This window comes from Oryx dammah, unplaced genomic scaffold, assembly GCF_014754425.2.
Source record: "Oryx dammah isolate SB20612 unplaced genomic scaffold, SCBI_Odam_1.1 HiC_scaffold_22, whole genome shotgun sequence".
Lineage (NCBI taxonomy): Eukaryota > Metazoa > Chordata > Mammalia > Artiodactyla > Bovidae > Oryx > Oryx dammah.
The window spans coordinates 2,939,236-3,011,324 of record NW_024070206.1 but is presented as its reverse complement, the minus strand read 5'-3'; positions in this window follow the sequence as shown (position 1 = coordinate 3,011,324).

Below are 72,089 nucleotides of genomic sequence, written 5' to 3'. Positions count from 1 at the left end.
TTCTTGAAGAGATCTCTAGTCTTTCCCATTCTATTCTTTTCCTTTATTTCTTTGCACTGATCACTGAGGAAGGCTTTCTTATCTCTCCTTGCTATTCTTTGGAACTCTGCATTCAGATGCTTATATCTTTCCTTTTCTCCTTTGCTTTTTGCTTCTCTTCTTTTCACAGCTATTCGTAAGGTGTCCTCAGCCAGCCATTTTGCTTTATTTGCATTTCTTTTTCTTGGGAATGGTCTTGATCCCTGTCTCCTGTACAATGTCATGCACCTCATTCCATAGTTCATCAGGCACTCTATCTATCAGATCTAGTCCCTTAAATCTATTTCTCACTTCCACTGTATAATCATAAGGGATTTGATTTAGGTCATACCTGAATGGTCTAGTGGTTTCCCCTACTTTCTTCAATTTATGTCTGAATTTGGCAATAAGGAGTTCATGATCTGAGCCACGGTCAGCTTCCGGTTTTGTTTTTGCTGACTGTATAGAGCTTCTCCATCTTTGGCTGCAAAGGATATAATCAATCTGATTTCAGTGTCGACCATTTGGTGATGTCCATGTGTAGACCCTTATAGCAGAAAGTGAAGAACTAAAGAGCCTCTTGATGAAAGTGAAAGAGGAGAGTGAAAAAGTTGGCTTAAAGCTCAACATTCAGAAAACTAAGATCATGGCATCTGGTCCCATCACTTCATGGCAAATAGATGGAGAAACGGTGGAAGCAGTGGCTGACTATTTTTCTCGGCTCCAAAATCACTGCAGATGGTGATTGCAGCCATGAAATTAAAAGACCCTTACTCCTTGGAAGGAAGGTTATGACCAATCTAGACAGCATACTAAAAAGCAGAGACATTACTTTGCCAACAAAGGTCCATCTAGTCAAGGCTATGGTTTTTCCAGTAGTCATGTATGGATGTGAAAGTTGAACTATAAAGAAAGCTAAGCACTGAAGAATTGATGCTTTTGAACTGTGGTGTTGGAGAAGACTCTTGAGAGTTACTTGGACTGCAAGGAGATCCAACCAGTCTATCCTAAAGGAGATCAGTCCTAGGTGTTCATTGGAAGGACTGATGTTGAAGCTGAAACTCCTATACTTTGGCCACCTGATGCGGAGAGCTGACTCATTTGAAAATTCCCTGATGTTGGGAAAGATTGAGCGCAGGAGGAGAAGAGGATGAGATGGTTGGATAACATCACCGACACAATGGACATGGGTTGGGTGCACTTTGGGAGTTGGTGATGGATAGGGAGGCCTGGCGTGCTATGGTTCATGGGGTTGCAAAGAGTCAGACACGACTGAGTGACTGACCTGAACTGATTACTTTAATAGGACTCAGTCTAAGTGATTTACATATATTGGCTCATTTAGTCCTTGTAACAATTAGGAATGAATTCTAGAAGATGAAATAACTGTATATAAAGCTGGAAATTAGATTTTTGACTTGGAAGATAAATTTGAGGTGAGCAAGACCAACCTCTCAAGTAATATTTTATAATCTTTTTTTTTTTTCAGGAAGGCAGGAAATTCAATTCTTGACTTGATTCACACACAACTGTAGCATTTTAGCTCTTGAATTAGGCTAAGAATCCAAGGAAAAACTTGAGAGAGGATTAGAAGAAGAGACTCCATTATGGCATTATTTTATGCTTTTATGTTGTATCTTAAAAACCCTACTTAGGAATCATCAGCTTCAGCTTCAGCTAATGTCTTGCCTTGCAAAGTATAATTTTGAACTCAAGAGGAGTAAATGGAATAATCTCACCTTTAGTAAGTGAGAAGTACAAATTTTATACTAGTTTAGCTGGTGAGCAGTAGCCTGGCTTTATCCATACACTGCGTTTTATGTATGCATACCTGATTAGCAGAGTGCAGAAAGATCCAGGGATCAAGCCTGACGGACAGCATTCTTCCCCAGCCTTGGAGAGAGGACCGCAGCTTGCTCAGGGCTTGACTTCTCTGGGACACTGTGTCGCGCTATCACTTCAGAGGTTGGTCTTGCTCACCTCAAATTCATCTTCAATTTAAAAATCCAATTGCTAGCCTGATACCCAGGTATTTCGTTTTCTAGATTTGCACTTGATTATTACAAGGACTAAAGTGAGTTAATGTATGTAAATCACTTAGAATGAATATTGATGCGTATTGAGTCCTATGAGAGCATCAGCTGCTGTTCCTCCTTCCTGGGGAAACGCGTGTGATGGACGCTGACAGCTCGGCCAGAGGACGTGCCCTCGGCGTGTGGATAAGCACAGGTTTCCCCTGGGACGAGCCTGCCCTGGTTCGGCCTGGATGGTGGAATGTCCTCGGCACTGAGTCATGCTTCTCCCTCCCCTCTGTGTGCCACCCAGGAAGCAGCAAGAAGGATCTGGTGCTCGGGTGGGGATTCCTTTCCTTAAGGAAAGGGACCTACAAGCAGAGGCCTGTGCGTGGCCTCACCCTGTCCTCAGAGAGCTTGTGCGCAGAGCCAGGGGTTTCTTTTCTGAGACACTAGAAAGAAAATTTACAGGCCCATTACCCTTATAACTACTGATGCAAAATATTTACAAACCAAATTTAACAATATACAGAAAACACAGAGGGTAGGATTTATCTTAAAAATAAGATTTTAATGACTGTTAGTTTAATTTACCACATTAACAGAATAAAGTTGCAAAACCCAGATGATTTTTCAATAGATGAAGAAAAATCTGATAAAATTAAATAATCATTTATGACTCAGTATCCTAGAAAACTGGGAATTGAAATAAACTTCTAAAGCCAAACTGTTAAAGCATTAGAAACAATTGCCTTAAAAGAAGAAAAAAAAAAACAAAAACAGAAAAAAATGCCTACTTCTACCCTATCTATTCGACATTATATCTGCAGTTTTAGCCAATACATATGATTCAAGAAACAGCAGGAAGAAATATTAAGTATTGTTTAAATAGTGGTAAAATAATTTGTTATTTACAGATGATATAGTTGCCTATAACTTTTCATGTTTTAGCATTTTATAACTTAAAGATCAAAACATTCACTGAGAACAATATATTGATCATAACTAAACTAAGATTCAGGAAAAGGCTATATTAGACTGCAAAATAAAAAACTAAAGTCCATTGTAGCAATTATGCAATTTAAGCTTTTCAATGTTTCTTCATTTTTCTTTAAGGAAGCCTTGTGAGTTACCTTAGATGCCCATGAATTAGGCTCTTAATTAAATTTTGATTTTTTATATTTTCCTTTCTGAAGTTTTATCAGATCTACTATTAATAATAATCATATATCTGAGAATAATGACCTAGGAATGCAGGTAAACGTGGCCACTCTTATTTTATGCTTCTTTGATATGACCATGCCTATTAAATTAGAGAACCCTACACAACAAGCTTTTGACCTTAAATAGTTCTATAAGTTCCTACTTGCTGAGCTTAGGAAACCTATATTATAGGTATGACAAAGTCTTTCCATTTAAGTATTCAGATACATTTCTCAAAATAAAAAATCTTTCAAAAAAAATCTATATACTCATTACCTATGTCCCAATTTTTCACTGACCTGAAAATCCTCAGTGATGGAGAATTCTATGGTCATTGGTCTAAGAATTAGAAAAATCAAGGATTTAAAAGGAATTGAGGTGGTTTTTTTGTCAAGAAGAAAAACTGGAAAATGTTTGGAATATACTGTTTTTATTAAAATTGACTGTAAAATGAAAAATATGGGTTCACTTTTCTGTAAAGCAGAAATGAACACAATGCTGTGAATTAACTCTACATTCCAATAAAAGTTAATAAAAAATACAGGTCTTGAAAAATACTTCTTTGTGACAAGGCATTTGTATTACTAATACACGCTCATCATTTTATCATGCACAGTCAGTGACATTTGGTTCAAATCTGCATACCTGATGAAAAGTTCACTTAGGTAATGAATATTCATGTGATGTCTATCGTAGGGCAAGCATTGCACTGGTGTGGTGGGGTCTGCAAAAGTGTGTCACACAAACAGCCCTCAAAGAAACTCGTCAGGAGAAACCATAGGAACAAGAGGTGTCACTAGAGTGAGGCAGACACAGGAAGAGGAAGGGGGCAGGAGCCACGTCTGGGATGAAAGAACAAAGGCCCAAAGACAGACCTGATCCAAAGGCCCTGAGTACCTGCTGAGCATTGTACAGCCCCTGAGTGTCCTGCAGGACAGCAGCCAAGGTCACAGTCAAATGCTCTTTCAGACGTTTCTCAGCCTCACTCTTCTGACTTTTGGAAATGCACGCTCCATTATCCCCTGTAAACTACTCTCCCTAATTAAACAGCAGGACAAATACAAGTTTTCTTTTTTGCTATCGGTGTTCTAGACTACTTATTAGCCAGACAGTTTTCTGGCTCCATATGCAAGGTGCTGTTCTTTAGTTCTCTCCACTTAATCAAATCACAAAGAAAAACTTATTCTCTCTCAGACTCTGAATCACAATCAAAGAGCAGTTTACTAACCATTCCTACTTCAGCTGGACAGGTGTTTGTACAATTTCTACCCAGGACTCTTTAGAACATCTATATTCTCTTTAATTTTCATTTTACCATATAATTAATGCTTGTTATATAGCTGGCTAATTATTATTGATCCTATAAATATATAGACTATAATAAAATTTCCATCCTGTAAGAAAAAAACCTGTAAATATTTTGGCATGCTTATTTTACTCCCGACTTTTTCCTATGCAAACATTAATAGAGACATCTCTGAAAGTTATGTAGGCTGTTTGTTAAATGATGGAAATATAAAACACATCCTTTTGCTAATATTTTTATCACTAGTATTTTTCATGTTAGAACATTTATTTATTTAACAGGTATTTATTAGGTACCTTCACTGTCTAGACAGGGAGGCTACCGTGTACACAAGACAAATCTCTGCCTTCATGGAGATTACGTTTTGATCAACCCAGACTTGATTAAAAGAAAAACCAGTAAACTAATGAGCGAGCATGATTAGGAAACCAGTACGTGCCATAAGGTAATTAAACAGGTACAGCCCAGAAAATGACTCAACAGATGGGAGTGTGACCGCTTTACACAGGGGATCAAGGCAGGCGGCCCTGAGCAAGGGATGCTGGAACCGAAATACGGACACGGCAGCCCACTCTAGTGCTCTTGCCTGCCAGATCTCACGGACAGCGGAGCCTGGCGGGCTACAGTCCACGGGGTCACAGAAGGGTCAGACAGGACTTAGCGACCAGTGATGGCAGTGAACTGCGAGGAGGAGCCGGCCAGCGGAGATCTGAGGGCGAGCACTCCCGGAACTGAGGACTGCAAGGACGACAGGCCGAGGGCCTCCGAGCCGAGGAGGAAACCCGCTCCTGCCGCCAAGCATGGCGCGCGAGGCAGTGGAGGGGAGCCAGCAGCCCGCTGCGGCAGGACAGACATGGGCCCCCACCCGGCTGCGCCGAGAACCGCGTCTCCTCGGGACTCTGGTACCTTGGTCTTCCAGGTACCACTTTCCTTTTTTTTTTTTTTTTTTTACCTGGATGCTTGGTTCTGTGATCATATCCTAATTTGTCACATTATATCCTAGGCTCTACTTTGCAAGACAATCCCCAGTCAGAGCATTTTAATTTGCAACATGGATATACATCATCAAGTCATTTCTTTTCAACTATGAATTCAGATACAGAGCATGCAATGAAATTTACAGTTTTGAATTCTGAATTTTTAGAGTAGAAATTCACTGGTAGAGACTACTCTGGACAGAATACTTTAAGTATCTCTGAATTTGCACAGTTCATGTAATCTTGCTTCTGTTTTTTCAGATTCCTGAGCCCTGAAGAACTCGGGAGAACATTAGAAATGACACACAACTTTCACAGCACAACAGGCTGAAATTCCAGTCTACATCGTGGTGTCTGAGGATTATGTTATTACTGAATCTTAGACTTGTAATCAGGATTTAAACACACTGTTTCAATGCAAAGCAAGCTGGCAGTTAATAAGTATTGTTTAGTCTACTATCTCAGTTCTTATGTCAATAACTTTGGTTGAGACATAAGAGAATAAAAATTAAGTTAAACTTTTATGCGTTAATTTAAGACCCTGTACGTCTGCCCATCAGTTCAGTCGCTCAGCTGTGTCCGACTCTTTGCGACTCCATGGACTGCAGCATGCCAGGCCTCCCTGTCCATCACCAACTCTCAGAGCTTGCTCAAACTCATGTCCATTGAGTCCAGTGATGCCATCCAACCATCTCATCCTCTGTCATCCCCTTCTCCACCCGCCTTCAATCTTTCCCAGCATGAGGGTCTTTTCCAGTGAGTCAGTTCTTCGCATCAGATGGTCAAAGTATTGGAGTTTCAGCTTCAACATCAGTCCTTCCAATGAATATTCAGGACTGATTTCCTTTAGGATGGACTGGTTGGATCTCCTTGCAGTCCAAGCCACACCTCTTACCAAGAAGGTAGAGAATGAAGTGTCTACTGCAAACACAACCAGAGGGAAGGCAAGCAGGAAAACAAAACAAAAACAAACCCAAAACTTGTGCTGTACCACCACCTACTGGAAAACGAAAGAAAGGCCTCTGATGTCCAGCCTATCGAGGCTTCTGCACCCACCGATGGGACATGCCAGCCAGAACCCTGAAGAACCACAGTAACACTCCCGCAAAAGACAACGACAGGTCTCCAGAAACCAAACCTGAAGTCATGGAATATGGTGACCTAATTGACAGAGAATGCAAAAATAGCCATCATGAAGAAATTCAGTGAGCTACAAGAAAACTTAGTAGGGCAGCTTAATGAGCTCAGGAGTAAAACTGATAAATAAAAGGAATACCTCACCAAAGAGAAAGAAATTCTAAAAAAGCAGCAAACAAATTCCAGAGCTGAAGAACTCAATAAATGAGATGAGAAATGCATTAGGAAGCACTGGAAATGGAGTGGTCCATAAGGGTAATGGGTATGCCAAAAGAAGAAGAGTGAGAGAAGGAAGCAGAGAATTTAAAGAAATCATAGCTGAGAATTACCCGAACCTGGGGAAGAAATTGAACATGTAAGTCCCTGGAGCTAAAAGAACAGCTAATTACCTCAATTCAAGAAGACCTTCTCCAACACACATATTAAAATGCTCAAAAGTCAATGACAAAGAAATCTGAAAGGCATCCTGGGAAAAGGTCAGTCATCTACAAAGGAAGCCCATTAGGCTATCAGCAGATTTCTCACCTGAAACTCTACAGGCCAGGAGGATGTGCAATGACATTCTGAAAATCCTGAAAGATAAGCACTGTCACCCAGGAATACCCTATCCAGCAAAGTTGTCACTCAGATACAAAGGAGAATCAGACTTTCCCAGATGAGCAAAAGCTGAGCCATCACATGAACACCAGGCCTGCCTCACAAGGGAGGCAAAGGAGCTCTTCTACCGTAAACAGAAGGGCACAAGCAGGCAAAACTTTGAGATAAAGAAGATACACACCACACACACACACAGGAATACGACTTAGTCATAAAAATGATTAAATCTCGCCATTTGCAACAACATGGGTAGAACTTGGTGTTATGCTGTAAGTCAGAGACAGACAAACACCGTATGATTTTACTCATATGTAGAATATAGGAAAAAAACAATAAACCAAAATAAGTGGACAAACCAAAGCAGACAAATACCCAGAGAACAGAGTAGGGGTTACCAGAGGAGAAAGGGCAAAGGGGTCAACTGCATGGTGACGGAGACCAAGGTTGGGGAGTGAGCAGCCTTCTCCACCACAGAAGCAGAAATAAACCACTGTGCACAGGGAACTTACACAATGTTACAAATCAATATTACCTCGATAAAAAACGGAAAAACAAGATGCACTGTAAACTCAGTGTTCTCTAAAGGCTGCTGAATCAACACTGTTCAAATCCATGACTGAGATGAATGTCAAAAAGAACCATTTCACGAGGAGCTAGAATTTAAAATATAACTTGAATAGTAAGATGAGACATCATTTTATACCTGACAAGTCTGTATTAGAGTAACTGTCCTGAAAATAAAACGCCAACATTAAGATGCTCCGTACAGACGTGCCCCTAGCTGTTTTCCTCCAGCTCTGTCTACGAGCTTTCCTCCATAAAATTTCTTTCCCTGTTGGCAGGTTGGTTTTTTTTTTTGGTATGTGAAATCTGCTGCTATGCCATGATATCATGTATCCATTTGCTCCTAGTTTGCAAATGATCTGTATTCTTGGCCAGGAGAGCTGTCTTAAATAGCTACACATACCAAAGATATGCAGGACAGCCGATGTCTCTGGATGGGAAGGACGACGGAGGGCCGGCAGTGCCGTTCACAGTGCATACAGAGCTTTATGCGTTGCTACTGAAGGAGAGAAGACAGTGTGCTCTAATTTCACATAAGTTCAAACGGTACGGTTTTGATTTTTCAACAACTCATAGAAATGAAACGACTAGAAAATGGAAGATTTTAAAATGATGCTCATGACTGATTCTAAATCTTTAATGAGACTCAGGATAATTTTTCAGAATCTTTAATAGTTCTCAACTACATTTCACTCTCCTTAATGCATTTTCATGCAAGAACTAGTACACAGAAAATATAGGACAGATGTTATTTGGAGAGAGAGAGAGAGAGAGAAAGGAGAAAACAGATCTGATTTCTATACTTTCCCATCTATTCATACAAAAGTATTGTCATACCGAGTAAAGTCAGACAGAGGAGGAGAAATATCTTAGGGTAATCCCTTATAAGAATCTAAAAAGACATGACGCAGATGAATTTATTTACAAAACACAAACAGATTCACAGACTTAGAGAAAAACGCATGGTTCCCAGGAGGGAAGAATAGGGGAAGGGATAGTTAGGGAGTTTGGGAGGAACATGTACACACTGCTATATTTAAAATGGATAAGCAATAAGATCTCACTGTATGGCACAGGGAACTCAGTGTTATGTGGCAGCCACCTGAAGTGATCACAGCATTGTTAGTCAGCTATACTCCAATAGAAAATAAAGAAGTTTAAAAGAGTAAGACATTAATATTAAATGAGTGGATTCTGTAGTTTTTAATTCAAATTACAGTCTCTGCAATAGATAAGATTTTTAAAAGGATATCCTGAATCCCAAATCAACTTTAAGTAACATTTATAAAAGGAATTTTAACTAATACTCTACCTTTCAATTTTGTTAATTTAAATTGGGACCTGGCCTCTGTGGCTGCTTATTTATGCTTATTCAACCACCCATTCATTTGTTCATTCAACAGTAAGCTTCAGGCAGTCCAGCTCCAGCTGTTATCTTTAGGAGACTGTCTGGTAGGAAGAAGCACATTACCATGCTTGTAGAAAAGCAATGGGCTATGTAGTCAGAACACAGACTGGAATTCCAGCTCAGTCACATACTATCTGCAGATCCTGGACTCTCACCTGGGGCCTATATTCACCCCTCTAGGGAGCATTTGAGAAAAAAAAAAAAAAACTTAATAAAAGTGGTTTTGATTAAACTTGGACATTTACTTCCCAGGGACCAGAGCTTCTAACCAGCTGCAATATCCTCAAAATGAAGACTTGTTCTGTCTAAAATGTCAATCGTTTCCCTCAAGAGAATAAGAAACATACTATCTTCATCAGTAACAGGATAATAAAAACAATACCTACTTTATGGTAGGGACTGTTGGGAGAAATAAAAGATAATGTTACTGGATACACGAATGAATTTGAAAATAGTACCAAATTAGAACATTTAGATAATAAATTTATTTAAGTGATATAATTTATTATTATTCAGTACTAAGCACACTGGATTCCGAGGAAACGATTCCCACTTGGCTAGCCCTGATCACAGTAGGGTAGAGCAAGACAGGCTTCCCTGGTGGCTCAGTGGTAAAGAATTAGCCTGTTAATGCAGGAGAGACAGAAGTTTGATCCCTGGGTCGGGAAGATCCCCTGGAGAAGGAAACAGCACCCAGCTCCAGGATTCTGGCCTGGAGACTCCTACGCACGAAGGACCCTGGCAGGCTGTAGTCCGTGGGGTCGCAAAAGACTAGGACGTGACTTAGCAACCGAACAACAAGAGCAAGGCATGTGTATAGGTGGCTGGGAAGGGGAGTGAGACAAGGGGAATTATATTTAATTACGTATAATAGATGATTATATAGTACATGTACACTATGACAGTAACGAGCCCGGGCCCTACAGGATCGAGTGATGGGGCTCGTTTCACAGGCAGTGGGACTGGATGGCTGTGTGGTCCCGGCCCCCTAGACCATCCTTCGGGCTCCACCGTCAGCAGGACTCTGCTCCTCTCCCTGCCCATCCCCCCTCTCCCTCTCCAGTGACTCCATCATCTTTTTCACGTTTGCTTTGGCGTGTGCTACAGAATCCTGGTCCAGAGAGATATACCGACACACACACACGATGGGACTATCTTAACACACACAAAGGCGCCTCACAGGAAAACCACACATCGGTTTATCTCAGCATCGTTCAAGCGTACATAGCCAGCAAGTACCATTCATGACCAAGATTTACTAATGCCTGGCAAAATGAACGTAAGAAATGAACTCTGGGAAATGTTCTCTTATCTCATGGCTTTTCCTTACTAGGGCTTTATCTCACTTATCATTTGAAAGTAAGAACTCAATAAATGCTTGGTAAATATTGCACTAAGTGCTACGGACATGCAGTTACTCCAAAGTTCACCTTCATTTGGCTATTTTATTTGTAATCACTTTTTAATAACACATTGTACAAATTAAATATATGTCCCACTATCCATTTTCTATATGTTTCAAGCAATCAGATCAGCTCTATTCAAGTTCAAAAGAATTTTTCAGGATCATTCAAAATAAGCCAGATATTAAGCATACTTGAAAAAAATGACTCTAAACTATAGGTGATCATGAATAAATTAATCCCAGGTATTAGGATTAATGGGAATAATTACTTTAAATTATTACTATTATTATTACTACTAATAATTACTTAATAATATTAAAAGTAGATGTGAGATAAACAGTTTCAGAGAAATTATTTTGAAAGTCAAATACTTATTTTATTTGTAAGTAAGTACTTTGGTCATCTTACTTGACCAAAAGTTCCTTGCCTATCTCTTTAATATAACCAATCTAATTACAAAACCAAATTCTAACCATTGAGCAGGGAGGGAAAAGGCAAGGATTGGGTTTCTGCATCCCTACGAGTCCAAAGTCAGGCGCAGACATAAGGAAGCAGCAAGTGTTGGTTATTAAACATTTGAACAGAAAAGTATCGGAGAAGCCAGTAACCAGGAAACACTCCAAGTTCGGGCCGAAACCTCAGTCTGGCTCTGACTCCCCACAGCTCATGCCGGCCTGTGAAGTTCTGCTCCCCACCTCCCGAGAGTGCAGTTCTGATAAAGCGGTGTTAAACCTCCTCCAAGTGAAGTCCGACGACTGTGAATCTGAGTGGTCCCGAGTGTTTCCACTGGTACCAGGGTCAGGTCTGGTTCCACCCACGCGTGATGGGTGACAACATGCTAGGTTGCTTTAATCTGATGGTGAACATCTCCAGACCTGGACGAACTCAGCTTGCTCTCACTTTAAGTTTTATTCTGCAAATCACTCCTAAATCATTTTAAAAAGTTCAAAGAGCTTTCCCATTTGTCAAATACCCCAGATCAAGTAGAGTGCTCAGTGGGTACTGAGTAAACATTTGGTGAATGGACCATTCTACTCCAAATCTAACAAATGAGAGAAATCTATAATTTAGACAGTATGCACAATATCTTCTGTAGTTGGAAGGACTTGATTAGAAAAGAAGAAACTAATCCTAATTGCCAGTCCATGAAGTGATGATTTAGCTGAAAAACTCAATTCAAATGAAAATGCTTTGTGGGAGAGGGAAAAAAAATCTAATTGATTGGGTACACACTTGAAATCAATCACTTGCATAACACTCTATTCTCCTGCTTTACACTTTAACACCCTCTAAAATTAAAAAGAAAAAAAGCTGTTTTCAAAATTCTATACTCTCCAATTGCAGGGCCTTTGGAGAACAATGTTTTAAGGCCTTAGGAATCAGAACTTGCCTTCCCTGTAGGATAAAAGGAAAGTGGAAAACTAGTACTTTATGCCAAAGGTAAGAGGATCCTCAAGAAGCTCCAAGACTGAAAACTTCGGGATTGAGAGTCTCATGAGAACTGGGAGAATTGCTGTTGTTCAGTCGCTAAGTCATGTCTGACTCTCCGCTACCCCATGGACTGTAGCATGCCAGGCTTCCCTGTCCATCACCAACTCCCAGAGTTTGCTCAAGCTCACATCCACTGAGTCGGTGATGCTATCTAACCTCCTCTTCCTCTGCTGCCTCCTCCTCCTTTTGCCTTCAGTCTTTCCCAGCATCAGGGCCATCTCCAATGGGCCTGCTCTAGGAGAACGCATACTTCAAAAGCAGAGACAATGTCCTTCTGCAAACATACATGCTTAAGAGCTTAACTTTGATTAAAATGGAGCAGAAGGTACTGTTTTCCACAAGACTGGGTACAAAGTTAAGGGTTTCAGCCTAAGCTCCTGTGACTTTTAGAGGAAGAACAGCCCCTGCAAACCAAGTCACAGGGGACAGAACTGATTACGCCCTGGACGCATCCCAAACACGGGCAGCGCCATGGTGGGAGCTGTAAGCGGATGCTGTGGGGTCAGAAGCAGGTTCCTAGGGAGGAAGTCCTTCTGCCCATGGTTTAAGCCAACACAGAGAAAGAGACCTGGAGAAGTCCAAAGGCTGAGCCTAGTCTCAGTGTCTGCAAAGGGCAGAAATTTGACATTCCAGACACACACTTCACCAAGTTGTTAGAGGGGGATGAGATGGAGTTCTTGGAGGTCACTTGAGCAGTGGGCAATCAGAAAAAGAAAGTATGGTACAAAGAACCACAAGGAGGACTGTTCACCCCCTGAAAAGCAGGGAAAGAAGAAAACGAAAGAAGAGGCAATATCCACTAGAAACAATGTCCTGAAATAAAGATGTGAGAACAATTTTTTCCCTACCATTCTGGCCAGCATGACTTAGCTTTTGTTGGCTCAGGCTGGTGAGGATTGAAGAATACTTACTAAAATCAAAGCCTTGCCAGTGGCAGGGAGGAAATTAAAGAAAACACCCCGTGATTGGACTCGGCATCCCGTCTGCACAAACGCTGAGAAGTTACCTCCTTCCGGGCCATCCTGCTCACCTGACTCCAACATTTTGCAAATTCTACTCTATTTCGTATAGGAGTTTTATCTTCCACCTAGAGGTTTTGCTTAAAGTCCAGAGTTTTCTTTAAGATACAGAAGCATACACAAAAGGCAGTGTTCCCCCGCCCTTTCAAGATGAGGAAATAAAATAGCACCAACAAAAAGAACCCAAAGGAACCCACAAGTATTAAAAAGAAAATCACAAACATTTTTATTCACCTATCCCCTGCTCTGGAGTTTAATTTCTGTGCTCCAGTCTTGGCACTGAGAGTATGAACTCTCCAAGCTTCCATGTCTTCACCTATAAATAAAATGATATGAATATTTATAGAAAAATATTTTCTAAAAGTTTTAAAACTGCATAACTGCTGTTAAGACAACTAAGTGAGATAAATAAAAGCAACTAGTTGAGCTGCTGTTAAACATTAGGAATTTTTTCTTTATTTCCAGATAGGGCTGTCAGATAAAAACACAAGATGTCCAGTTAAATTTGAATTTCAGTTAAACAAGTTATTTCCCAGTATAAGTAAATCTCAAATGTTGCATATATTTTTATTTGCTAAATCTGGCAAACTTACCCTTATGATAGAAATAAAACCAGCCCAATATTTGAGAAACTCTAACCCAAGAAGAGATAAGAAAGCCCTCTTCAGTGATCAGTGCAAAGAAATAGAGGAAAACAACAGAATGGGAAAGACTAGAGCTCTCTTCAAGAAAATTAGAGATACCAAGGGAACATTTCATGCAAAGATGGGCTCGATAAAGGACAGAAATGGTATGGACCTAACAGAAGCAGAAGATATTAAGAAGAGATGGCAAGAATACACAGAAGAACTGTACAAAAAAGATCTTCACAACCCAGACAACCACGATGTTGTGATCACTCATCTAGAGCCAGACATCCTGGAATGTGAAGTCAAGTGGGCCTTAGAAAAAGCATCACTACGAACAAAGCTAGTGGAGGTGATGGAATTCCAGTGGAGCTGTTTCAAATCCTGGAAGATGATGGCGTGAAAGTGCATGGACAGGGAAGGCTGGTGCGCTGTGATTCATGGGGTCACAAAGAGTTGGACACGACTGAGAGACTGAACTGAACTGAACCCAAGCTGCTCCACGCACTGTGGACAGCTTGCAAAAAGTTTTTAGCTTCAGTGCATCTTTGAAACCTGTGTGCTGAAATGATGATTATTAAAAATCTCCTTCAAGACCAAAATAACATATACCTATGACAACCACTGAATATTAAGAAGCCCCTTCATTTCCTAGAATCATGAAAATAAATATTTGGATGCGTGTATGCATGCTAAGTTGCTTCAGTCATGTCTGACTCTTGCAACCCCATGGACTATTGCCCTCCAGGCTCCTCTGTCCATGGGGTTCTCTAGACAGGAATCCTGGAGTGGGTTGACGTGCCCTCCTCCAGAGGAGCTTCCCGACCCTGGGGTTGAACCCGTGTCCCGTGCATTTCCTGCAATGACATGCAGCTTCTTTAGCACTAGTGCAACCTGGGAACGCCAAGTCTTTGGATATGCAACGTGAAAGCATATCTCACGAACTCCTTTGCTGCAGTAGGGTACCAGAACAAAAGACCACCACACAGGGAGACCAAAACGTGAGTAAGGACACAGCAAAACAAAGGCTGGAAGAAAAGTAAGTAGTGAAAGTGAAAGTGTTAGTTGCTCAGTTGTGTTCGACTCTTCGCAATCCCATGGACCGTAGCCCACAAGGCTCCTCTGTCCATGGGATTCGTCAGGCAAGAACACTGGAGTGGGTTGCCATTCCTTTCTCCAGGGGATCTTCTTGATCCAGAGATCAAACCTGGGTCTCTTGAGGAATTTAGAATGAGAAAATTCTGGAGAAGTATATTTAATTGTGGCATATACACAAGTTTGTGTTCCACCATGTGGTAACTTTGGAATTAACATAATGATACAGGTGCCACCATCTTTTCAGATTGTGAAGATTTTAATGCAGTCCTGAATACCATTGGGCTGGTTGAGGGCTGGAACTTTGTCAAGGACCTGCCTGGGGGAGGAACAAATGGAAATAAACCATCTGCGAGAGCATAAAAGAAGAGATGGTCAGAGACTGGCCGGAAAATGTCCTCATGGAACAGAGCTAGAACAGGATTCGCTACATGTCTTGAAATCACTGGGTGAGGAAAGCATGAGCTTCAGAGAAAAGTGCAGGGCACATAGCTAAATACAAAGAATCAGTCTTGTAAGGAAAGGGGAGAAAGGAGCCTTTGCCTGGTACCACGTGGTCAGAGTCACGGCAGAGCAAAAACGTCCTTTAATAAGACCGTAACCCATGATCATCAGTTTCTAGTAATTTTGAAGTGAAATGTAATTTCCACTAATGCCATGTTTCCATCCATAAAACTCAAGCGAACATCTACAAAGATGTTTAGATCTGTCCCCAGTGGGCATACTTCAGGTAAGGAAGACACGCCTAACATGTGATGGCCTTAGGGTGAGATGAAGGGACAGAGTGCCATGAATGAAGGATTTCCTAAGACTTGATTATCACAGAACAGAACATGTGAGCAGAGACTTCACGGAAGGGAAGTAGAAGGCTCCCACACGGACAGTGGCATTCTAAAAGAAGGGAGTGGAGAGCCAAGATAAGAAAACCCGACACAGAAGGCGAGTTTCAGGAGTAGAGAAGCTCGCAAGAAGGGCTGGGGGCAGAGAGGGAAGGTTAACTGGGAGACGACCACGAGGGTCTTTGTACAGATCTTATCCCGTTGGAAATAAGGAGCCATTAACAACTTCCAAGATTCAGAGCAACTGTCGCAAAACATATAAACAGATAACAGTACTTAGGAAAACGTGTCAAACCAGATTCTGAGATTATTCTTGCCCTCTCTGTCAAAACAGAATGAGGAGGTAAAACAGGAAGCACAGCACCCCTGCTCAGGTATAACCCTTTCCAACGAAAAACAGGAGTTCTTTGAGGAAAATACATGTTCACTGTTAAAAAAAAAAAGGAAAAGAAATTGCACAAAATACACATAGGAAGTTCAAGTCCTATTCATGCATCCTAATGAGCCTTGGTTCCTTGAGTCTGGTTTGTTGGTTAGTTGGGCTTCATTATTTACAAACACTATAGGAAGAAACAGTCTCATGTGCATGCATGTTCTGATAACCATTACACTCTTACACATAACAAGCTAAGATTCTGGATCAAAGTGCTAAAAACTTTGATGACTAATGCAAAAATCACTTTTCAGAAAGGAAGCAGTAGGTTATCACCAACATCCTAGGAGTGTGCATGGTCCTCCATATCTTTTCCAACACTGAGTAATATCAACTTATATTTTAATTCGCAAAGACAAGTTCTTATTCTCTTATAAATGAGGCAAACCACTCAGGCCAGAACCTTATTCAATAAACATCTATTGAGTAACTGATACTTTTAAGTACCAAGAATGTTTAGTGTATATAGAGATGAATACATTATGTTCTCACCCTGGAAAACTCCCAAACTAGAAAGAGCAAATGTGGACCAGAAAACATCTCTAATAGCTGGAGAAATAAAGGAGCCTGATAATGTATATGCAATTCTTCTGGCCAAGGTACTGAGTTCAGTTCAGTCACTCAGTCATGTCCGACTCTTTGTGACCCCATGGACTGTAGCACACCAGGCTTCCCTGTCCATTCACCAACTCCTGGAGCTTATTCAAACTCATGTCCATTGAGTCGGTGATGCCATCCAACCATCTCATCCTCTGCCATCCCCTCTCCTCCTGCCTTCAATCTTTCCCAGCATCAGGGTCTTTTGAAATGAGTCAGCTCTTCGCATCAGGTGGCCAAAGTATCGGAGTTTCAGCTTCAACATCAGTCCTTCCAATGAATATTCAGGACTGATCTCCTTTAGGATGGACTGGTTGGATCTCCTTGCAGTACAAGGGACTCTCAAGAGTCTTCTCCAACACCACAGTTCAAAAGCATCAATTCTTCGCTGCTCAGCTTTCTTTACAGTCCAACTCTCACATCCATACATGACTACTGGAAAAACCATAGCCTTGACTAGATGGACCTTTGTTGACAAAGTAATGTCTCTGCTTTTTAATATGCTGTCTAAGTTGGTCATAACTTTCCTTCCAAGGAGCAAGCATCTTTTAATTTCATGGCTACAGTCGCCATCTGCATTGATTTTGGAACCCCAAAAATAAAGTCTGACACTGTTTCCACTGTTTCCCCATCTATTTGCCATAAAGTGATGGGACCAGATGCCATGATCTTAGTTTTCTGAATGTTGAGTTTTAAGCCAGCTTTTTCGCTCTCCTCTTTCACTATCCTTAAGAGGCTCTTTAGTTCCTCTTCACTTTCTGCCATAAGGGTGGTGTCATCTGCATATCTGAGGTGATTGATATTTCTCCCGGCAATCTTGATTCCAGCTTGTGCTTCTTCCAGCCCAGCATTTCTCATGATGTACTCTGCATAGAAGTTAAATAAACAGGGTGACAATATACAGCCTTAATGTACTCCTTTCCCAATTTGGAACCAGTCAGTTTTTCCATGTCCAGTTCTAACTGTTGCTTCCTGACCTGCACACAGATTTCTCAGGAGTCAGGTCAGGTGGTCTGGTATTCCCATCTCTTTCAGAATTTTCCACAGTTTGTTGTGATTCACACAGTCAAAGGCTTTGGCATAGTCGATAAAGCAGAAGTAGATGTTTTTCTGGAACTCTCTTGCTTTTTTGATGATCCAACGAATGCTGGCAATTTGATCTCTGGTTCCTCCGCCTTCTCTAAATCCAGCTTGAATATCTGGAAGTTCACAGTTCACGTACTGTTGAAACCTAGTTTTGAGAATTCTTTTTTTTTTTTTTTTTTCGCCACGCCGCGCGCCACCCCGGCCCCTCGGGGGACGGTAGTTTTGAGAATTCTGAGCATTATTTTGCTCGAGTACTTCCATGGTACTCAAGGAAGACTTTGTGAAAAAAGCAGCCTTTAATCCCTTTTGTAAGAGCGGGCCTGGATTTTTAACCAACTGAGTGATCAGAATCTCCCAGGCATAGTTAAGATCATAAACTGAAAGTGTGGGAAAGGCAAGCACAACGTGTGTGTGCAACGGCAAGCCTGGAATTGGGATGTGTTAAAGATTGATCTGAGGCTTCCCGGATCCAAGAAAGTGCTGAAGATCAACCTGAGAGTCTGACTCCCTTTTGTGTGGCCCTTTCCCACTCATACTACATCACTCATTTCTTCTGCTTCACTAAAATGCATACATACTTTAAAATTAGATTGACATCCATACAGTACCATGTGTAAACTAGATAGCCAGTGGGAACCTGCCGTATAGCACAGGGGGCTCAGCTCAGGGCTCTGTGATGACCTAGGTGACAGGGGGTGGAGGGAGGGAGGTCCGAGGAGGAGGAAATATATGTTTACAAAAGGTGGAAGCAGTGACAGATTTCCTCTTCTTGGGTTCTAAAATCACTATGGAGGGTGACTGCAGCCATGAAATCAGAAGACGATTGCTTCTTGGCAGGAAAGCAATGACAAACCTAGACAGTGAGCTGAGAAGCAGAGATATTACTCTGCCAACAAAGGTCCTTATGGTTAAGGCTATGGTCTTCCCTGTGGTCCCGTACATAGTGAGAGCTGGACCGTCAAGAAGGCAGAACACCAAAGAATTGATACCTTTGAACTGTGGTGCTGGAAAAGACTCTCAAAAGTCCCTTAGACAGCAAGGAGATCAAACCAGTCAATCTTAAGAGAGATCAACCCTGAATATTTGCTGGAAGGACTGATGCTGAGGCTCCAGTACTTTGGTCATCTAATGCAAACAGACAGCTCATTGGCAAAGTCCCCAGTGCTGGGAAAGATTGTGGGCAGAAGGAGAAGAGGGCACCAGAAGATGAGATGGCTGAATGGCATCACTGATGCAATGAACACGAACTTGGGCAAACTCTGGGAGATGGTGAGGGACAGGGAGGCCTGGCGCGCTATAGTCCATGGGATCGCAAAGAGTCGGACACGACTCGGCAACTGAACAACAACAATAGTGGATACACTTCATTGCACAAAAGAAAGTAACACAACATTGTGAGCAATTATATTCCTTTTTTTTTTTTTTAAAGAATAGCCCAGTTTTCAAAGAGAAGAACAGAGCTGGAGGACTTAAACTACTTGACTTCAAGACTTATTATAAAGTTAGTGTAAACAAGATAGTGTACTATTTCTGTCAAGATGGATAAATAGACCAATGGAACGGAATGTAGTCTGGAGATACACCAAAGTAAGTAAATAAATTTCATACTGTTGTAAGGACCAATTTTCTCTTTGTGCAACCATGACATAATTTGTATCTACATAGAATTAGTGGAAAGAGTACCTGGTGCATTAGTTATGGGGACATAAAGCCATATTTATGACTTTAGTCTAAGCATATTCAACATATTATTCAATACACAGTCATGTTTTAAGTTCTTATTGACCCAACAGAAGAGCGCACTGATTGGCCGAGTCGCATGTCAATTTTGATACCAAGTCAACTGTTACCTGAGTCACTTAGGATCTTCTTTCTCCAGCCCTTGCCTACCGACCTACTCTAACCTGCATATTTGTTGGGTTACAAAAAGACACAGCCAGAAAAAGAACTTGTGGACCCAGCAGGGGAAGGAGAGTGTGGGACAAACAGAGAGGAGCCTTGACATCTATACGCCACCACAGTGAACCAGACAGCTAGTGGAAACCCGCTGCACAGCAGAGAGCTCAGCTCCGTGCTCTGTGATCACCGTGGGGTGGGATGGGGGTGGGGGGAGGCAGGCTGAAGAGGGAAGGGGTATATATTTACTTATAGCCGATTTATGGTGCCGTACAGCAGAAACCGACACAACATTGTAAAGCAATTATCCTCTAATTAAAAATAAATCTAAGAAAGGAGACTCCTTTCCAAAAAGAATGTTTGTTTTCTTCTTGAAGCGTAACCCAAGACAAAGAATTCTTTTTGGAGAAAGTTTGGTGAAACTACTAAGTATCATTGCACTGACCCACACTGTTATCATAATTGTATTGGTTTTATCTTTATTTTTATTGATTTTATTTATAAAATCCACTGTTTCTAGTGAATTGCTTCCTCTTCTGACGTTTCCCCTACTTAGTTTTGATAGTTGGGTTTGCCAAAGAAAACTTAATCCTGGACAAAGTATTAATTTTGGAAGAAATCACGTCTCTTCTAATGTACTTGGGCAATTATTTCCCATTAGCTTAACAAATGATTGTCTCAGCTAAGAAAATAGAATAGCTTGAGAAATCACAGCCTAGAGCTATGCTGGCTTTATTTAATTTGCCATGCAGAAGAATTAAACCTAGGGCTTTAAATCAAGCTTTTGAAAAAGAGTTAAGCTTCACACTCTAGTTAACAATAGCTTCATTATTAACTCAAGTAATTTCAAACAAAGCAAGGGAATTGCTCCTTCACCTAGCTCCTCTCAATTATAGAAAGGTATGTTTTTCTCTGGTTCACCTGGGTGTGCCTTTCACATTAATCCTCCAGTAAATAAACACACAATAACCCAACAATTTGACAAAAGCTAGAATCCTCATCGTCCACTCCTATTCATCTCATCTCCCAATTTTGCAAGGCAATGGCACCCCACTCCAGCACTCTTGCCTGGGAAATCCCATGGACGGAGGAGCCTGGTAGGTTGCGGTCCATGGGGTCGCTAAGAGTCGGACACGACTGAGCGACTTCACTTTCACTTTTCACTTTCCTGCACTGGAGAAGGAAATGGCAACCCACTCCAGTGTTCTTCCTGGAGAATCCCAGGGACGGGGGAGCCTGGTGGGCTGCCATCTATGGGGTCGCGCAGAATTGGAGATGACTGAAGCGACTTAGCAGCAGCAGCAACTCTGACTAGTGTTTTCTTTTTTTACTTATTAAGACCCAGATCATTTTTTCTCCCAAGGGACAACAATGCAAAAAGTCACCATCATAAGAAATCCGAAGGAATCCAGGAATGAGTAAGGAAATCACCCACCGATCAACACAGCTCTGGACCATGATCAGGCTTCCCACATCCCGAAATATCACCCTTCACATCAGAGCAGGGCCTTTGACTTAACTTCCTGCAGGAATCTCACTTCCAAGAAAAGGAGTAAGAAGCAGAGAGTCACATGCCAATTTAGGAATATTCTGTTCCTAAATTCATCCATCAAATAATGAGGGGGTGAAAAGAAGCCAGCAGGGGTATCAGTTCAGGTCAGTCAGTTCAGTTGCTCAGTCGTGTCCAACTCTTTGCAACCCCATGAATCGCAGCACGCCAGGCCTCCCTGTCCATCACCATCTCCCGGAGTTCACTCAGACTCACGTCCATCGAGTCTGTGATGCCATCAGCCATCTCATCCTCTGTCGTCCCCTTCTCCTCCTGCCCCCAATCCCTCCCAGCATCAGAGTCTTTTCCAATGAGTCAACTCTTCACATGAGGTGGCCAAAGTACTGGAGCTTCAGCTTTAGCATCATTTCTTCCAAAGAAATCCCAGGGCTGATCTCCTTCAGAATGGACTGGTTGGATCTCCTTGCAGTCCAAGGGACTCTCAAGAGTCTTCTCCAACACCACAGTTCAAAAGCATCAATTCTTCGGCGCTCAGCCTTTTTCACAGTCCAACTCTCACATCCATACGTGACCCCAGGAAAAACCATAGCCTTGACTAGACAGACCTTAGTTGGCAAAGTAATGTCTCTGCTTTTGAATATACTGTCTAAGTTGGTCATAACTTTTCTTCCAAGGAGTAAGTGTCTTTTAATTTCAGGGCTGCAGTCACCATCTGCAGTGATTCTGGAGCCCAAAAAATAAAGTCTGACACTGTTTCCCCATCTATTTCCCATGAAGTAATGGGACCGGATGCCATGATCTTCGTTTTCTGAATGTTGAGCTTTAAGCCAACTTTTTCGCTCTCCTCTTTCACTTTCATCAAGAGGCTTTTTCATTCCTCTTCACTTTCTGCCATAAGGGTGGTGTCATCTGCATATCTGAGGTGATTGATATTTCTCCCGGCAATCTTGATTCCAGCTTGTGCTTCTTCCAGCCCAGCGTTTCTCATGATGTACTCTGCATAGAAGTTAAATAAACAGGGTGACAATATACAGCCTTAACGTACTCCTTTCCCAATTTGGAACCAGTCAGTTTTTCCATGTCCAGTTCTAACTGTTGCTTCCTGACCTGCACACAGATTTCTCAGAGTCAGGTCAGGTGGTCTGGTATTCCCATCTCTTTCAGAATTTTCCACAGTTTGTTGTGATTCACACAGTCAAAGGCTTTGGCATAGTCAATAAAGCAGAAATAGATGTTTTCCTGGAACTCTCTTGCTTTTTCCATGATCCAGTGGATGTTGGCAATTTGATCTCTGGTTCCTCTGCCCTTTCTAAAACCAGCTTGAACATCAGGGAGTTCACGGTTCACATATTGCTGAAGCCTGGCTTGGAAAATTTTGAGCATTAATTTACTAGCATGTAAGATGAGTGCAATTGTGAGGTAGTTTGAGCATTCTTTGGCATTGCCTTTCTTTGGCATTGGAATGAAAACTGACCTTTTCCAGTCCTGTGGCCACTGCTGAGTTTTCCAGATTTGCTGGCATATTGAGTGCAGCACTTTCACAGCATCATCTTTCAGGATTTGAAATAGCTCCACTGGAATTCCATCACCTCCACTAGCTTTGTTCGTAGTGATGCTTTCTAAGGCCCACTTGACTTCACATTCCAGGATGTCTGGCTCTAGATTAGTGATCACATCATCATGACTATCTGGGTCGTGAAGATCTTTTTTGTACAGTTCTATGTATTCTTGCCACCTCTTCTTAATATCTTCTGCTTCTGTGAGGTCCAGACCATTTCTGTCCTTTATCGAGCCCATCTTTGCATGAAATGTTCCCTTGGTATCTCTAACTTTCTTAGAGAGATCTCTAGTCTTTCCCATTCTGTTGTTTTCCTCTATTTCTTTGCACTGATCGCTGAAGAAGGCTTTCTTATCTCTCCTTGCTATTCTTTGGAACTCTGCATTCAGATGCTTATATCTTTCCTTTTCTCCTTTGCTTTTTGCCTCTCTTTTCACAGCTATTTGTAAGGCCTCCCCAGATAGCCATTTTGCTTTTTTGCATTTCTTTTCCATGGGGATGGTCTTGATCCCTGTCTCCTGTACAATGTCACGAACATCAGTCCATAGTTCATCAGGCACTCTATCAATCAGATCTAGTCCCTTAAATCTATTTCTCACTTCCACTGTATAATCCTAAGGGATCTGATTTAGGTCTTACCTGAATGGTCTAGCGGTTTTCCCTACTTTCTTCAATTTGAGTCTGAATTTGCTAATAAGGAGTTCATGATCTGAGCCACAGTCACCTCCTGGTCTTGTTTTTGTTGACTGTATAGGGCTTCTCTATGTTTGGCTGCAAAGAATATAATCAATCTGATTTCGGTGTTGACCATCTGGTGATGTCCATGTGTACAGTCTTCTCTTGTGTTGTTGGAAGAGGGTGTTTGCTATGACCAGTGCATTTTCTTGGCAAAACTCTGTTAGTCTTTGCCCTGCTTCATTCCGCATTCCAAGGCCAAATTTGCCTGTTACTCCAGGTGTTTCTTAACTTCCTACTTTTGCATTCCAGTCCCCTATAATGAAAAGGACATCTGTTTTGGGTGTTCTAAAAGGTCTTTTAGGTCTTCATAAAACCGTTCAACTTCAGCTTCTTCACCGTTACTGGTTGGGGCATAGACTTGGATAACTGTGATATTGAATGGTTTGCCTTGGAGACGAACAGAGATCATTCTGTCATTTTTGAGACTGCATCCAAGTACTGCATTTCAGACTCTTTTGTTGACCATGATGGCTACTCCATTTCTTCTGACAGATTCCTGCCCGTAGTAGTAGATATAATGGTCATCTGAGTTAAATTCACCCATTCCAGTCCATTTTCGTTCGCTGATTCCTAGAACGTCGACGTTCACTCTTGCCATCTCCTGTTTGACCACTTCCAATTTGCCTTGATTCATGGACCTGACATTCCAAGTTCCTATGCAATACTGCTGTTTACAGCATCGGACCTTGCTTCTATCACCAGTCACATCCACAGCTGGGTATTGTTTTTGCTTTGGCTCCATCCCTTCATTCTTTCTGGAGTTATTTCTCCACTGATCTCCAGTAGCATATTGGGCACCTACTGACCTGGGGAGTTCCTCTTTCGGTATCCTATCGTTTTGCCTTTTCATACTGTTCATGGAGTTCTCAAGGCAAGAATACTGAAGTGGCTTGCCATTCCCTTCTCCAGTGGACCACATTCTATCAGATCTCTCCACCACGACCCACCTGTCTTGAGTTGCCCTGCAGGCATGGCTTGGTTTCATTGAGTTAGACAAGGCTGTGGTCCTAGTGTGATTAGATTGACTAGTTTTCTGTGAGTATGGTTTCAGTGTGTCTGCCCTCTGATGCCCTCTTGCAACACCTACCATCTTACTTGGGTTTCTCTTAACTTGGGCGTGGGGTATCTCTTCACAGCTGCTCTAGCAAAGCACAGCCGCTGCTCCTTACCTTGGACGAGGGGTATCTCCTTACTGCCACCGTTCCTGACCTTCAATGTGGGATAGTTCCTCTAGGCCCTCCTGTGCCTGCTCAGCCACCGCTCCTCGGGTTGCAGGGGTATAGTAACTGATATCCCTTAACTTGGAAAAATACATCTGGGAATAGAGGGGGAAACGTCCTACATTCTCCGATACTTTTCTGCATATTTTATTATGTATTCTCCTTTTTAAAGAAAATTATCAAGATAAAATTTACATAATATTTAATTAACCACTTTAACGTGCACACGTCAGTGACACCTGGAACACTCACAGTGTTGTACAACCAGCACCTCTATTTAGTGTCAGAGCTTTTTCAGGACCCAGAAGATAACCCTAAACCCATTAATCACTCCCCATTATTCCACCTGGAGAAGGGCATGACAACCCACTCCAGTATTCTTGCCTGGAGAATCCCACGGACAGAGGAGCCTGGCAGACTATAGTCCATGGGGTTGCAAAGAGTCAGACACAACTGAATGACACACACACACACATACACTTAGAGCACAACAGACTTGAAACAACAGGCATCTTGGTGGCCAGAACTGGTGGAATAATGGTGAGTGACTAATGGGGATTGGGCGATGAAGGAGCTTCAACACTAGACAGAGGGGGTGGTTGCACAGCATTTTGAGTGTACCAGGTGCCATTGACACACACACTTTAAAATGGTTAATCATGTAAATTTCACCTCAATTTTTTTTTAAATTTAAAATAACAGATGGACATCTGTCTCTGTAAGGATGCTGCCTTTGTCACCAATCACCACTAACAAATTTCAGCGTATTTTTTTTTTTAATCTCTGAAATACAGAGAAGGAGGGTATGATTGAGCTAGTTAGGGTCATATACCTACACTCTTGGCACCATGAATGACAATCCTGCTGGGTTATGTCCAGTTAGGGCAACAGCAGTTCCCATATGGAAATACCAGGGTGCGGCTTAGACAAGGAAAAGCAGATGCTGAGTGAGAGGCAAAAAAAAAAATTTGATTCCAACAGCTCTTATCCACCAGGATGTATTTCCTTCCTATTTCCCAGGAATTGTGGTAGCACCAAAAATCAGCAGCAAATAAAATGCAATCATTATACATATATATATTCTCAGGCATAACGACAGATCTTGAAGCAAAATGACCCTACATAAAGGACAAAGCCGTCCAGTAAGGTTGAAGCTGGATGACAAGCGTTGAAATTAAATGCAAGAGTAGGTATAATTTCCTTGTTGCTAGTGAATGAATGGCTTTAATCAAAATGATTATTTAGTAAATAATTTCTTATAGAATTCAAAAATAAAGTTCTAGAACTTTCCTAAGTGGAAGGAAATGAAATGAACAAAGGAGTAGAAATGGTTGGCATCTCAGTCAGGAAACCATGAGTTTGAAAGCAGTCTGACAGAGGAGGCCACCTGCTTGAAAATGGCAAGTGCAACGCACTGTCCAAGCAAGAGGCTGACCTCAGAGAGGGTCAAAGGAGGGTGTAACAGCAGGATCCCATCAAAGGGTTTCACTGCCAGCTGCTAAGAATCAGAGACTCAATTTGATTCAGTCTAAGTGCTAACTCCATCTAGTCAAGGCTATGGTTTTTCCAGTGGTCATGTATGGATGTGAGCGTTGGACTATAAAGAAAGCTGAGCACCGAAGAATTGATGCTTTTGAACTGTGGTGTTGGAGAAGACTCTTGAGAGTCCCTTGGACTGCAAGGAGAGCCAACCAGTCCATTCTGAAGGAGATCAGCCCTGGGATTTCTTTGGAAGGAATGATGCTAAAGCTGAAGCTCCAGTACTTTGGCCACCTCATGCAAAGAGTTGACTCATTGGAAAAGACTTTGATGCTGGGAGGGATTGGGGGCAGGAGGAGAAGGGGACGACAAAGAATGAGATGGCTGGTTGGCATCACTGACTGGATGGATGTGAGTCTGAGTGAACTCTGGGAGATGGTGATGGACAGGGAGGCCTGGTGTGCTGTGATTCATGGGGTCATAAAGAGTCGGACACGGCTGAGTGACTGAACTGAACTGAAGTGCTAACTCTGAGCCAGAATTCACATAGGCAGAATCAGCCCTAACAACTGATGAGAAACACTTCCATTGGTCCAGACAGAGATTCATGGGTTTCACACTGTGGGTGTTCTCTGCCCTGCAATTAGAGCAAAGGAGGAATTCTGGAAATCAGAGACTCAATTTCTGTTTATTGACACAAATGGAAGGTGCCTTCTCCATAACTAAGGGTTTATCATTTGCTGTGATAAACCATAATGCAAAAGAATATATATTAAAAGAATAGATGTATAACTGAATCACTTTGCTGTACAGCAGAAAGTAACACAGCCTTATAAATCAACTATACTTCAATAAAATTTAAAAAATTAAAAAAAATTAATACATTTCTGGAATCATGTAATGGCCCAAGCATAGGAAGGCACTCTAATATCTCAGAAATACTTTAATTCTGTAGTAACAAAATTAAATTGCTCTTTCAATGGTCCATATGCTAATTTTAAATTTTTTGGTGGGACATTTTAAGAAATGTATAATAACATGTGGTGTTATATGATTGCTTTTTTGTGATATTATTTAAAGTTTGATCAAACAAATAATTCAATAAGCAATGTAATCATTAAATACCAAAGTAAAACTTGATCCTTCATAAGTGTTTATACTTCTAAATCTTTGATTATTTAATTACACATGGTTATAATTAAACAAGTTATTTCAATGTTACAAGTACACCACCACCAAACATTCTCCTGAAAATTGTCAAATGAGTCTTAGACTTTACCTACTGATCCAGAACTTCCCTGGTGGCTCAGACGGTAAAGCGACTGCCTACAATGCAGGAAACCTGTGTTCCATCCCTGGGTTGGGAAGATCCCCTGGAGAAGGAAATGGCAACCCACTCCAGTACTCTTGCCTGGAGAATTCCACGGATGGAGGAGCCTGGTAGGCTACAGTCCATGGGGTTGCAAAGAGTTGGACACGACTGAGCAACTTCACATTACTATAAACTTATTTCCTTTTTATCTTGCCCAGCAGATGGAAGAAAATGATAGCTTTTGAGAAAAGCACAAATGGCATTAGAGATTCTGGGCAGAACCATGGAACTTTTTGTTGGTTTTTTAAAAATGAGATTTCAGATAATTTTCTTAGCACTTTCTAATTGGCATGCCAGAAGCCGCCTAAACCCCCCAAGGGACTCTCACGTCCCTCTCTTCCAAGGTTTGGCTTTCTCCCTGTTCCTTTCCTGCGCGCACTTGCCTCATGCCCCATTCTCTATAAGTGACTGAATAATGAGATCAACTAATTTGGTCCTGAGGTTGAAGGTAATTCAAGCCAAAGCGTTGCAGCTGATGACAGTTTAGTGTTTCTCATCTCTCACTCCTGGAATGTTATCTTGACATTAGACATCGGGGAATGAATGAAACGAATGAGTAATATCAAGAACAAAATATGCTAGAAAAGACAGTACTGATTTTTTTGTAAAATGGCTTTTGGCATCACTTTAGTCAGAAACTGGGAGCAGACCACTTGCCCTGTCTCTGAATAAGGTCACTGGCTCAAGAGCACAGCCCTGCCAGTCTACGCAGGGCTCTGATCTCCAATCAGCTGTGCACTGGGCCTGCTTGCTAGAAGCCAGTTTTAATCAAGCTGCGTTTTGTGACTTCTTCATGGATTTTGTTAATCACAGCCTCTTTATTGTCCTCAGGTGGCTTTCCCAGCCTAGGTCAGCCAGGAAAAGCCAAGACCAGATGGTGGAGAACAGACCCATAAAAATACCGATAAAAACAACGCAGAACAGTCTGTGTGGGGGTCAGTCGCTCAGTCGTGTCTGCCTGTTCATCTGCCTCATGAACGGTGGCCCACCAGGCTCCTCTGTCCATGGGGTTCTCCCGGCAAGAAGACTGGAGCGGGTTGCCATTCCCTTCTCCAGGGCATCTTCCCGACCCAGGATCAAAGCCAGGTCTCCCGCACTGCGGGCAGATTCTTCACTGCCTGAGCCACCAGGGAAGCCCTAGAATAGTCTAGTCCGCTTCGTTTTTATCATGGAAACAATTAACGCTTTTCACACATCAACGTTGCTGTTATGGAGGGAAAATAACGAAATATGTTTCAATTCAAAATGCCAAAGAACACGTGCAAGAAATTATTTTAAATTATACTTGCTATTAAAACTGAATACAAGCAAAATACATGGATCAAATCCTGAGTTTAAACTAAGCTTTAAAAAAATCACTCCCGCTTTAGAGCCATTCTAGTGGAAAATAGCCCCTCTTTTGGATTTAGGCTTCTTTGAGATTGTTTTGGCTTCATTTTTACACACTCAGGCACTCGACAAACTGAAAATCTGTTCTGTTTTTCGTTTAGAGAAGATTTTTTTCTAAGACACAAAATCCCTGAATTTCTCATATGATGGTTCATTAGGTTTATTCTATTATAGCCAACTTTCTGAAACCAAGTCTATGTTTTTCTATTCCACTTATGGTCCCAAATAGTTGTACATTTACACTAAGCATATCTTCAACAGAAGCCTAGAATTACAGCCTTTTGGATAGTTTCTGAGGGTAACATTCAATCACTTGTTCACTACTACATCTTAGACACTATTAAAAACACCATGCTACCCAATAAGACTAATATAGTTCAAACATTAAAATATTACTTTATTTATCCATGTATACACTTACTTTTAATGATCTAAGCACAGTAATCCTATAAGGGTAAATAGCGAATCTTTATCCTGAAATATCTGGCAGTAGAATGTGGCTAAGATACCAGAAAAAAAAAAAAAGTTCTATTAAGACCCTGCATTGATGCAATATAGCATTTTACAGTTTTTAGTTAGTTCTTTACCCTGCTGCCAATACTGACTAGAGTACAGTAGAAAAACATTCCATTTTTCTTTCAGCATAGAAACAGAGGAACGAATATGCAATATTCAGTATGCTAAAGAGATGGTGGACAGTGTATCAGAACAGGAAGTTAACTTTCATTCGTATAAACCGAAAGTTCTAGAGCTAGTGTAAGTGTTAGAAACTCACATAGGAACCTCACAGACTCTGTATGACTAAACTGCTATAAGGTCTTCTCAAAATTCACTTGCTTGTCTAATTGGCCTCCTATAGACTGACAGCCTCCATACTTTGCCAAGGCCTTCTGCACTCATCTGCTCTCCTGACACAATTCCCTTGGACTCTTCTCTCCACGGATTCTCTCCAGACCCTGTACCCTTACTCCACAAGATCTCTGTTAGGTCAGGACTTGCTGCAGCATTTGATGTGAGATTGGCTGGGAGCACCTGCAATCTAGTCTTGCTGAAGACAGTTGGGAACGTTTAGCTTCTCCAATGGTCAGGTGTGAGAGCAGGGCTTTATCTGGGAGCAGGCTTGGCAGAAAATGAACTATGGGGGCAAGAGAAGCAGAGCTACTGGGCGCAGGCAGAAAGGCCAAGGAGGCTCCTGAACAAGCAAAATGAGGAGGTTCAACAGACAGGAAACCCGCACCTAAGTCAGGGCTGCATGGCGGGCGGGGTCTCGGAAAAAGGCGAGAAGGCCACGGAGAGACAGCGGCAGGAGATCCCAGAGACCCGACCGCGGACTCGAGGCCCAGGGTCTCCTGAGCAGGGCTCAGGTTCCCATTCGAGAAGAAATAGGGTACTGAGAACAAACCCCCGGCAAGGGCCATTCTGGGAGGACTGAGATAGGGCACTCCTGCGGGGAGAAGGTGGCTTTGTCGCAAGTTCAGCTCGCCGACTAAGAAAACGCAACCAGAAAAAGCCACTGAAGAGACCTGGCCTTCACAACGGCCTCTCAGAGGTCCTTGCAGACAAACATTTATTGAACTGAACTGACACTGTTGGGTTTTCTCCAGGGGCCAGAGCAAGAATCTGTGACTCAAACTGTGCATATGGAAAACTACACCCATTCTTACACGGAGCGGGCGAGGCTGTGACCCTGGGCTCTCTCTCACCTCTCTCAGCTACACTACCGTTTCTCAGGGTCTTACCCTTGGAGCTTGGGAGGAGTCATAGACATTCTAGCAATCCACTGCCCATAGGTCGGCTCAGGCCCCACATGAAACCCGTGTTCCCACACAGGACTCCTTACCTGCAAATGTTGCCGGAAAACGCAGACCAGGACTCCCAGGTGCGTTTCTCGAAGACTTTCTCAATCGCCTCTTACTGCTGGGTGATGGCGTACTGGTTATCAGCCTGGTACTTATTAGTGCAACTTGATTCCTAATTATTGTTGCCTAATTCTAGGATCAGGGCTTCCCAGATAGCTCAGGGGTAAAGAATCTGTGGGCAATGTGGGAGGCCCCGGGTTCGATTCCTGGGTTGAGAAGATCCCCTGGAGGAAGGCATGGCAACCCACTCCAGTGCTCTTGCCTGGAGAATTCCATGGACAGGGGAGCCTGGCGGGCTACAGTCCCTGGGGCCGCACAGAGTTGGACACAACTGAGTGACTAAGCACAGCAAGTCCAATTCTAGGATCACCTCTTTAAGGAAATGCCTTTAGCATCCTTTACCTTCTCTGTGGACGCCATGAGTCAAAGCTCACAAAGTCCTCTCCCTTTACTCAGGTGGGCAGGCATTTTGAGTTAAATGTTCTCCCATAAAGCTATTAATATGAAGTCCTAACCCCATATATCTCAAAATATGGCCTTCTTAAGAGATAATGTTTTCATAGAGTCAGCCATTAAAATGAAGTTACTAGGGTGACCTATAATTCAGTAAGACCAGTGTCTTCACAAAAAAGGGGAAATTTGGACACAGGCATACACACACGAGGAAGAACGCTATGTGAAGATGCAAAAATCAGGGTGGTACACCCACAAGCCTTGGAAAGCAGAAAATGGCCGGCAAACAAGCAGAAGCCAGGAGAGGAACGTGGAACAGTGTTTTTTCTCAAGCCCTAAGAAGCAAACAGCCCTGCCAGCACCCTCACCTTAAATTTCCAGTCTCCAGAACTGCGAGATAATAAATTTGCTATTTGAAGTCACCCGGTTTGTAGCACTTCATCACAACAGCTCGAGGAAGCCACTGCCAGGGGAGGCCACAGTTTGTGAGCAGGCCTGGCGGGAACTAACACTGAACCTGACTTTCCCCAAAGCACAAAGAAACATTTCCTTTCCAGCCACGTCACCAAGGATGAGGCATCCAGAGATGGTCACTTACCTGGCATGATGGCAAAGATGATTTCAGATGTCTTAACGCTGTTCCTGTAGACAGAAGTGCTCCAGGAAACGCTCACGCCCCGTCCAACATTAAACTGAACTGAGCTTTACAAGCTCGGCAGCCTTTTGCTTAGCCTCATTGGCATCACCTGCGGGGCTTGTTAAGCGCTCGCCCGTGGCCCCGCCCTCAATTAAGTGTTCGCCCGAGGCCCCGCCCTCAATTAAGCGCTAGCCCGAGGCCCCGCCCTTCAGTTGCTCTAGCCGGAGGCCCGGCCCCCAGGCTAATGACTCAGCAAGGTCTGGGGTTGCAGCGTGTCTGCTCTCGGGTCCAGAGGACAAGCCTGGTCCTGGGAATACGTTTAGGCAATCTCAGTCCCTAATCACTGAAACCACTGTGAGAGCCACGATCTTTTCCAGGTGAAGTGTTCTCCCTGGGATGTTTTCATTGCATGATGAAGGCAGAAGAGGACCTTCACGGGGAGCAGCTTTTCATTTCTGTTTCCACTTGGAAACCGCTCGCCCTCATTCATTATGAAGTGAGAGAGAGGGTACAACTGAGCAGTCATCTGGGCTGCCGCTGACCTCTTTCCTGTGAATATAAGACAGGCGCTCCCTCTCTCTTGAGCGGTTTGGTCAAGGGCAGACAGGACAGTCATTAACAGACCTATCATTTTGTAGCATCCTCAGTGAAGTGGTAAGAAGAGAAGCAGAGAGTCCAGCATCCAAAATGATGCAGATTAGCCAGGCTAAGAGTTTGAACCCACAGGTCGGGGTTAACAATAAGAGTCCAGGACCAAGTAGACTCACCAGCTGGAGGCAATTACATCCTGGTGGCTTGGTGTCTTAGTTGCTAAGTCATGTCCAACTCATTGTGACCCCATGGGCCTGTGTCCGCCTGGAGTTGGTTGCCACTTCCTTCTCCAGGGAATCCTCCTGACCCAGGGATGGAACCCAGGTCCCTGCATTGCAGGCAGATTTCTTACCCACTCAGCCACCAGGGAAGCCTTTAATTACCTAGCCTAGTGGTGAAGGATTCTGGAGTCGGACAAGCCTGACCTTGAATCCAGCGCGTGACCTCTGTTAACTAAGCCCACAAGACATAGTTTCTTATTGTTAACATGTAGACAGTAGTATCCATATTAAGAAGACATAATCAGTTCAACTCTATAATGTACATTGTGGGCCAGACTTTCCACACTCCCTCCCTGGCCCAGCTCCCGTTACCTCCCTCTCCCCTGTGCCTCCTCACCTGCTTCAGGCACAGCCCAGAACCACAGCTAGGATACTAGCTTGCAACATGGCAGCCCCCCAAGGAGACTCTTCTAACAGAATATCCTCTCCTGCAAGAAGGGTCCCAACCTGCTGTAACAGCTCAGTGGACGCCATGGAAAGTTCACACGTAGCCAAGAAAAACACTTATGCTAGTCTGTAGCTACCATTAGAATTTCAAAATACTAACTGCAGACGAACTAGTAAACCCCAACATACCTAGGGTAAGAAAAAAAGCAAGAACTAGTGAGAGAAAACAACTGAAAAGGAGTTTTAAGGACAATTCAAAAGACTCGAAGGGCTTCCCAGGTGGCGCATTGGTAAAGAATCTGCCTGCCAGTGCGGGAGATGCAAGAGACCCAGGTTAGATCCCTGGGTTGAGGAGGGATCCTGGAGGAGGAAATGGCAACCCACTCCGGTTTTCTTGTCTGAAAATTTCCATGGACAGAGGAGCCTGGTGGGCTACAGTCCATGGGGTCACAAAGAGTTGAACACAACTGAGTGTGCACGTGCACTCACACACACATACGAAAGACCTAGGTTTATATTTGTTTGTGTTCATATTCTGGCTTTTAATTAAGCATTTTCTTTCGCAGCCTTTATTCTGACTTACAGCAACCGCAGATGAGGTAGGCAAGGACTTAGAAAGAGGCAGGTAGTGAGGAGTAGAGCATGAAAAGGTAGGTGATGCTTTAAATGATTATTCTCAGCTCTTTCTCCAAAGAACTGGAAAAGTACATGGTAACCCACATTTTAGAGTAAATGAAGATGATGGGCCAGGGGGGAAGTCACTTGGCATCAACATGGTTTTGCAAAAACATCAACATGGTTTTGCTAATAATGTGTGATTTTGGTGATAGTAATAGTTTGAAAATCAGGAAGAATTTTAAGCTTTGGACTTAAATAATCTATGCAGACAACATCTCAGCCTAATTCTGGAAATACCGCCAATCTAAAGCAGCTGATTCTGGATAAACGGTCACTTATTACAGTGTTTTGAATAATCATTTAAAAAAATATCATTGATGCTGTCATTACTAATATCATTATTCCCTAGTGCCAGCTCAGTACTCTGCGGTAGTCACTTTGCAGTGGGTTTGTGATGATCATGTCTCCCTGCTGGCCCGCTAACATGCAGCACTGAACCTCTCTGTACTTTTCACTTTGGTATAATGGAAAGAATTCAGCATTTGGATATAAAGGGGCAAGGTTTGAATTCCAGTTCTGTTATTTACTAACTTGGGCAAATTTCTTAACTTTCTTGAAAGACCATATTAAAAATAACTGACTATCTTTAATCATCACTTAAGAATTAATGAGGATCAAATGAGATAATGTATATAAAATTGTAAAAGTCGCTCAGTGTGTCCAGCTCTGTATAGTGCATGGAATTCTCCAGGCCAGAATCCGGGAGTGGGGAGCCTTTTCCTTCTCCAGCGGAATCTTCCCAACCCAGGGATCGAACCCAGGTCTCCTGCATTGTAGGCGGACTCTTTACCAGCTGAGGCACAAGGGAAACCCAAGAATACAGGAGTGGGTAGCCTATCCCTTCTCCAGGGGATCTTCCCAACCCAGGAATCAACTGGGGTCCCCTGCATTGCAGGCGGATTCTTTACTAACTTTTGAGTTATATTTCAGTGTCTTTCTTAAGTTCCAAAATTTTAATAAACATTACTGCACTATGTCAGTCCATATTTATCTCACAGTCTTGTCTTACGTGATGAAATCTGTTAACCATGGTGATTGTACTTTCTTATTTTTCCTCTGATCCTTTCTTATAAGCATGTAGTATCCTAGACTACCCAGGAAAATGGTACCTAGACTCCCTTTATAATGACAGAAATCCTGGACAAAGAATAGACATTCAAATATTCATGAAACAGCAATGGAATATGAAATTATACTTTTGACTTTTTTTTTTTTTACTTTTGACTTTAATGATAATAAAACAGAGATGCTGAAAATTCAAACAGAGAGAAGCTGAGATAGATAAAGGAACAAATATAATATCATTTTCAAGGCTGGTCTTGATGTTCCATCTGCTCTTTGTTGAAGTAACAAAGAAGTGGCAGAGAGACTTGAACAAATATGTACAAAACTGCTGGCACTTTGAAATAACTTTGAAATCATTCAAACAGAAAACATAAATGTCATCAGCAGTGCAATGATATGATTTTTGTCATAAGTATTGACTGGGTAAAAGTAGGTAAAATATGTTTTTAATTAAACTATTTTTTTCTACTAAAATGGGGGAATTTTATGGCAAGAGGAATTCTTTCTGAAGTAGCTCTAGGATCCTCTTAAGAGCTTCATCCAAAATGGAACAGATTCTTCTGGGGCTTTCAATAGCTATGATTATAAGAAAGTATTTCTATCTGTAGCCTGGAGCCTCAGCCCGGGTGGAATAATGGGTCCTGTGTTTATGGACTGCGTGGTTCCCTCTTAAAATCACTCATGCCATAGCTCAGGGGAAACGTGGCTTCTTGGAGGGCTCCATGTCAGGAACCTCTTCTCTCCTGGCTCCGCCCTCTTCTTGGACTCCTAGGAAATTAGCCATTACCTTCATTTGTTACTTTACAGTGACCAACCTTCTGAGGACAGCTTTAATGAGCTCCCCAACCTAAAATATTCAACACGGTCATGCTCCACTAGCCTTTCTAACAGCCAGACCGCAAGAGGTACAGCACCACAGGGAGAAATAATACAGCCCAAAGAGGAAAAATAATTCTATGTGCTGAGAAAAATAAGTCCTGTGCTAAGAGAAATGAGTGAAACCGTGGTGAGATAATGTTTCAATAAATTTGGCACTACATTTTCTACCCAGACAAAAAATGGTTACATGAATTTAAAAAATCAATTAAAGAACTCTGAATAAAATTGAAATGCTGTATCCAATCACTGTTTAGTTTTTCATTAGTTTCTTTGGCCTTATATTACTTTTTTTAAAAAAAGTTAGTCTGTTGTGTAAGAGTCTTAGATTTTAATGTTTTAAAAAGGCATTTTGTGAAGTCGCTCAGTCATGTCCGACTCTTTTCGACCCCATAGACTGTAGCTCCGTCCATGGGATTTTCCAGGCAAGATTGCTGGACTGGATTGCCATTTCCTTCTCCAGAGGATCTTCCCAACCCAGGAATCGAACCTGGGTCTCCGGCATTGCAGGCAGACGCTTTACCGTCTGAGCCACCTCCTAAACAATGAAAATAAAACAAAAATAAACAAATGAGATCTAATTAAACTTAAAAGCTTATGTGCAGCAATGAAAGCCATCAACAAAACAAAAAGACAACCCACAGAAGGGGGAAAATGTCTGTGAATGATGCAACCGACACGTGATTAATCTTCAAAATATACAAACAGTTCATGCAACTCTATGTCAAAAAAATGACCCAGTCAAAAAGTGGGCAGAAGATCTAAGTGGACGGTTCTCCAAGAAGACATACAGATGACCCAAAAGCACGTGAAAGATGCTTAACATCACTAATTATCAGAGAAATGCAAATCAAAACGGTAATGAGCTATAATCTCACACGGGTCAGAATAAGTGTAAAGTTGCTCAGTCATGTCTGATTTTCTGTGACCCCTTCCAGGCTCCTCTGTTTATGGAATTCTCCAGACAAGAATACTGGAGTGGGTAGCCATTCTCTTTGTGTGCTAAGTCGGTTCAGTCGTGTCCAACTCTTCGTGACGCCATGGACTGTAGCCCTCCAGGCTCCTCTGTCCATGGGATTCTCCAGACAAGAATACTGGAGTGGGCTGCCATTCCTTTCTCCAGGGGATCTTCCTGACCCAGGGAAGAGCATCAGAAAGTCTACAGACAATCAATGCTGGAGAGGATCTGAAGAAAAGGGAACCTTCCTACACTGTTGGTGGAATGTAAATTGGTAAAACCACTGTGGAGAACAGCATAGAGGTTCCTTAAAAAACTTAAATACAGTTACCATGTGACTCAGAAAGGATACATGCAGCCCAATGTTCACTGCAGCACTTTTTACAATAGCTAAGACATTGAAGCAACCTAAGTGCCTATCAACAGAGAAATGGGTAAAGAAGATGGTACATACATACAGTGGAGTATTGCTCCATTGGAAAAAAGCCACAAAGAAGGATGAAATAGTGCCATGTGTAGCAACATGAACGAACCCAGAGATTTTCCTACTAAAGTGGAGTAAGTCAGACAGAGATAAATATCATATGATATCACTCATATGTGGAATCTAATTAAAAAATATACAAATAAACTTATTTATAAAATCGAATCAGACTTACAGATAGCAAAAACAAACATTGTTACCAGAGGGGAAATGTGGAAGGGAAGGATAAATCAGGAGTTTGGGGTGAACACATGTGCCCCGCTATATATAAAATAGATAAGTAACAAAGACTTACTGTATAGTACATGGCCAGAGAAGGCAATGGCACCCCACTCCAGTACTCTTGCCTGGAAAATCCCATGGAAGGAGGAGCCCGGTGGGCCGCAGTCCATGGGGTCGCTAAGAGTCGGACACGACTGAGTGACTTCACTTTCACTTTTCACTTTCATGCATTGGAGAAGGAAATGGCAACCCACTCCAGTGTTCTTGCCTGGAGAATCCCAGGGACGGGGGAGCCTCATGGGCTGCCATCTCTGGGGTCGCACAGGATCGGACACCACTGAAGCGACTCAGCAGCAGTGGCAGCAGAATAGAGCACGGCGCTCTACCTAATATTCTTTGATAACTTATATGAGAAAAGAATGTAAACAGTGAATATACGTATATGTACAAGTGAATCAACTTTTCTGTACACCTGAAACTAATACAACATTGTAAATCAACTATACTCCAAAAAAATCAAAGTATTTTAAAAATTAGAAAATAAAGCATTGACATTTGGCATTCTCAGAATCAACAGTGCTTTTTCTGTCCACTCTTTAACAACAGATCTTTGTCATTTCTTACTTTTCTGGAATACCTAGGTTCCAAAATCCTGATTTTCACCTCAAAGAATGTAATAATCTAATCTAATGATTGATTTATTATATTATTCTCTATCAAAAATATATAATTATAAAATATGATTACTTTTGAAAGACCTTTTATTTGTTCAACAAATATTTATTAATTACATAGCTATTACATATCAAGCAATGTTCTAGGCCCTAGAGATATAGTAATGAACACAACACCATCTCCGGCCATGTGGAGCATATATTCTAGTGAGGTCAACAGTAAAGTAGGTGTGTGCTGTGCTTGTGCTTAGTCGCTCAGTCGTGTCTGACTCTTTGTGACCCCATGGACTGTAGCCCACCAGGCTCCTCTGTCCATGGGGATTCTCCAGGCAAGAATACTGGAGTGGGTTTCCATGCCCTCTTCCAAGGGATCTTCCCAACCCAGGAATGGAACTCAGGTCTCCTGCATTGCAGGTGGATTCTTTACCATCTGAGCCACCAGGAAAGCCCAAGAATACTGGAGTGGGGAGCCTATCCCTTCTCCAGGAATTGAACTGGGTCTCCTGCATTACAGGTGGATTCTTTACCAGCTGAGCTACCTGGGAAGCCCCAAATATGTATATATGTGCCTGGATACACATTGGAAGCCCAAAATATGTATATGTAAATGTAAATATATATATGATATATGTATGTATGTATTGATTCTGAGCAGGGGAAGCAGGGGTCTTATCTGGACACTTTGTGAAGGAAGTGTGTGCCTGGACGGGTGATGCATTAGGCGCGGGTTGTGAGATGAAGTGAGGAATCAAAGATGGGTCATCGAGGATTTTGACCTGAGCAGTTAGGTAAATGACAGGACCCTTTACTTCATTTCTCTCATTCTATCTTTCAGTCTATCTTTGAGAAAAAGCATAGGTGAGTCAATTGAATAGAGTGGGAATGAGAAGCTGAGAAGCTTCTAAGCTAAGTAAGTTAGAAATGTAAAAATTCTTTCTACTCGGCCCCTTTCACCCTAACCATTTCTTCTATATGACTCCTGTTATTCTTTCTTTATTTTTTTTTTCCCCTGAAAGTCTGCAATCTGTCATCTAGCAATTACTTGGGGTCAACTTGTCTTGTTGCTGCGAACGCACTGATGAGACTTGACAGACTGTCAGTCACACATATCCTGGTATGAACTGATTTAGCCAAGCTGTTTTCCTTCTCTCATCAACCTATAAGTCGATGTTGAAGGAGGTAATGATGCCCAGGCAATAGACTAAAAAGAAACATTTGAGATCCTGTGGTACTTAGGTGGTAAGCAGTTTGATGTGGAAAAATGAAACGTGAGGTTTGAAAGTCTAGAGGGCAGGATGAGGTCACTGCGATTCTAGAAGGTCAGGGAAGACACAGAGTCGTGAGAAAACAAACAGAGTCAAAACGTTAACAGATGTTGCCACGGGCACGTGCTGTTATACCACGCCAATGTGGAAATACTGCTCCAGAAGGGCAAACATTAGCAAAAGTTCAGTGCGTGTTAGTCTCTCAGGCATGTCCGACTCTTTGCCACTCCACAGACTGTAGCCCGCCAGGCTCTTCTCTCCATGGGATTCTCCAGGCAAGAGTACCGGAGTGGGCTGCCATTTCCTTCTCCAGGGGGTCTTCCTGAACCTAGGTCTCCTGCATTGCAGAGAGTCTCTACCATCTGAGCCACCAGGAAAGTAAGTTCAGTACATTTTACAAGTATTTATTTTTATAAACCCTTAATTAATATGGTTTTTTCATTATATATGCTTCATTGGAAAGCCTTTGGCAATTTTAGATTATGAAGGCAGGAGGAGAAGGGGACAACAGAGGATGAGACAGTGGGATGGCGTCACCGACTCAATGAACATGAGTTTGAGCAAACCCCAGGAGACAGTGAAGGACGGGGAAGCCTCGTGTGCTGCAGTCCACGGGGTCACAAAAAGTCAGACATGACTTAGTGACTGAACAACAAGCAAGCTAAAAATTTGCAGAGATGCAATAAAACGAACCCAATCAGAAAGCCAGATTTGCGGGAACTGTACTTTCCAAATTAAAAGTAGACAAATAAAATCTGATAGGTTTGTAACTAAGAACAGTGGAGGAATACAGCTCTTGTCTTAAGCCTGTTTGATATTTCAGGGCAGACTGCAAGCCTTTACCAAGGCTTTATCTGGCAAATCTCCCCACTCTTCCCCGACAACTAGGCTGATCCATCTGACTCTTCACCGGTTTTCAGGGAAATGGAACAAGGGCGCTGATGCTGTCTCTGGTTTAGCCTCTTGCTTATACTGTTGCAGTAAGTGATCAAAGTCTTGACTGTTATTAATAATATTATTTTGGCTTCTTTTCTAAATCACTACTCCATCACCTAGGAGATTGTCTTGTTCCAGCTCAGCTGAGCTCCTAACGGCAAGAGAGAAAATCTGAGTTCATAACTGCCCATGAAAATCTAAGCCCTTTTTGTTGCCTTGCCTAGTGAAGGACAGGGAAGGCAGGCATGCTGCAGTCCATGGGATCACAAAGAGCCAGACATGACTGAGCAACTGACCAACAACAAGCTTTGCAGGTGGCTCATTGGTGAAAGAAGCCTGTGAGTACAGGAGATGCATGAGCCGCCAGTTCAATCCCGGGGTCGGGAAGATCCCCTCAAGGAGGAAATGGCACCCACTCCAGGATTCTTGTCTAGAGAATCCCAAGGACAGAGGAGCCTGGTCGGCTACAGTCCCTGGGGCCGCAAAGAGTCGGACACAACTGAGCGACTGAGCACACACGTAAGGCTTCAGTTCAGTTCAGTCGCTCAGTCGTCTCTGACTCTTTGCAACCCCATGAATCGCAGCACGCCAGGCCTCCCTGTCCATCACCAACTCCCGGAGTTCACTCAGACTCACGTCCATTGAGTCAGTGATGCCATCCAGCCATCTCATCCTCTGTCGTCCCCTTCTCCTCCTGCCCCCAATCCCTCCCAGCATCAGAGTCTTTTCCAGTGAGTCAACTCTTCACATGAGGTGGCCAAAGTCCTGGAGTTTCAGCTTTAGCATCATTCCTTCCAAAGAACACCCAAGGGTGATCTCCTTTAGAATGGACTGGTTGGATCTCCTTGCAGTCCAAGGGACTCTCAAGAGTCTTCTCCAACACCACAGTTCAAATGCATCAATTCTTTGGCACTCAGCTTTCTTCACATAAGCCTTACAATGCAATAAAAATGCATGTCTGACTTGAGAGTGCTAACTAACCTTCCCCCAAAGTGACTTTTTTCTCAATAAATCAGCTATTTCACAAACAGAAGCACATTTTTACCCTTCTGTTACTAAATGGAACTTTCATTCATTTTCTTCTCTGACCCAACAATAAATAAGTTCTCATAGATTTTAGCTGGGAGTATATTTCAGCAGTAAGTCAGGGCCTGTATGGAATGAAGCTTTTGTCTACTGTGGGCCTGGTGCAAAACTAAAAAGAGTTGAGACCCTAAAACTCAGAGGACTTAACTCTGAGCTGATTTGGTAATTAAGAGTAAGGTGATTAGAAAGACAGCGGGGCATGCCATCTTGGTGGTTTGTTTATTAATTTCATGCAATTCCCACCAAACACCCTCCTCCTGCTACTCCAAAACTGCCTCCTCCAACCCCACACAAACTTTTCTTGTTGAACTCTAGGAATTCTGATTTCGCCAGCTTCCTTCTTCCTGGAATCTACTTCCTATACAAACATTATATGGACGGATTGAGCATAGGGGTAGTAATGGCATGTGACTTTCAAGGTAAGGTGATGAACACAATGGAGCTTCCACCTTATTCTAGTCAATCTGGGCATGTAACTGCTACACCATATGAATGCTTGAGCATCCCTGGGTTGGGTCCATGAGGCAGAGAACTGAGGCCTCCTGCAACTAGTCAGCGAGCAACTGGGCAGAAGTCCTGGGAGTGAGCTGTCTTGGAAATCCCCCAGGCCTAGCCAAAGCTTCAGATGACTGCCTGTTGCCTGAAACGTGAAACTTTTCAAGACAGAACCACCCAACTAATCCATAACCAGCTTCCTGACCCACATGTGTGAGATAATAAATATATATCATTGTTTACAGTTGCTAAATGTTGGGGATAATCTGTTATTCTCTATATTGCTATATACTCATGTATATAAAATAGCATGTTTCTTGTAGTCTGAATCCTGAACTCTGATGATTAATATTCTTTTCAATAAGCCATTTAACTCATTCCCAGTGGTATCCTTATGAGCTACTTCATTTACAGGGGATTAGCTTATTGCAGAAGACTACTGTGATCTGAACAAAGTCAGAAGTCATTTTATCATACCATGCCTTTAGTTTTTCTAAAGTTTTGCTTTTATGTCTTGTATTTTTATAGCTTTCTTGAAAAATTATAACTAACAATTTGCTACTTTCAAGAGAAATGTTCATTTCATCTAGAATTTCACACCTTTAAATATTGACCTCTATTTGCATTTTTCATGATATAATTAATGTGTTGTCACTGTATTCTTGTAAATTTTTTATAAAGTTGGCATTTCTCAAGTAGCTATTAGCAAAATGAATTTTTTCTTACATTATTTTTTTTTAACAATTTGTTCTTACTTTGGGGGAACACAGAAGTAAACAAGTTGGCCTTATGCTTTAAATAAAGTCTTTGTCCCATAAGATCTTTCTGATATCTCTAACATCAATTCTACTTTCTTGTAACACTATGTGATTTTTTTCAAATTCTAGTATGTAACTCAAACTTGATGTTTGCCAAAAGCTATCAAGAGCAACAAGAGTAATAGCTAACATTTCTTGGCCAGCCAGGCACTGTGCTCTGTGCTGTTTATCTTTTGTTTCATTTACTCTTCATAACAGTCCTGTGAGAAAGGTGCTGGTCAATAGCACTCCCTTTTAGAAGCCACAAGAAGAGTGTTTTAAGAAGGGAATGGTCAGGAGCTCTCTCTCCTGGGGAACCAGGAATTAAGCTCAGTGGGCTTCCCTGGTAGCTCAGTTGGTAAAGAATCCACCTGCAGTGCAGGAGACCTGGGTTTGATCCCTGGGTCAGGAAAAATCACCTGGAGAAAGAAATGGCAACCCACGTCAGTATTCTTGCTTGGGAAATCCCACGGGCAGAGGACAGAGGAGCCTGGTGGGCTACAGTTCATGGGGTCACAAGAGCCGGGCACGATTCAGTGACTAATCCACCACTAGGACCCTGGTTCCTGGCACACCAACCCCAGGGCAAGTCTGGATTTCAGTGTGGGCATCGGTGTGTTATGGACTAAATTGTCTTCTCCCTGAAATTAGTGTGGCGAAGGCTTAACCCCTCCCATGACTCTTTTTGGAGATAGCCCTTTAGGGAGGTAATTGAGTTTAAATGAGATCGTGAGGATGGGGCCTTCATCCAACAGGACGGGTGTCCTTATGAAAACAGGAGAAGAAGGGACTTCCCTGGTGGCCCAGTGGTTAAGACTCTGCTTCCACCATAGGGTGCATGGGTTCAATTCCTGGCTGGGGAACTAAGATCCCACAGGCTAGGCAGCCAAAAAAAAAAAGAGGAGGAGAGTTCAGAGCTCTCTCCCTCCCTGTGCAGAGAGACGAGGCCGTGTCAACAGCCTCCAGACCGTGAGAAAATATGTGTCTGTTGTTTAAGCCACCCAGCCTGTGGTACTTTGCTACAACAGCCCAAGCAGACTGATAAGCAGGATTTGCTTTCTCACTGTATCTTTCAGACACTCTTGGATGAACCTTGACTAGTAAACCACACCCTATTAATGCAATTACATACCTTGAATAAAACTGATTATAACTAATTGCCTAGACAGTGTCCTTATAGGCTTCTTTATTCTTCAGTGCATCAAAATTCACTACTCTCTCACATTAATGTTACGTTTAGCACTGTAATTACCTAGCACATATTAGCGCTATTAATCATGTCATCCATATCATTAAAACCAAAATGTTGTCATACAGTCTTCCTTCTTAGCTGTAGAAAATGAACAGCTAAACACAATATCAAGCTTTACAGCACTGAAGTATTAACGTTCCTAATGCTTAATTAAAAAAAAAATATTTATTTTGTTGCTTTGGGTCTCAGTTGCGGCACATGGGCTGAGTAGTTGTGGCACAAACGCCCAGCTGCCCTGCAGCAAGTGGGATCCTAGTCCCCTGACCAAGGACCACACTGCATCCCCCACACTAGAAGCTGGACTCCTAACCACTGGACCAACAGAGAAGTGCCCTTAATGCTTAATTTTGAAATGAATTGTTTACGCCTCAGAGAAACCATCTGAGTATCCAGAGGCCTGTTTCTTGGAGTTCTGACTACTTGTGTGATTTGGGCTTGTTCCTGCTGGATCCTGACCTTACAGGATTCTCATCATTGTCTACCTCACAAGGTCTTGGCTAGAATCCTGTATCCTAAACTGTTCAGTATCCTTCTGGCCTCAAAATACCTATCCTGACTTGCCTTCTGTCTGTCAAGCTTTTTTTTTCACAGCCAGGACAGCACAATCAGAAAATGATGATGGCCCTGGGTTTTAGAGTCAGCCAACCTGAATTTTAGTGATTTCTCCACCATTTAATAGAGTCAGTGAAGTCTGGCCAGGTTGCTTACATTCATGCATCTCAGTTCCTCATATGTGTAATGTGCTAGCAACTCTTCAATTTTTATGAGGAACAAATGAAATGAAAACCACTAGCTAGGTGCCTGAAACATAATAAATATTCAATCACCCATAGTTATCATTATTGGCTGCTGATTAATCAGTTTCACGAGGCTTCCCTGATGGCTCAGTGGGTAAAGAATCTGCCAGCAATGCAGGAGATGAAGGAAAGTTGGGTCCAATCCCAGGGTTGGGAAGATCCTCTGAAGAAGAAAACAGCAACCCACTCCAGTATTCTCTCCTGGGAAATCCCATGGACAGAGGAGCCTGGTGGGCTATGATCCTTGGGAACACAAAGAGTCAGACATGACTTAGCAACTGAGCACGCATGCAATTTGCTTTAGTCTTGGTAAATGGATGCTACTGGCTCTAATGCTGTGGTTGTAGGTTACTCATTGCAAAAGAGAATCTCTGGCTGAAATGATTGAAAGTTAAGAAATGATCAAGATTGAGAATTTTAGGGGCTGGATAAGCCTGAAGTGGGATAAATGTGTGGAAGCAAGCAGCTTCCCCCCCGCCCCCAGCTCAAATTACACCAAAAAGACAAACATCTGTATCACCTAAACCGAACAGGATATATGTCTTCAAGATAGTAATTTCATTTCCTTTGCATATGTAACTAGAAGTGGGATTTCTGAGTTACATAGTAGCTCTATTTCATAATTTTTTGAGGAGCCTCCATACTATTTTTCTTAGTGACTGCGCCAATTTATAATCCCTCCAATAGTGAATAAGTGTTCCCTTTTCTCCACTTCCTCGCCAGTGTGTGCTATCTCTCATCTTTTTAATAATTCTGTCTAGTGTGAGGCGATACCCCTGTGGTTTTGGACTTCCCTGGTGGCTCAGACGGTAAAGCGTCTGTCTACAATGTGGGAGACCCGGGTTCGATCCCTGGGTCGGGAAGATCTGCTGGAGAAGGCAATGGCAACCCACTCCAGTACTCTTGCCTGGAGAATCCCACGGACAGAGGAGCCTGGTGGGCTGCAGTCCACGGGGCCGCAAAGAGTCGGGCACGACTGAGCGCCGTTCCTGCTCCGGATGATCAGTGACATCCACACCGTTTTATAGACCGATCCTCTTTATAAAAGCGTCTATTTGGTCCTTTTGCTCAGTTTAAAAAAATTTTTTAATTTGTCTTTATGTATTAGGGTATAGGGTGTAATTAACAAACAATATTGTGATAGTTTCAGGTGAACAGGGAAGAGACTCAGCCATACATACACATGTATCCATTCTTCCCCAAACTCCCCTCCCATCCAGGCTGCCGCATGACATTGAGCAGAATTCCAGGTGCTGCAGTACGTCCTTGTTGGTGATCCGTTTTGAATACAGCCATGTGTGCCTGTCCATCTCAAACTCCCCGATTATCCCTCCCTGTATCCTTTCTCCCAACCACCATAGACTTTCTCTTGAAGTCTGTGAGTCTGTTTCTGTTTTGTGAGTTCGTCTGTATCATTTCCTTTTAGATTGCATATATAAGGGATGTCATACAGCATTTCTTCTTCTCTGTCCAACTAACTTCACTCTGTATGATACTCTTTGGGTCCACCCAAGTTGCTTTGCCTATTTTTAATTAGATTATTTGTTTTTGTTTTGCTTCTGATACTGAATTATATGCATTCTTTATATATTTGGGATATCAACTCTATACAGTTAAGTCATCTGTAAACATTTTCTTCTTCTCCTTAGGTTGCTTCTTCATTTCAATGACTATTGCCAAGATCTATTTCAAAAAGCTTTTTTCTGTTTTCTTTCAGGAGTTTTATGGTTTCAGATCTTGCATTTAAGTCTTTAATCCATTTTGAGTTAATTTTGGTGAGTGATGTCTTCAAAATTCTTCATCATTTTTACCAGTCTTATGGTAAACACTGAATGTTTAGTTTGAAAAAGACTATGTGTATAATTGGACCAAAATTGGACCAGATTAAGTATGGGGGGGCAGAATTAATGCTGTACTTAGTTGCTCAGTCATGTCTGACTCTTTGTGACCCCATCGACTATAGACCGTCAGGCTCCTCCGACCATGGGGATTCTCCAGGCAAGAATACTGGAGTGGGTTGCCATGCCTTCCTCCAGGAAAATCTTCCCAATCCAGGGATCAAACCCAGGTCTCCCACATTGCAGGTGGATTCTTTACCATCTGAGCCACCAGGGAAGCCCATGAATATTGGAGTGGGTAGCCTATCCCTTCTTCAGGGGACTTTCTTGACCCTAGAATTGAACCAGGGTCTCCTGCATTGCAGACGGATTCTTTATCAGCCAAGCTATCGGAGAAGCCCAGCAGAATTAGTATCTGCCAGTAAAAATGATAGAAAAGCAGATTAAATTAAATATGAGACTTCAAGTAGGAGAAAATTTTATAAACTCGTTATCAAATGAAAATATAAATTAGAAAACTGCAATCTTTGAGAGGTCATCCATTTACCAAGGTTTGAGGAATAGAGTGAACCCATTCTATGCAGAGGTGCCTTATACCAAAAGATTTGAAAGTCCTTCAAGGTGTTTATTGGGGACTACAGAGTGGATAGAACAACAGATACTCTCCTCCAGTCTGACTTTCTAATTCTTAGTCAATAGCACACTGAAGGGTGCAGTTACTGAGTCCATAAAATACAGAAGAGGCCTGATTGCTGCCCACAGAACCCCGATATAGGATGCGCAATAGAGAAAGAAAACCGTTTACCTACAGGGCATCTAGGAAACCACAGAATCTAAAACACTACCTCTCAGAAGCGTTTCCCCAAATCTGTGATCTCCATGCAGACACACAAAAATCTAAATACACATTTCCTTTAGAGAAAAAAGGACTTGTAATAATTTATGCTTGTAAAACTAGAAAATATTTGCTAATTAGTGAAGCCAATTCAGACTCTAGTTAATCACAAAGAAAAATTATTAACCTGAGAAGATCTTGATAATTTACTTGCAATTGACTGTTTTCTTTTATAAACAAGGCAAATTTTGAGTATTTATCTTGAACATTTAAAATGCTAAAATTAATCGGCAGTGGTTACCAATTCCTATATCAACCAGCTGTTAATAACAGTTACAAATCATGTCATTTGTGTGCTAAACTTGTATCAAACATCAACAAACATTATTTTTAATTCATTGAGAAATTTGTAATTATTAGCTCCCTATTTGTAAGTGAGAAGCCAAAAGTTTAGGAATACTATACAACTTGCTAGTAGCCATGCAGAAAATGTGTGTGTGTGTGCTCAGTCCTGTTGACTTTTTGCAACACCATGGACTGTAGCCCACCAGTCTCCTCTGTCCATGGAATTTTCCAGGCAAGAAAACTGGAGTGGGTTGCCATTTCCTTCTCTAGGGGATCTTCTCCACCAGGGATCAAACCCTTCTTTCCTATGTCTCCTGCAAAATAACCAGCACTCATTAATTAGTATTGTTATTTACATTAAAGTATTGTTATTTACATTAAAAGTATGAATATGTACCTTAATAGCTGACATCAATGCAATAAAGCCCTAACATTTTAGTTTAATAAAAAATGATTCATGTGGCCATAGAAACAAAAGCAATTACTCGTTTTATCTGCTACTTTCCTTTTTGCAAGATTAACTTCTATTCTAATGAATCACCATACGTCTGTTAAAGTCCTGTTTTATGACAGTTTCACCAGTAAGAGCAACTTTGAATTCTGCTGAAAACAATACCTGTACACTTGAATATAATGCTAACGTATCTGCACCACATTTGATAGAAAAAAAAAGTTATTTCAAATGTGGTGTTATGTAATGCAGATAGGGAAGTTAAAATTGATTGGTTCTAAAATGAAATTTTATTATTTGCTCTGCAAGATGAAAATCAATTTCTGTCAACTGTAGTTTAAGCTTTTATTTTAGGAAAATAGGAAATTACAAAAATGAGATTTTTACCAGCAAGATTTTTTGGCTTCTTTATTTTGAAACAGCGGTTCTCTGCATGTTAGAGAAGCTCTTGGAGCGCATGCGTGATAGGTCCCTCCAGGCGTGTTCAGCTCTGTGTGACCCCACGGACTGTAGCTCGCCTGGCTCCCTGTCCATGGGATTCTCCAGGCAAGAACGCTGCAGTGGGTTGCCATGCCCTCCTCCGGGGGATCTTCCCGACCCGGGGATCGAACGTGCTTCTCCCGCCTTGGCAAGCAGGTGCATTCCCACAGCACCACCTGGGGAGCCCCAGAGCAACTCTTTAATAAAAACCGCAAGTCACCTCACGTCTCCCCTCCCATCCAGTCATTGGCTCGCCTTCTTACTCAGAGTCAAATCCAAAGCCCTAACAAGGGGCCCTACAGCATCTCCCCGTGCTGCCCCCATGGACGCCCCTCCGTCCACTCCCACGCCCTCCAGTGTGTCCTGGAGGCCTTCTTGCTGTTTCTCCAGTATGCCACACACGGGCACACCTGAGGGCCTTTCCACTGGCAATGTGTTTTCCTTGGAAACGTCTCCGCACAGACATCTGTACGGCTGCTCTCTCGATTCCCGTAAGAACCTGTCACTTTAAGAGGAAGGCCTCCCGGCCGGCCCGTGCACAGGAGCAGCCTCTGCCACTGTTACCACCCGTCCTACCTGCCTGGATTTGCTCACTGCTGCCTGGCATATCTCTGCATTCCTCCTTTATGATCTGCCTCCTCGACTGCTGTACAGTGTAACACGATGGGAGCAGCGGCTTTTGCCACATCCCCAGTTCAGTTCAGTTCAGTTCAGTCGCTCAGTCGTGTCCGACTCTTTGCAACCCCATGAATCACAGCACGTCAGGCCTCCCTGTCCATCACCAACTCCCGGAGTTCACTCAGACTCACGTCCATCGAGTCCGTGATGCCATCCAGCCATCTCATCCTCGGTCGTCCCCTTCTCCTCCTGCCCCCAATCCCTCCCAGCATCAGAGTCTTTTCCAATGAGTCAACTCTTTGCATGAGGTGGCCAAAGTACTGGAGCTTCAGCTTTAGCATCATTCCTTCCAGAGAAATCCCAGGGTTGATCTCCTTCAGAATGGACTGGTTGGATCTCCTTGCAGTCCAAGGGACTCTCAAGAGTCTTCTCCAACACCACAGTTCAAAAGCATCAATTCTTTGGCTCTCAGCCTTCTTCAGAGTCCAACTCTCACACCCATACATGACTACTGGAAAAACCATAGCCTTGTCTAGACGGACCTTAGTTGGCAAAGTAATGTCTCTGCTTTTGAATATACTATCTAGGTTGGTCATAACTTTTCTTCCAAGGAGTAAGCGTCTTTTAATTTCATGGCTGCAATCACCATCTGCAGTGATTTTGGAGCCCCCCCCCAAATAAAATCTGACACTGTTTCCACTGTTTCCCCATCTATTTCCCATGGAGTGATGGGACCGGATGCCATGATCTTCATTTTCTGAATGTTGAACTTTAAGCAAATTTTTTCACTCTCCGCTTTCACTTTCATCAAGAGGCTTTTTCATTCCTCTTCACTTTCTGCCATAAGGGTAGTGTCATCTGCCTATCTGAGGTGATTGATATTTCTCCCAGCAATCTTGATTCCAGCTTGTGTTTCTTGCAGTCCAGAGTTTCTCATGATGTACTCTGCATAGAAGTTAAATAAGCAGGGTGACAATATACAGCCCTGATGTACTCCTTTTCCTATTTGGAACCAGTCTGTTGTTCCATGTCCAGTTCTAGCTGTTGCTTCCTGGCCTGCATAGAGAGAGATTTAAGGGCCTAGATCTGATAGATAAAGTGCCTAATGAACTATGGAATGAGGTTCATGACATTGTACAGGAGACAGGGATCAAGACCATCCCCATGGAAAAGAAATGCAAAAAAGCAAAATGGCTGTCTGGGGAGGCCTTACAAATAGCTGTGAAGAGAAGAGAGGTGAAAAGCAAAGGAGAAAAGGAAAGATATAAGCATCTGAATGCAGAGTTCCAAAGAATAGCAAGAAGAGATAAGAAAGCCTTCTTCAGCGCTCAATGCAAAGAAATAGAGGAAAAGAACAGAATGGGAAAGACTAGAGATCTCTTCAAGAAAATTAGAGATACCAAGGGAACATTTCATGCAAAGATGGGCTCAATAAAGGACAGAAATGGTCTGGACCTAACAGAAGCAGAAGATATTAAGAAGAGATGGCAAGAATACACAGAAGAACTGTACCAAAAGGATCTTCACAACCCAGATAACCACGATGGTGTGATCACTCATCTAGAGCCAGACATCCTGGAATGTGAAGTCAAGTGGGCCTTAGAAAGCATCACTACGAACAAAGCTAGTGGAGGTGATGGAATTTGAATTGAGCTGTTTCAAATTCTGAAAGATGATGCTGTGAAAGTGCTGGACTCAATATGCCAGCAAATTTGGAAAACTCAGCAGTGGCCACAGGACTGGAAAAGGTCAGTTTTCATTCCAATTCCAAAGAAAGGCAATGCCAAAGAATGCTCAAACTACCGCACAATTGCACTCATCTTACATGCTAGTAAAGTAATACTCAAAATTCTCCAAGCCAGGCTTCAGCAATACATGAACCATGAACTCCCTGATGTTCAAGCTGGTTTTAGAAAAGGCAGAGGAACCAGAGATCAAATTGCCAACATCCGCTGGATCATGGAAAAAGCAAGAGAGTTCCAGAAAAACATCTATTTCTGCTTTATTGACTATGCCAGAATCTTTGACTATGTGGATCACAATAAACTGTGGAAAATTCTGAAAGAGATGGGAATACCAGACCACCTAACCTGCCATATCCCCAGTCCTTGTTAAAAGAAGGGACATGTGGGCATAGACATTGCTATGGTTTGAATGTTTGTGTCCCCCTAAAATTCATCTGTTGACATCTTAGCCTCTAAGGTGATGGGGGATAGCAGGGGGTCCCTGGGAGGTGGTGAGGCAGAGCCCCCATGGGTGGGATTATGGCCATAATAAAAGCAGCCCCACAGTGCTCCCGCCCTCCTCCCACCATGGGAGAACACAGAGAGAAGTCGGCAATCTGTAACTAGACCCTGACCAGCCTGGCACCATGGTCTTGGACTTGCAAACTCCGAAACTGAGAAATACATTCCTGTGTTTACAGGCTGCCCTGTCTGTGGCATTTTGTTACAGCAGTCCAAATAGACTGAGAGAGACATGTCTGCAGGGAGAGTGCCCTGTGGAGATGAAGGCAGAAGCCAGTGAAGCTGCTGTGTGCTGAACAGTTCTAACATTGCCAGTAGCCACCAGTCGCCACAGGGAAGGCATGAGATAGATTCTGTTCTAGAAGAGCCCTCAGAAGGAACGAGTTTTGCCAACATTGTGGTCTTGGGTTTTTAGCCTTCAGAATGTATTGTGAATCAATACATTTCTATTGTTTGAGGCACTGAATTGGTGCTACTTTGTTACAACAACCCTAATGAACTCATATACGCTGTTGACTAGTTTAAGAATTACTCATCTTCAGTTTCTTTGTCATAAGGACATGTCAGTGTGAAACCAAAAGCCCCCAAACCCTTGGGGTTTATTTTTTCAATTTAAAATGATTTTTTAAAACATTTAATGCTTATGTGCTCACTCAGTCGTGTCCAACTCTTTGTGACCCCAGGGACTGTAGGCCCACAGGCTCCTCTGTCCATGGGATTTCCCAGGAAAGAATACTGGAGTGGGTTGCCATTACCTTCTCCAGGTTTAATGTTTATAAAAACCAGTAATAAAGGATGCTAAATTATATATCATAGAAAGTTAAAGAGGGAAGTTCATAAATGTGAGACCTATAAAATAAAGGAGAGGACAGAGAAATTGAAGAACATAAAACTGAATGGGAAAGATAAGTATATCAAAGACAAAAGACAAACCCAGATATGTCAAACTAGATACACAAAATGGAAAAACAAAACACACCCCCCAAAACACAGTCCTGTTTAAAGATGTAATAGAGACTTAAATATCTACTAGGTATAAAATAAGTTACAGGATATAATGTATAGCACAGGGAACATAGTCAATTTTTTATAATAACTTTGTATAGAGTATATCCTATAAAAAATCTAATTACCATATTATATACCTGAAACTAATATAGTAACTCAACTATACCAAATTAAAAATAAAAGACTTAAATATAAATCATATAGAGTAACAGAATTCCATTTTTGTAGCATGTACATTTTTTTCATTGTTTGAACGTCATAAAAGATTTTATACTGCAGTGCATTTTTACAACTAAAATGAAAAGCCAGGTCATTCCTCTTAAGTCAGTGGTCTCAACTTCTCTGCACATTAGAATTGCCTGAGGATATTTATAAGATCCCAAAGTCCAGGCCACAGCCTAGACCAACTAAATCACAATGCCTGAGGACAGAACAATGGCTTCAGTAGTTTTTAAACCCTCCAGGTGATTCCGAGTTTAGGAACCACTGCTGGAAGAAAATACTGCATTGGTGAAATAATGGAGGACCAGGTGTTCCTTGGTCAAAATTTAAACTTTTTACTTCAGTAAGTATAATCATCCTCAAGTCCTACATTTCAAAAAATGTCTCCATATGACCAAGTTTTAATCAACTAGTTAATGCAAGTCCAGACAGGGCAGGAGGCCTAAGAAGAAGCATAAAGTGTGTGTGTAGTTGCTTTCTCATGCCCAACTCATCGTGACCCCGTGGACTGTGGTCTTCCTTTGTCCATGGAATTCTCCAGGCTAGAATTCTGCAGTGAGTTGCCATTTTCTTCCCTAGGAGATCTGCTCAACCCAGGGACTGAACCCAGGTCTTCTGCATTGCAAGCGGATTCTTTGTGGTGTGAGCCACCAGGGAAGCCCAAGAAGAAGCATGGTCTGAAATCATTATTATTATTATTTAGAGACATCAGGGGTTTATTGGGTAGGGGGTCTTACAGTTCTGCAGCAAAACGTCCTGTCTGGGAGCAACACTCCACCTTGTCTAGCCGATGGCAGCAGGCAGGGCTTGTTGGCAATCTTCACTCCTCAGGGAAGGAGGTTACCACTTATAGGAGGAACTGACATTAGGTTGGCTCATCAGGTATCAAGGAAAATACATATTAAGAAATAGAGTTGGCAGGAGGGATTATAGAGCAAGCAATTCCAGAAGCTGAAATGAGGTCTATGTATAGTAACTGGAGGAAGAACACATACAAAGTGGAATGAGGCTCAGCAACAGGGGGGTGATCGAAGGCAACGGACAGTCCCCAGGCTTTGCTGGACATTGGGATCACCTTTGAATTGTGAATTGGGCTCCTATGCCCCAAGCATTCCAATCTCATTGGTATGTGGTGATCCCAAGGGCCTCCAGAGTTTTTAAGTCCCCCTGGCGATTCTAATGTGCTGTAAAATTTCAAAACCACAGCTCTGGCTGTTTCAGGAATCCATTGGCCCTGCAGGCTGTTCAGTGTCCTCTGCGGTCAGGCAGCCTGGAATGGGTTGTCCAAGTGGCTGGGTGACCATCTTGGATGGGACAGTCGTGCTGCAGCTGAGCTTACAGGGAGGGCGGCCCCTATGTCAGCTTGAAGGACAGGTTCACAGTCCTTTGATTACCAAGGCTTAAACGCCATAAGCAGCAGCTGTGAATTTATAACTCCAGAGTCCAAGAAATTTATGAGAACAGGAAATGTCTCTTTACTTTCAGTTCAGTTCAGTTCAGTTTGGGACCCTATGGACTGCAGCATGCCATGCTTCCCTGCCCATCACCAACTCCCAGAGTTTACCAAACTCATGTCCTTAGAGTCAGTGATGCCATCCAACCATCTCATCCTCTGTTGTCCCCTTCTCCTCCTGCCTTCTACCTTTCCCAGCATCAGGGTCTTTTCCAATGAGTCAGTCCTTCTCATGAGGTGGCCAAACTATTGGAGTTTCAGCTTCAACATCAGTCCTTCCAAGGAATATTCAGGACTGATTTCCTTTAGGATGGACTGGTTGGATCTCCTTGCAGTCCAAGGGACTCTCAAGAGTCTCCTCCAACAACACAATTCAAAGGCATCAGTTCCTCGGTGCTCAGCGTTCTTTACTCTCACATGCATACATGACTACCAGAAAAACCATAGCTTTGATTAGATGGACCTTTGTCGGCAAAGTAATGTCTCTGCTTTTTAATATACTGTCTAGGTTTGTCATAGCTTTTCTTCCAAGGGGCAAGTGCCTTTCAATTTTATGGCGGCAGTCACCATTCTCAGTGATTTTCAGTTCAGTTCAGTTCAGTTCAGTCGCTCAGTCGTCTCTGACTCTTTGCGACCACATGAATAGCAGCACGCCAGGCCTCCCTGTCCATCACCAACTGCAGTGATTTTGGAGCCCCCCAAAATAAAGTCTGACACTATTTCCACTGTTTCCTCATCTATTTCCCATGAAGTGATGGGAGTGATTTTTGAGCCCCCCAAAATAAAGTCTGTCACTGTTCCATTGTTTCCCCAACTATTTGCTATAAAGTGATGGGACTGGATGCCATGATCTTAGTTTTCTGAGTGTTGAGTTTTAAGCCAGCTTTTTCACTCTTCTCTTTCACTTTCATCAAGAGGCTTTTTAGTTCTTTGCTTTCTGCCATAAGGCTGGTGTCATCTGCATATTTGAGGTTATTGATATTTCTCCTGGCAATTTGATTTCAGCTTGTGCTTCATTCAGTCCAGCATTTCTCATGAATACACTGCATATAAGTTAAATAAGCAGGGTGACAATATACAGCCTTAATGTACTCCTTTCCTGATTTGGAACCAGTCTGTTGTTTCATGTCCAGTTCTAACTGTTGCTTCTTGACCTGCATACAGATTTCTCAGGAGGCAAGTCAGGTGGTCTGGTATTTCCATCTCTTGAAGAATTTTCCATCATTTGTTGTGATCCACACAGTCCAAGGCTTTGGCATAGTCAGTAAAGCAGAAGTACATGTTTTTCTGGCATTCTCTTGCTTTTTCAATGATCCAACGAATGTTGGCAATTTTATCTCTGGTTCCTCAACCATTTCTTTTTTTTTTTTTTTTTTTTGGCTAAAAGTTGAACACACATATTTTATTTTATTTTATTTTTTTGTAGTACATTTATTTTTATTTATTTATTTTTACTTTATTTTACTTTACAATACTGTATTGGTTTTGGCATACATTGACATGGATCCGCCACGGGTGTACATGAGCTCCCAAACATGAACCCCCCTCCCACCTCCCACCCCACGTCATCTCTCTGGATCATCCCCGTGCACCAGCCCCAAGCATCCTGCATCCTGCCTTGAACATAGACTGGCGATTCGTTTCTTGCATGATAGTATACATGTTTCAATGCCATTTCCCCAAATCATCCTGCCCTCTCCCTCTCCCTCAGAGTCCAAAAGTCCGCTCTACACATCTGTGTCTCTTCTGCTGTCTTGCACACAGGGTCATCATTACCATCCTTCTAAATTCCATATATATGTGTTAGTATGCTGTCCAGCTTGAACATCTGGAAGTTCAAGGTTCATGTACTATTGAAGCCCGGCATGGAGCATTTTGAGCGTTACTTTGCTAGCATGTGCTGCTGCTGCTGCTAAGTCGCTTCAGTCGTGTCTGACTCTGTGCGATCCCATAGACGTCAACCCACCAGGCTCCCCCATCCCTGGGATTCTCCAGGCAAGAACACTGGAGTGGGTTGCCATTTCCTTCTCCAATGCATGAAAGTGAAAAATGAAAGTGAAGTCACTCAGTCATGCCCAACTCCTTTAGTGTCTTACAAATAGATTTTTCTATCTCCAGGTTAAGTTGCAATTTCTGGCCCCTATTTTCCCCCAGCTGAGCATCTCAAAGATGCATTTCCCAACAAAGGTAAGATCCTTTCTGAATCCAGCCCTATACACACCTTTGAGTCCCTACTATAGTTTAGAAACAGGGAAAGATATACCAGTGATCAACAAGTCTCCACTATGCAGTCAGGCGGGCCTGGCAATCTACTCCATCAAGACACCAGACAGCTCCAAGAAAGTTCTTAGCATGTGGAGTTGTCTACAGAAATCAGCCCTTTCACCATCAACTTCAAAACATATTGCTGGAGCTTCCCTGGTGGTTCACACAGGGTCAAACACAGGTTTGACCCCTGAGCCAGGAAGATTCCACATGCCTCCGAGCAACTAAGCTCATGCCCCACAACTACTGAACTTGTGCTGCAGAGCCCGGGAGACGCAACTAGTGAAGCCCACATGCTCCAGAGCCTGTGCCCCGCAGCCAGAGAAGCCGCTGCAGTGAGAAGCCCACGCTGCAACCAGAGAAAAGGCCACGTGAAGCATGCTAGCGTGTGAGATGAGCGCAGTTATTTGAGCATTCTTTGGCATTGCCTTTCTTTGGGATTGGAATGAAAACTGACCTTTTCCAGTCCTGTGACCACTGCTGAGTTTTCCATATTTTCTGGCATATTGAGTGCAGCACTTTCACAGCATCATCTTTAGGATTGAAATACCTCAACTGGGATTCCATCACCTCCACTAGCTTTGTTCGTAGTGATGCTTCCTAAGGCCCACTTGACTTCACATTCCAGGATGTCTGGCTCTAGGTGAGTGATCACACCATCATGTTTATCTGTGTTGTGAAGATCTTTTTTGTGTAGTTCTTCTGTACATTTCCATTTCTGTCCTTTATCGAGCTCATCTTGGCATGAAATGTTCCCTTGGTATCTCTAATTTTCTTGAAGAGATCTCTAGTCTTTCCCATTCTATTGTTTTCCTCTATTTCTTTGCCTTGATCACCGAGAAAGGCTTTCTTATCTCTCCTTACTATTCTTCGGAACTCTGCTTTCAAATGGGTGTATCTTTCCTTTTCTCCTTTACCTTTAGTTTCTCTTCTTTTCTCAGCTATTTGTAAGGCCTCCTCAGACAACCATTTTGCATTTCTTTTTCTTGGGGATGGTCTTTACCCCTGCCTCCTGTACAATGTTATGAACCTCTGTCCATAATTCTTCAGGCACTCTGTCTATCAGATCTAGTCCCTTGAATCTGTTTGTTACTTCCATTGTATAATCATAAGGGATTTGATTTAGGTCATACTTGAATGGTCTAGTAGTTTTTCCCACTTTCTTCAATTTAAGTCTGAATTTGGCAATAAGGAGTTCATGATCTGAGCCACAGTCAGCTCCCAGTCTTGTTTTTGCTGACTGTGTAGAGCTTCTCTATCTTTGGCTGCAAAGAATATAATCAATCTGATTTTGGTGTTGACCATTTGGTGATGTCCATGTGAAGAGACTTCTCTTGTGTTGTTGGAAGAGGGTATTTGCTATCACCAGTGCATTCTCTTGGAAAAACTGTCAGCCTTTGACCTGCTTCGTTTTGTACTCCAAGGCCAAATTTGCCTGTTACTCCAGGTGTTCCTTGCCTTCCTACTTTTGCACTCCAGTCCCCTATAATGAAAAGAACATCTTTTGGGGGTGTTAGTTCTAGAAGGTCTTCATAGAACCATTCAACTTCAGCTTCTTCAGCATTACTGGTTGGGGCATGGACTTGGATTACTGTGATATTGAATGGTTTGCCTTGGAAACGAACAGAGATCATTCCGTCATTTTTGAGATTGCATCCAAGTACTGCATTTCAGACTCTTTTGTTGACTATGATGACTACTCCTCTTCTTCTGAGGGATTCCTGCCCGCAGTAGTAGATATAATGGTCATCTGAGTTAAATTCACCCATCCCAGTCCATTTTAGTTCCCTGACTCTTAAAATTTCGACATTCACTCTTGCCATCTCCTGTTTACCACTTCCAATTTGCCTTGACTCATGGACCTGACGTTCCAGGTTGCTACGCAATATTGCTCTTTACAGCATCGGACTTTACTTTCATCACCAGTCACATCCACAACTGGGTGTTGTTTTTGCTTTGGCTCCATCCCTTCATTCTTTCTGGAGTTATTTCTCCACTGATCTCCAGTAGCATATTGGGCACCTACTAACCTGGGGAGTTCATCTTTCAGTGCCCTATGTTTTTGCCTTTTCATGCAGTTCATGGGGTTCTCAAAGCAAGAATACTAAAGTGGTTTGCCATTCTCTTCTTCAGTGGACCACTTATAACTTTAGTTTCTTAAAAAAAAAAAAAAAAAGGATTCTCTCCAGTGCTTCAACTTCTTTAGGTAGAGAAATACCATTTCAGTCTTTCAAGGGATCCTTTCCCTAGACCCCAACATTGCACAGCCCATGGACAGAGGAGTCTGGCAAGCTACAGTCCATGGAGTCGTAAAGAATTGGACATGATTGAGTAGCTAACACGATGCACACCATTTCCCAAATTTCCTAGGATTCCTTTAAAAAGCAAACTAGCCTGAGAGGCTATCCTTCGTCTTTTCATTGACGGCATCAGATAACCCCAAAGGCACATTATCCAGGTCCACACTTTTTCAAAAAAGAATGTGGAAATCATGTCATCCAAAAATTTTTTATATAGGTTATTATTGATTAAGAAATAAACATCTAATCAATCAATGAATTGCTTATTTGTTAAGTTCATCCAGAATCAGATTTGCTTAATCCCTCAACTGGTCTTTGTGAACATTTATGACACATAAGAAATTTTCTAGAAATATCTTGCACTGCCAAAGGATGACTTACACACGGAGTTCTATCTTTAGAAATTTAGAATCTAGTTATTTTAATAGGAAGGAATAAAGTTGCCATTAGAAAGTAGTGATAAAAAAATAACAAGAAACTCAGGGGTCAGAAAAGCGAGAGCATACAAGGGGGGCAGGAAAAGGAAATGAAGGGATCAGAAAGGCTTTATCGTGGAAAATGGCAGCTGAGCTAAACTTTCAAGAACGCCTGTTCAGTTTCACACTCTTTGTTCCATCTGGTTTCTGTGAAAGCCTACTGTGATATTTGGAGCAAGAATTATTGCACCATCATCATCACAGTTTTCCAAGTGAAAACAAATAAAGACCTGAAGTAATCAGTTTACATGGATGTTAACTGAGTGCTTCCCAGGTGGCAGCACCCAGTGCAGGAGACGTTCAATCCTGACATGCACCCAGGAAATGGCACCCCACTCCAGCCTCCTTTCCAAGAGAACCCCTGGACAGAGGAGCGTGGTGGGCTACAATCTACAGGATCCCAGAGTTGGGCACGACTGAGGGTCTGAGCAGTGGCAGCGCATACAGTTCGATCATTTTGCCATGGAGCAGAAATTAACGCAGTATTGCCAATTGACTATACCTCAATTAAAAAACACACACACAAAAAACAAATTACCCAATGTCAGAAGGCTTGTCAGTGATAGACTTTGAACCTGAAATTCCATCCAGAGCTGAACTCTTTCCATTCAGCCATTCCAAGGACAGGACGGGATGAAGCGCCTTCAACAGCCCGAGTTCAGCTTGAGAGGCAGTCGGAAGTCACATTCTCTTGACTACCTTCTCCAACAAACGGATGGTGTAAATTCTAGCCTGAAAGCCAAAAGACTCCAAACCCAAGAAGGGCTGATGTTTCAACTCAAGTTCAAAGGCAGCAAAAGCTAATGCCACCAGCTCAGGCAAGAAGAGTTCCCCCTTATTGTCATTGTTGTTGCTGTTGCTGTTGTTATATTCAGGTCTACAGCTGATTGGATTGATTGAGGCCCACACATAATAGGGTTGTCAACCTGCTTTGATGGCATATGGGGGTGTCTGTTGGAGTGTGAGGGGATGCGAGAAGCGAAGATTCAATTTTCTAGGGAGATATCCAGCTTTCAGTTTTTCAAGTCCTGATGGTAGTCCTTGGGTCTGCCAGGGCTTCTGATGAGCAAATAAGATGCCAAAAGTTGAAACAATGCAGCCAGACCATGTGGAGAATTATACCTTCTCACCACGTGGCCGAGCTCCCAGTCACAGCCTGGGACAAGGCCACTGGGTCCTGACAGAGTCTAGCTTCCACTTAAGGCAGTTGATAGACTGCTTCATCAGCAGCTGACTTGAGGCTATCTAAACTATCCTAGATTTTTAAATCCCAGGTCCAGCTTTTTTTGGTTGCTGTTTTTCCTAGCTTGTCCTGTGACACCTTCTGGCCAGGCAAGGCTTACCCTCTCTCACCATTAACCTGGCTTTGACTGCATTTATTATCTGCATCTCAGCTCTCAGTTATGTTGTCAGGCTCTGTTTGTAAAAAGGCCATACTCCAGTCACTCAAGCAACTTGCTGTACAACTAGCTCTTTGACATACTCTGGGTGCTCTCAACCCCAGCACAGAGCAACACACCCAGGCCGCGACAACAAACAGGCAACTGTTGTGGGAACTTTTATCTTTATGATAGCCCTTTAGGTGGTTTATTGTGCTTCCCTGGTGGCTCAGACAGTAAAGAATCTGCCTGCAAGACGGGGGAGACCCAGGATCAATCCCTGTCTCGGGAAGATCCCTTGGAGAGAGGAATGGCTACCCACTCCAGTGTTCTTGCCTGGAGAGTCCCATGGACAGAGGAGTCTGGCAGGCTACAGTCCATGGGGTCATAAAGATCCTATGTGGACACAACTGAGTGACTACTGCTACTACCACTCAGGCAGTTTATGGTTAATTAGCTCACTGTAGAAGAATGTGCTCAGTACTATGGTAATAAACATGAAGAATCACCTTGTGGGGCTTCAATTATGACCCATTATGTGATTACTTTTTAATTGGCAATTTATCAAGTTGAGTGAAGAAGTGGGGCATCATAGCTCCCAAATGATAAAGCACATTTAATTTTCAAAGGAAAATCTATTTAATTTTGTTTGTTTAATCATGCAAAGTTGGATTCTAATTCCTGCTGGAATATTTCTTATAGGAAATATTTTCCTCTTGAAGGTCAATTTCATTTGTAATTTTGAGATTCTTTTTGGTGTTGAAAATCAAGTTTGATTTTTCTGCCTACTTTTTCAGAAACAAAGTTCCTTTTGAAGGTTGTGCTTTATCCTGGTCAGTATCTTGTTCCTTGGGGTATAGGAAAAACACTCTTAGACTCTTTCTTTTATTTTATTGTACCTTCTACGTGGAAAAATCAGTGAAGTGCTTCCTTGCTTTCAGTTTGAAATACATGATTTTGCCCTTATTTCTTAATAGGATGCCTTATGCTGCTGCTGCTAAGTTGCTTCAGTCATGTCCAACTCTGTGTGACCCCATGGACTGCAGCCCACCAGGCTCCTCTGCCCTTGGGATTTTCCAGGCAAGAGTACTGGAGTGGGGTGCCATTGCCTTCTCTGAATAGGATGCCTTATAGTTGCCCTTTAATCTTTTCCTACTAAAATTGAAGAAATTCAGCAAATATTTATGGAGTGACTAATATGTGCAAGGGACTTTGCCGTGTACTTCAAACCTTAAAGAAAGAGAGGGACATTTTTATGTTTTCCAGCTTCCATGCCTTAGCATTCACCAAGTGTAACATAAAACTTATTAGATGTACTATCAATGTTGGCCAATTAATATTTATTGGAAATATTTGAAGAAGGAAAGTTTTTGATTATTAATACTTAGGAAATACAGAAAAGGACATGCATATTCCCCCTATTTTCAAAATGTTTTACCACTGTATCTGTATGTATTTTTGTCTACAGTAAATCTGACTTAGGTTGGTGCTTATATCCCCACTTACAAACAAACAAACCAAAAAACCCAGAAAAGATGAACTGCTCAAATGAATGGTCCAGTCCCGGAGCAAGTATGTTTTATGCTTTCTGGATGGAGTCAGGATTCTTATTTTTTCAAAATCAAGTTCGATTTTTCTACCTGCCTTTCCAGAAACAAAGTTCCTTTTGAAGGTTGTGCTTTACCCTGGTTGGTATCAGTCATGCCGGATTGCTTGCATCTTATCCAGCTGGTGCACTTGCCATTTCACCTGCGTCTGCTGCTTATGTCTCCTTGCCATCTATGAACACCCCCAGCTGAAGGGACCGGGAGCACCGAAATCTGACGCTTTCAGAGCCTCTTCATTGCTCTCCCACTGGCCTCCCATGTCGCACTGTGTGGGATGTGGTTCCTTTTGCTCAATTGGATCATTCCAGCATCCTCTTTCCTTCCCTGTTCTTTCTCTACACACAAGTGGTTTTCAGAAATTTCCAATTGCATTTCATTAGCAATGGCTTTTAGGTAGAATCTGCAGATAATTGGAATAAGAGGTTTTCTGTCATACTAACCAATCAGTAACACTTGAGATTGCTTCAGTCTCCAGAATAATTTGAAAACCATTTAATACCACACTTTTACAATAACAAAATAAAATTAAGATAAGCCGTGGCCAAGAACGGCTCTGAGATAGAAGAGTTACTTGAAGTTACAATGTCTAATTCTTCTCACCTTTCTGTTCTGGTGGTTTAGACTGCAATTTTCATAAGCCAGTATTTGTTATATTATTGTTTTAAATGGTGTCATTTGGAACTAAATTATTTGTCTGCCACATCATCTCAATCAATGGAAGATAAAACTTTGAAAGAAAAAATTCATATGCCCCAAAGAATTACTAAGGGAAACCATTTTAATCCATTTAAAATCACCTCCAACTGGTGAAAATTGATTTTTCACTATATACATCACTGTGAAAAGCATGCAGCACTTTTATTTGTTGATGGGGCATTTTAATTAAAAATGTCACTGACTCCACCATTGGTATTTTACCCAAAATATTAAGCTTATTAAAATACAACATGTTATTAACATACAACATAAGGTAATAATACCATATAGTTGGAATGTATGAGTTTAATTTGTATTTATCATTATCAGCAATTAGACTAAAAGGGTAGTTAAAATGTGATTTGTTAGAGTATCTGCAATTTAAAAAAATAGCAAACCATTATCTCCTCTTCATTTTGGCAAAGTCATAAAATCTGGCCACAAATTAGCTTATATTAGGTATTATTGTCATAAAGAAATTTATCAGGCAATTGCACTTAAATATTTCACATTTTATTTCAAATTGGAGCATATTCCAATTTATTTTTATAGTTTAAAGGCACTGTTGAAATCAGACTTATAGTGAAAGAAAGTGAAAGTGAAAGTTGCTCAGTCCTGTTCTGTCCACGGAATTCTCCAGGCCAGAATACTGGAGTGGGTAGCCTTTCTCTTCTCCAGGAGATCTTCCCAACCCAGAGATTGAACCTAGGTCTCCTGCATTGCACGCAGCTTCTTTACCAGCTGAGCCACAAGGGAAGCTCAAGAACCCTGGAGTGGGTAGCCTATCCCTTCTCCAGGGGATCTTCATGATCCAGGAATCAAACCAGGGTCTCCCACATTAGAAACAAAAGTAAAATTTCAAAATACCAATATTTTCACCTGGAGTTTTTAACACTTGTTAATTCTTAAAAGTCTATTAAACTCTCTGCAGTCTCTTTTGCCAGAAAAATATATTTGGCCACAAGAACAGGTGAACATACACAAATATGTATGTATTTTATATCTATGAATCCTCAGATTAATAAGAATGCCTACTCTACAGAATATAAAGTTTTATCTGGGATAGTTGCTAAGCAATAATTATGCTCAAAAAGTTAACCAAAGTTTTGAAAAATGTCTAAACAGAGATAGAAATCAAGAATTTATTCAAAGCAAAGTTGATAACTTTTTATTTCTTAAAACATCACTTTACTTTTCTGTTGAGAAACCATTCTTTTATTTTAAGCTTATTTAAATATATGTAAGTTTTCTTAGGTTTAACTAAATTTTAAAGCATTGAAAATAAAATTTACTTTGATTAAAGAAAGATACTGTTTTTAAGAGAATAGTTACTGGTTCACAATTCCTTATATATTAAATTGTAAGATGGGGGTTAGTTGTGGAATTTTAAAACATTAGAAAATGAGATAGATCGATGACAAATATGGTTTTTACCTCATAATTCTTGTGTCAGCACAGATATTTACAGAGTAGGTCCACAAAGTTATTTGTGGCACTATATTATATTATGAATGAAAGTCTGATGGGTATCCACACATATAGTATAACTAAACAGACATTCTAGGGTTCTTACTAATGCATTGACATGTTTTGTTACAGGTTTCAATCATTTGCGGCAGAGAGTTCTTGTTCTTTTATGAAGAGGTGAGCACTTCATGAACGTCTCATCTGCCCCTTGCTAAATCTTTGGCCTTTGTAACACTAAAACGTAGTTTATGTGAGGTCCTTCTTTCGTGGCAGGCCGGGTTGACTATGTGGGTGAGCTGGTTGGCCCCCAGTTAGGTGATTTGCAGACTCTGCCTTGTGTGGAGGCTGCTGTTTAGCAGGACCTGGTCACAAGGTGGCTGGTTGCAGAATCCTAGGGGATCCAGGGACTAGCGCTGGCTCACTGGTAGGCAGAGTTACTGTCTTGAAGACTCTGTTGCCCACTCACTGGCAGGTGAAACCAGATCCTGGAATTAGTGCTGGGCTACTGGCAGGCAGGGTGCTTCCCAGGTGGCTCGGTAGTAGAGAATTCCCCTGTAATGTGGTAGACACAGGTTCCATTCCTGGGTCAGGAAGATCCCCTGGAGGAGGAGATGGCTACTCACTCCAGTATTCGTGCCTGGCAAATCCCATGGACAGAGGAGCCTGGCGGGCTACAGTCCATGGGGTCCCAAAGAGCTGGACACGACTAAGCAACTAAAATGGCTACTCACTCCAGTACTCTTGCCTGGCAAATCCCATGGACGAAGGAGCCTGGTAGGCTGCGGTCCATGGGGTCGCTAGGAGTTGGGACATGACTGAGCGACTTCACTTCCACTTTTCACTCTCATGCATTGGAGAAGGAAATGGCAACCCACTCCACTATTCTTGCCTGGAGAATCCCAGGGACAGGGGAGCCTGGTGGGCTGCCGTCTATGGGGTTGCAGAGTTGGACACGACTGAAGCGATTTAGCAGCAAGCAACTAAAAAGCAACAACAAAACTGGTAGGCAGAGCTGGGTCCTGGAGGCTGATTTGCGGGGTTCAGGGATCCCAGAGCCTGCTTCAGCCTGCTGATGGTGGGGGCTGACTCCTGACACTCTTGGGTATGGGGTCAGGTGTGTCCTGACATTGGTCTGCTAGTGTGCAGGGACGGGGCCCTGTTGATTCCATGACTCTGGTGGTGCCTCCTGGTGTGTGAGGCTCTGCTAGAGGCTGGTGCAGTCCTGGCGGGAGGGGCCAGTGCCCGTCCACTAGTAGGTGGAGCTGGGTCTTGGCCCCAGGCCCTGTCTAGGGGTGTGTCCAGAGGTGGCTGCCAGGCTCCCTAGTCTATAGATAGCCGGTGTCCTGATGGGTGGGGCTGTGTCCCCTCCCAGTTAGGCGTTTGTCCTGAGGCATCCCAGCAGGCTTCCCAGGTGGCTCAGTGGTGAGGAACCTACCTGCCAGTGCAGGAGCCGCAGGTTCAATCCCTGGGTGGGGAAGATCCCCGACCCAGGGGGCATGGCAGCCCACTCCAGTATTCTTGCCGGGAGAATCCCATGGACAGAGGAGCCTGGTGGGGTTCGGTCAGTCCACGGGGTTGCAAAGAGTTGGACAGGACCTAGCAAGTGAGCAAGCTCACCCACCTTCCTGCAATGGAGCTCACGTGCCGGAGCTCGCCGGCTGTTGGCGGAGCAGGATCTTGATGCGAATGAGGCAATCGGTCAGTGGCCAGGAGTGTTCACAGTGACTCTTCCTCAGTGTGTCCGCGCCCGCGTCCCCATCCCCAGGGTGAGCAGCAGCAGCATGCATTGCCCCTCACCCCTCCGCCATTCCCATCTTCCCAGGAGACGCCCCAAGACCAGCAGGTAGGTCTTGCCCAGGCTTGGATCAAATCACTGCTCTTGCCTTTGGTCTCGGGCGTGCCTGAGATTCTGAGGCCACTCTTTAAGAGTGAAGCCCCTATATCCCCTGTCCAGTGGGCTCCTGCAGAAAGGCATCACTGGCCTTCAAAACCAAAGGGTCAGAGGGCTTGTCTTCCTGGTGCCGGACCCCCGGGCTGGGAAACCTGACTTGGGGCTCTGGACTCCCACTTCTACAGGAGAAACTTTGCACTATAATTATTCTCCAGTGTGTGGGTCGCCCACCCTGGGGTTATGGGATTTGATTTTATGGAGAGTGAGGGCATAGCAACCCACCCCAGTCTTCTTGCCTGGAGAATCCCATGGACAGAGGAGCGTGGCAGGCTACACTCCATGGGGTCACAAAGAGTTGGACACGACTAAGCGACTTGGCAGGCAAACACGTGCGCCCCTCCTCCCCACCTCCTGGTTCTTTCTTTATGTCTTCAATTGTACAAGATCTTCTCTGGTGGGTGTCAGTTTTGTTTTTTTTTCCTTCCACGGTTGTTCTGCAGATAGTTGTGATTTTGGTGTGATCATGCTGGGAGGTGAGCTCAGGTCATTTTACTCTGCCCTCAGCTGATCTGAGGAATTCTGGATCCCAATGAAGAGTGTTGAAGTTCTCAATTTAGTCTGAGGTGGATTCCACTGGAGCATGAATGCAGATCAAGTTTTTACTATTTTTTTCTCTCTGAAGCTTTGCCAGATTTCTAATGCCAGGTTTTGCATCTTTTCAATAGGATTTACAGAATTTAATAGCTTTGGACTGCTTATCATAGCTTTACATCTCTCACCCCAGTTGTGCAGAGTGAAAGTACCTACTTTTCTTTGGTATTGAGCTTGACTTTTGACTTCAGACAGATTTGTGTGCATTTCTATCATAAAACCTCAGTTAACTCAAAGGAACTGTTAACTTACAAGGATTGGCAAGTGGCAAATCAAATACTTTGAAAAGAATAAATGTTGAAGGTTACACTTTTGTTGACGTTTTTGCCCCAGTATGTTTATTGATCTTTTCCAATAAATTGATAATATTTGCAAATATTTGGAGAAAACTAGTCTCTTAAACCTCAAATTTAGCCTCTTAAAACTGAAATAAAATGTGCATAAAATCTTCTTTAAGAAAAGTTTCTTAAGGAGACTTTTATGCTCTACCTTGTTCCTGAAGCATTTAAAATATTTTAACAATGTTTCAGTTGTTCATTCTCACGGAAATGAGTGTCACATCAATTACCCGGGAATCAGATGATTAGAATGAGCACTGAATGTGGAGTCAGAAGGACTGGTTTTATGTCTTCGTTTCATAACCTAATTTTCTGAGATTTGGGGAAATAAATGGAAACCCTATGACCCTTAGTCTCATTATCTGTAAAACAAAATAGTAATAGTACCCTGCCTACTTTACCACAATATCAATGGATCAAATTAAATAACTTGTATGAAAGCAAGTAAACTTGTAATCAATTATACACTATTGAAACTTCCAAGAAAAGAAAAAATTTACTTCTGAATTCTTTAATTGTTTATGGTGTGCTTGCTGAGAAAAAGATATGATATTCACTATTGTGATATTGTCATTTATAAGAAATATGTATTTCGTTTTTGCCCCCATTTCTGGTGAAGAGCTACAGAAACCTTTAGAATTTCAGAAGAGAGCACCATAGTTTGTTATGTTAATGAGGTCCCTTTTTGATCCTACCTAAGGAAGGGATTGGTTACTTTGAGAACTAATCTCCTAGTTAGACTGGAACTTTTAGACTCACCCCATGACTTCCCAGGAGGGGAGAGGCTGAGGTTGCAGCAACTGCAGATGGCCAGTGATTTAATCAATTATGCCTCCATAAAAGCCCAAAAGGATGGAGCTTGGTCAGCCTCTGGACTGGTGTTCACACAGAAGTCCTGGGAAAGTGGTGTAGGAAGGAGCTCCTACGTGCAGAGAAGCTCCATGCCCCATTCCCCATAGCTGGGTCCATGCATCTTTTCTATCTTGAGTCACATCAGTTGTTCAGTCCAGTCACTCAGTCGTGTCAGACTCTTTGCAACCCCAGGGACTGCAGCATGCCAGGCTTCCCTGTCCATCACCAAAGTTATCACTTGAGTTATATACCTTTATAATAAACTGGGGATGGAGTTAGCAAAATTTAATGTTTCTCTGAGTTCTGTGAGAAACTTAGTCAAACCCAAGGAGAGCTCAAGGGAGCCCCTGGTTTATAGCCAGCTGACCAGAAGTACAGGTAACCTGAATTTGGCGACTTGTGTCTGAAGAACAGGAACAGGTGGCAGGAACCTCTGATGAGCAGTTGGTCAGAAGCACAGGCAGTCATCTGGGCTTGCAGTTGGCACCTAGGCATGCAGCCTTGTCGGGTTGAACCCTTAAACTGTGAGATCTGATCTTTTCTCTGGGTAGACAGTGTCAGAAAGAGTTGAACTGAATTGTAGGACATCAACTTGTAGGATACCTACAGACTAGATTATACAGCATTGCTTGCTGTTGCTGGTGGAAACCCTTCCCCTTCACACAATTTGAATCCAGGAACTATATTTTATGCAAATAATGAAAATAAAAAATGATGAATAAATTTAGTGAATGAATACAGATACCATTCGAGGTATTAACATTATTATTAAAAAACTTTTTGAAAGGCTATGTCTTTGATTTCAATTGTGACCAAAGTTCCTACTCTCTGAACACGCAGAAAGAACAGGGAGGGCTCCCCAGGTGGTGCAGAGGCAAAGATCCTGCCTGCCAAGGCAGGCGATGCAAGAGACGCAGGTTCAGTGCCTGGATTGGGAAGATCCCCTGGAGAAGGAAATGGCAACCTCCTGCAGTATTCTTGCCTGGGGAATTCCAAGGATAGAGGTCCCTGGTGGGCTGCCGTCCACCGGGCTGCAAAGAGGCGAACACAACTGATGCACGTGAGTGCAGAAAGAACGGGAAGGAAAGACCAGCTCTCTCCATTAGCAGTGACTTGGAAAAGTCATCTTCCTCTTTGCTCCTCAATTTCTTCATTTGTAAGAAGAGGGCTGTTTATAGGATATGCATACTATATTATAACATCTGATAAATGGGAACAATTCAATTCTCTGTAATCACAAGCAAACGCAGTTCTAGCCACCCCCCCTTTTTTGTACTCTGCTAATTCCTTTCTGTAGAGTACTTTCTTTCCACTCATACAGTAAAGGTTCAGTTACCCTCAGACTCAATGGCATAGACAGGGCAAAGAATATAAAGAACTAATAGAGATGGGAATAAAAGCAAATGTGTCCTAAGTAGGATTCATAAAATTTTCTAACACGCTTCACTTCCACAGCAAAATCTTGCAGTGTGCTTCCCTGATATTGCATCACAGTTGGAAGATTTTCAGTTACAGAATTGGATTAAAATAGGACTTTCTGAGTAACTACTAAGCTGGATGGCATCACTGACTTGATGGACGTGAGTCTGAGTGAACTCCGGGAGTTGGTGATGGACAGGGAGGCCTGGCATGCTGCGATTCATGGGGTCGCAAAAAGTCGGACACGACTGAGCGACTGAACTGAAATGAACTGAACTGAACTGAACTAAGGTATTTGGAAAATGTAATCAATACCCATGGGCTTCCCAGGTGGTGCCAGTGGTAAAGAACCCCGCCCCCCCCCCGCCATTGCAGGAGACATAAGAGACGTGGGTTCGATCCCTGGGTTGGGAAGATCCTCTGGAGGAGCTCATGGCAGCCCACTCCAGTATTCCTGCCTGGAGAATCCCATGGGCAGAGGAGCCTGGAGGGCTACAGTCCATGGGGTCACAAAGAGTCAGACATAACTCTACGCCTGCTCACACAATCAATACCAATGTCTTATCTCTCAAACATTTAGGTTAATTTCTCTTTTACTAACCTTTTACTAATTAAATTCTAAGTGTCTGTGCTGTTGGGGTTGGGAAGATAAGATATTTTGCAGGATGAGCCCATTGGTTTGGCTTAACTGCAAAGGATCTGACCTCTCTTAATGTGTCTGAATGGCTTGCATGCTGGGAAGACGGGTAGGAAATGAATCGTCAATAATTATGTACATGTTTGCATTTGTATTTGCTGACTGCATGTTGGCTGTGGGAATAAAAATTTTTCTAAGAGCTCTAAAATAAAGTAAAATTTTACTTTAAAGTTTTCCTTTAAGCATATTTTATAAAATTTTCCTTTAAGTATATTTTTAAAAAAATAAATAAAACAAAGAAATCACAATCGTTTATTTAGACTCCATCCTCCAAGGTACTTCATGAAACAAGATGATGCAGAGCTATAATTACTTTCTAGAGCAACAGATAACATTCCCAACAGCAATCTCTATTGATTTAAAATTCTGATTTATAACCCTTGTGCTACCACTTTATTTTAGTTTTAATCTAAGACCTTTCAAATAGTTCATAAAGTTTTAGCAACGTTTTAAATTCTCTGTAAGACACAACTTGCCAGATAGAGAGATTTTCTAGTATTTCCTTCTTTCCTTCCCCTCTCCCTTTCTTGCAATCCATGAAGTTTTCATTAAGTTCTGAGTTATAAAGAATACACCAGAGGGATGCTTCTTCCTTCCTTCTTGAGAGTCATTTCCTTCCTCTCTCCCTTCTTTCTTTCCTTCCTCCTTTTCTCCTTTCCTATCCTAAGATTCTCCCTCTACCTTCTTCATTTAAATCTCACCTACTTTCTTATTTATTTAGGTTGCCCGGGGCTTGTTGTTGCAGCACGTGGGATTTAGTTTCCTGACCAGGGATGGGACCCATTCGTTCCTTGGGAGTGTGGAGTCTTGGCCACTGGGCCACGAGGGAGGTCCCAAATCCTTTCTACTTTCTCACTTTTTTCTTTCTTCTATTTTCCCAAGTGCTTTTAGCACTCGTCGGGGAGGAGTAGAGAGCGGCATACAAAGATTCAGCAAGGGTACTGATACAATTGGAAAAGCTCTGCTCTCTAAGAGACAACTATGGAGCTCTTTGTGATCACCTTTTTGTGAATTCCCAGGTTAAGGTTTTTATTTTAATAACATTTTAGTTACTGAGATATTCTCTAAATTAAATCACTGAGTGAATTTCCCCACAGACAAAAAAATGATGGGCGTCTTCAGGTCAGGCTTGACTTTCCTTGTACTTTGCAACGTGGACATGATCACATGGAGATTAGTTCACGGGATTATTACATTTTCCTCCCTCTCTCCTTCCCTTTACCCCTTCCTCCCTTCCTTTCTCTTTCCTTTCCTTCCCTTTCATCCTTCCTTCCTTTCCTTTTTTTTGGGGGGATAGACTTTAGCCTAATGGATCCTTCTTCAAAGACGACATGTAAATTACAAACCCTACAATTAAAAACAATTTTTTTTTTCTTTTGGGTCCAATGTTTTGTTCACTCAAGTTAACTTTTTAAATGTTGGGGTAAATAGGCTTACTAAAACGGTAACAGAAAAACGATACAAAGCAATGACTAAATCAAATGTATTCCTTGCCATGTATTTTAATAGTTTTAAGAAAGATCACATTTGACTGATTAATAGAGTGACTATCCTGTTCAGTTCAGTCGCTCAGTCGTGTCCGACTCTTTGCAACCCCATGAATCGCAGCACGCCAGGCCTCCCTGTCCATTACCAACTCCCGGAGTTCACTCAGACTCTCGTCCATTGATGCCATCCAACCATCTCATCCTCTGTCGTCCCCTTCTCCTCCTGCCCCCAATCCCTCCCAGCATCAGAGTCTTTTCCAATGAGTCAACTCTTCGCATGAGGTGGCCAAAGTACTGGA